At 37.6% G+C, this 72,089-nt stretch overlaps 3 protein-coding genes across 3 annotated transcripts; 2 read left to right on the top strand and 1 right to left on the bottom strand.

Annotated features, from left to right (window-relative positions):
* The first annotated feature begins 2,652 nt into the window (after positions 1-2,652).
* On the top strand, positions 2,653-7,705 carry LOC110767486 (ABC transporter G family member 1). The gene is made up of 8 exons (XM_021971038.2): positions 2,653-3,135; positions 4,858-4,937; positions 5,060-5,530; positions 5,619-5,705; positions 5,881-6,006; positions 6,147-6,341; positions 6,627-6,713; positions 6,834-7,705. Exons 1-8 carry the CDS (start codon positions 2,760-2,762, stop codon positions 7,524-7,526), a joined length of 2,115 nt encoding a protein of 704 aa, XP_021826730.2. The 5' UTR covers positions 2,653-2,759; the 3' UTR covers positions 7,527-7,705.
* Positions 7,706-9,554: 1,849 nt separating this feature from the next.
* LOC148292338 (uncharacterized) lies at positions 9,555-10,250 on the bottom strand. The gene has a single exon (XM_088245781.1). The coding sequence runs from the start codon at positions 10,248-10,250 to the stop codon at positions 9,555-9,557; it is 696 nt and encodes a 231-aa protein (XP_088101907.1).
* Positions 10,251-47,114: 36,864 nt separating this feature from the next.
* LOC110746086 (ABC transporter G family member 1-like) lies at positions 47,115-65,641 on the top strand (the record flags this gene model as incomplete). Its single annotated transcript, XM_088245780.1, has 8 exons — positions 47,115-47,454; positions 56,616-56,695; positions 56,818-57,288; positions 57,377-57,463; positions 57,605-57,730; positions 57,854-58,048; positions 64,730-64,822; positions 64,940-65,641. Coding segments are annotated over 8 exons (2,094 nt in total), but the record flags the coding sequence as incomplete, so codon positions are not given.
* Between the last annotated feature and the right edge of the window lie 6,448 nt (positions 65,642-72,089).

Genomic DNA, 72,089 nt, shown 5'->3' with positions numbered 1-72,089 from the left:
AGAGGAAAAATGGAGCGAGCCCCACGTGGCAGAAAGTTGCTGCCTCCCTTTGCTTACGTATGACAGGTGGTAGCTCACCATTTGTAGTTTCTTTCAGATTTTTTATATTAAACTTGCAACTTAAAGTTGTTCTGTTTTGCGGATTTTTTTTTAAAAAATTGATGTGCTTTTTTTTTCTCCTTTTGTTGTACTTAAAAGTGAAATTATGTTATGTTTTGAATATTGGATTTTTTTGAGGTTAAAATGTTCAGAAAATTAAATCACGAATGTTGAAACTAGGGGTGGGCTCGGTTTGGTTTGGTTCGGTTTTGAGGTCAAATCATGCGCCGAACCATGAACTTCGGTTTGGAGAAAATTCAAACCGTGCGCCGAACCAATGAGGTGGGAAACCGATCATCTCGGTTAACCGGTTAGTTCGGTGTGGTTTGGTTTGGTTTGGTGAAAACCTGCTTGAAAACATGTATACTCTAAATTCATTCAAACTCAAACATTCATTCAAAACTTGCTTGATATTCATTAACCATTCACATCACAACATATTCAAATTCACTCATTCAATCAATCCTTTCAATTCAAACTAAAACATATGCATCGTTCATCATTCACATCCATCCAAAGTTTCAAAGTAAACCATATGCATCATTCACCATTTACAAATCTCATTCTAAGACGGAACCAGGAATTTTTCAACCGGTGGGCTAGCTAATGTTATTAGCTTAAAATTTAATGATCATTTTTTTTGGCATTTACAATTTCTATAGTCTTTCTAGAAATAAAAGAAAACATTAAATCATATAAACCATGCTAGTTCATAGTTCCATAGACTAATTTTCAATAAGTTTTAACATAAACCAAATAGGGTTTAACACCATAGTGGATTGAACATCTAAGGCTTTTTACCTAGATTGACCTTAGGTTCATTCATGCATTCATACATGAAAAATTGTTTTATGTAAAAATATTGACTAAGTATGAAAAATGGGTTTTTGGAATAACCATTTTCTCAAGATAATTTTTGGCGGCTTTTATTCCTCACACATCAAATAAGAAAACTTGATTTTATGGGATTTTAGTATGAAGTATATATTGACTTAATGAGCCATCATTTTTAGCCTAAATCATATTTTGCACTAAAATCGATTTTTCGTAATTTGATTTGGTTGGAATTTGATTTTTTAGTATTTTTATTTGAATCCAAATGGGGGGTACTTCCTTATTTACATTGTAAACTTAAGTAAATGGAGTAATATAAAAATAAACAAAAGTAGAATGACAAAGACATTTACTTAAATGTTGAAAATGGAAATAAGGTAATATGTACACTGCCACTGACTAGGCTAATATTGAAAATAAGTTAAATATATAGGTTTTAACCAAACTGGGCTACATAACATAAAATCATAATCCAATAGAAATCAGCCAGGTGTATTATAATTATTTAATTACATATAATTACATATCCGATTCGGTCCGGTTCACCGACAATTTTTGAAATTAGGGATTGAGCGTCGAACCATGAAGGCCGGTTTGGTCCGGTTCATGCACCGTTGGCCAAACAAAGAAGAAAAAAATCACACCAAACCAGACTGACCGATTTGGTTTGGCCGGTTTGGCAGGTTTTCGGTCCCATATGCCCAGCCCTAGTTGAAACAAAAATAATGTCAAGAAAAATTAATGACAAAAACAAAAAAAACCATTTTTAAACAATTTAAATAAAGTTGCAGACTCAAATTATGAGTCTGCAAGGTTGGAGGAAAAAACAATTTGAGTCCTAAAAAGACATGAATAGTTGTATTTTAGAGGGTGAAAATTTGAGTTTAGCCTCAACATAGTTGGAGATGGTCTTAATTAACAATAATTTCCCACCCAGCCCTAATGTAACTTGAATCTTGCTTAATTACTTGACAGCCCTATATGATAATTGCTCAATTTGACATACTTATTGTCCTAAAAATATACCTTTATTAAAGTAGATTTACTTAAGCTCAAATAGTAATTATATAATATAAATATTATTTAATCGCTAATCCTATCTAATTTCAACACCCACTCTCACAACTTGGGCTAACACCATTTCCCATGGAATAGTCTTTGTTACTATAAACTATATAACTGTCGGTTCGAAAGTGATTATGGGATGTTCAGAATTACTTACAGGAAAAAGCATCTCCTCCCACATGACAAAGTGTTTCTCCATAAAAGTGATTATTGGTCTTCCTAAAATCACTCTCAAAGTGATTCTCAAATAATAACCTCATATTTTTATAATACGTACCTCATATTGTTATGATAATAAAAATAAATAAACAACTAACTAATTAGACTAATCATTTATTTTATATTAAAAAGATGAACTCCTAGTGCTTTGGGTTTTTATTATTTAAAAATTTAAGTTGAATAATGAAAGTTGTGCATTAAAAAATGCTTGACTTCTTCCTAATTTAGGTGCCGTACTAGGCAACGAATGGACGTTGTTAGTCTACGAACTACCCTTGTCCTTTCGCATTTCTTAGTAATATGTACTCGTATAAACATTAGCAGTAGAAAGATCTAATTTGCTTTGCATTGATTATTTCCCAAAAGGTGACAAAAATATAAATCACGTTTAATTGCTCTTTAAGCTTCTTTAAATACCCGGCCTCGATCCTCCTTAAGCACTTCACAAACAAGAAACTAAACCAAACCTCTCTGAGCTCTCTCTCTCTCTCTCTCTCTCTCTCTCTCTCTCTCTCTCTCTGTGAAATAGAATTCCTAGATATATGGCTTCTTCTACCTCGCTACATGAATATAGTTATAGTAATGAATCAGCTGGTATTGGAACAGCAGTACTGGAGGTTGAAACAGTAGGCCATAATGATCCACTGCCTAGAACTACAACTGTAACTAGGTCAGGGCCGGGTGCTGCTCAAAACCGAAACCGAAACCAGAACGAAAACCATCCGAAGTTAGAAGAGGGTGTTTTCTTGACGTGGGAGGATTTGTGGGTGACTGTGGTTTCTAAGGCAAAGAATGAAAATGGTAGCAGATCAAGATCAATCCTCCAAGGTGTAACTGGTTATGCCAGGCCTGGGGAGCTCTTGGCTATAATGGGTCCTTCTGGCTGTGGCAAGTCTACTCTTCTTGATGCTTTAGGAGGTAACAATTCACTTAATAATTAGTTAGCAAAATTTTGGTTTTCACCGACATGATGAGAATAAAAATAGAAAAATCTCTTCCACCAGTTCCATATATAGCATATTTATACTTGTGATGATAGGCATGCATATGGATAACGGCATGGAGCCCTCATATAATCTAATATAAAAATACAAATAGATTGACTGAGACTTGAATCTGGGCCTTGTACTAAGGTATATGTGCTTTAAAAACCAGCACAACCAAATACACTTATTTGTTAATGTGTTGCACGTTAGAGTATATATACAGTTTTTATAATATTAATATATATAATATAAAATATAAAAAATTCGGAAGCTCTATACAGTGACACCACTTTCACAATGCCAGGGCGCCCCTGATATGGATTAGCTACTAAAAGGGGCTTGCTTATAGAAATGGGGGTGATGAGAGAGAGAGAGAATGCAAATCACAAAGAAGTTTACATTCCGTGAAGGATTTCGCTATCTATTTACGTCAAATATCATAAGACTAGAATGTAGAAAGATTTCGCTATCTATTACTTTTCGAAGCAAAAGATGACTTTAAGTCTACTATCATAAAACGTGTACAAAATTACAAATCATAGTGTACTGTAGTTACTGAATAATTTAGAATAAAACAAAATAGGAATATATGGCTTACTGGCTTCCACACAATATTTGTTTTATTTGTCCAATAATAGCTAGAAAAAACAACCTAATGGAGTTATTTTCTGTGATTCCCGAATTTTCTTCTCTTGAGTAACTGTACTGGGTTGAAATCTCATCAACGACAATTGTTATAAATAAAAATAAAGAGTAATGCTATTTAGACACACAACATTGATCATATTAGTATACCACCTTATGTGGCAGCTGTTGTGTCATGTCATGTCAATTAATGAATATTGCCATGTATATTCTATTTTTTATTTATTCTCTTTTCAATAATCCTTTAAATAAAAAAACAAAAGTGAAAAGAATTAAAAAAAGCGTCCTGGGTCTGTAGCCTCCACCAAATTTATCATCCCCATCCTCCATTCTTGTTGCTGAGTTTGCTTAATAAGAATGAAATTAGCGGATGGGGAGATCATCATTCAAACCCATATATCACCATCACATGAGATTAAGTTTTTGACCAAAAAAAAAAAAAAGTTGAGAGAGAGAGAGAGAGAGAGAGAGAGAGAGAGAGAGAGAGAGAGAGGGAGATCATCATTCAAACCCATGGCTCCTTCTCTGTAAGAGGTAGCAATATCAGGTGAAGTTGATTTTTTGAGAACAATTATAGATGATGATGATGCATTAATGAATTATTTTCTTTAGAAAACGCCTAAAGACAGCAAATATAGATTTCTTTAAATGCGTCACAGTTGACCCTTCTACAATCTGGGTGTCGTTGGCTTTGGAATCTGGGTGGCTAAGGGAGGGCATGAGACAAGCAGAGTAAAGAATAGACATGAGGCTACAAATCAGGGACGCTAGGTTTTTTTTTTTTTTTCAATATATAATTTTTTCACTTTTGTTTTTTGTTTTTTTAAGGATTATTGAAAAGATAATAAAAAAAAATATATAATACACATGTCAATATTCAATAATTGAAATGTCATGACACATCAGCTGCCATATAAGGTGGTGAGCTAATGTTGTCAATGTTGTGTGTCTAAATAGCATTACCCTAAGCACATGTCTAATTTTAAGTCATGTGCTCATGATACTGCAGGGAGATTGAGTTCAAACACAAGGAAAACAGGGAAGATCTTAATAAATGGGCAAAAACAAGCACTGGCATATGGAACTTCGGTAGGAAGATCAAGAACTATATATCATAATACCTTTCTCTTTTGGCTTAATGAAGATATAAATACGAGTAATTTATAAAGCTTTCAATATCTCTTTTCATAATTTAAATATCATCAACACAGGCATATGTGACACAAGATGATACTTTGATCACAACTTTAACGGTCAGCGAAGCCGTATACTACTCAGCTCAGTTGCAATTGCCAGACTCCATGTCCAAGGCAGAGAAGAAAGAGAGAGCAGAAATCACAATAAGAGAGATGGGTTTGCAAGATGCCATGAACACAAGAATTGGAGGGTGGGGATCTAAAGGCCTCAGTGGTGGGCAAAAGAGGAGAGTGAGCATTTGCATTGAGCTTCTTACACGCCCAAATCTTCTCTTCCTCGACGAACCAACAAGTGGCCTTGACAGTGCAGCTTCTTATTATGTCATGAGCAGAATTGCAAACCTGGATAAAACTGATGGAACTCCAAGGACTGTAATTACATCCATCCATCAACCTAGCTCTGAAGTCTTCCAACTTTTCGACAATCTTTGCCTTCTGTCGGCCGGAAGAACTGTCTATTTTGGCCCTGCTTCTGCAGCAAATCAGGTGACTAGCTTAATTTCCCGAGCTTAATATTTCTAAATTTGGATCCATAGCTGTAGGGTTAACTGCTGTTATTTTCAAATGATTGCAGTTTTTCTCTTTATGTGGTTTCCCTTGCCCAACTCTCCAAAATCCATCAGATCACTTCCTTAAGACTATAAACAAAGATTTTGAGCAGGTAAGCCTTTTTGTTTTTTTGGGTAAAGTCCTAGTCGTATTTGATTGCAACTTTTCTCTTTATGTGGTGATCAAGAGTGCTCAAGCGCTCATTGGTTAGTAATTAATACCGTGCTATTGACTCGTTTGAGCCCATCCAAAATGTAATCTCATGATCCAAACTGTTCATTTTTCAGGACATTGAACAAGGCATGGTTGGACGCACGCCCACAGAAGTAGCAATTGATACTCTAATAAAGTCATATAAAGAATCTGAAAGTTATCAGCAAGTTCAAAGACAAGTAGCTGAACTATGTAAGCAGGTATAGGCTAGTAATCAGATTCATATATAGCTCCAATTATTTATATACCATGCAGCGCTATCCTTTCAAACGGTAGTTGATTCCCAGGATCATGGGAGGGGCCAAAATCTATGACTAACATAAATTTATATGAAATTTAGGATTTCGGTGAAGAATTGGAGAAGAGAAGCCATGCTGGCTTTCTTACACAATCTTTCGTACTTACAAGAAGATCCTTCATGAACATGTATCGAGATCAAGGCTACTACTGGTTGCGCCTGGCTGTCTACATTACCATTGCATTAGGCTTGGGCAGTATCTATCAAGACCTTGGACATAGTTATGAATCAATTCAGGTGATTTGTTTTGTACATAAGATGCTTATGTTGCCAAATTTAATCTGGACGAAACATTTATGCAACAATCAACCTGATCATTTCTCCATCTAATTCACAGTATAACATGTTATATATCATTACACTCTCAATTTTAGTCATTGATCATTAGGAGTTCTGTGTACGTATTATGTAATATGTGGTTCATATTGACAGTTTTATAAACCTAACTTGCTTGACAAGAGAACACTACATAGGAAATTTGGTTATATTGATATAAAACTTATTAGATTTCTATTTTTCCAGGCAAGAGGCTCGCTGATCATGTTTGTAGCTTCATTTCTAACTTTTATGGCTATCGGTGGATTCCCCTCTTTTGTGGAAGATATGAAGGTAAACTAATTTGGAATAGGGTTGGATATATATGCTAAGTTTTGCACTTCTGTATAGTATACATCATAAGTGCCATATATATTCATGTTGCTAAATATAGGTTTTCTCTTGTAAACTCAGGTATTTGAACGAGAAAGATTAAACGGGCACTATGGTGTTTCTTCATTCGTTTTTGCCAACACATTTTCCTCTGTGCCCTTCTTGATATTGATTTCAGTGATTCCTGGCGCCATAACTTATTACATCGCTGGACTTCACAAAGGATTTGAACACTTCTTCTACTTTGCTTGTGTGTTATTTGCTTGCATGATGCTGGTTGAGAGCCTGATGATGATAGTTGCTAGCATTGTGCCCAACTTCCTCATGGGAATAATCGCCGGTGCTGGAATTCAAGGGCTTATGATTCTGTGCGGCGGTTTCTTCCGACTACCAAACGATATTCCCAAGCCTATGTGGAAGTTCCCATTGTACTACATTGCGTTCCACAAGTATGCATACCAAGGACTGTTTAAAAATGAATTCATAGGCACAACATTTCCTAGCAGTGATCAAGGAGGAAAAACATCCAGTCTCAGTGGGGAACATATTCTGAGAGATATATGGCAAGTCGAAATGGGTTACTCTAAGTGGGTTGATCTTGCAATCTTGGTAGGGATGATTCTTCTGTATCGAGTTTTGTTCTTGGTTATCATCAAGGCCACAGAGAAAGTGAAGACTATTGGTACAACTCTTTTGGCAATGCCTTTCAATAACCGAAGCATGCAAGCATTCGTCAATCCTTCCTCTCCGCCTGTGCATGGAGGGAAGCTGTAGTGGTAGTAAATGGTATTGTTGGTATTATAAATTAAGCATGAAGATAGGTATTTCTAGCAGTATTGGAATGGAATAGGAAGTATGTGTGCAATAAAGCTGAAGTTGTACTATATACAGTATCTAGTGAATATTTTTTATTTTCTAGTTATGAGAATAATATAATTAATGTTGATCAGAAAGGATATTTGGATGCATTGCCTGTCCCAAGTTACATGAAATCAGAGAATTTTGGAAGTGTGGGGATGTATTTCTCCGACGGGTGGAAAGACCTTTGTTCCCGGAAACTAAAGAGAAAGAGGAGAGAGAAACAAGGAGGAGAGACATAAAGGGTTGAGAGGTTTTGATTGATTGTAAAAACCAAAAAATTCAAATCCATTAAAGGCATATTTGTCATTCTTGACGTAGAGAGTCCACGAGGCATGTCCTGAGTTGAGGTGCGAATTTGTGATTCCACATGCAGCTGTTTGAGCAAAATTCTGCACGGGAAATATTCACGGGTTGATTCTTTGGCCAAAGGCCTTCCGATGCCTAAGTTAATCCAATTGAATTTTGATAAAGATACGATAATAGCTAAAATAGATGGAATTTTTTTTTTTTAGTACAAGCGATAGTCTAAATTACGGGAAGAGGGATTTCTCAAATATACACAATTATGATACCGTGGAGATTCGAACCTGAGACCTCTGGTTTGCAAGTTAATTAAGACCCTTTTTTCCACTAGGCTAGACCCTATTGGCTTTCCTTTGGTGTTTTGAAAAACCAAAAGAGTTTAAAACGATCTTATCAAAAACATTAATGATTCTTATACATAGAATTGTATAAATTGATCATACATATAACTATGGATTCTTAATTTGTAGAAATGGTACATACATTTTTGTAAGATTTGTAACACAAAGGACATGGTACAACAAATACATAATGTTTCCCTCTTTTCGGCCTAGGTGGCCTACGGAAGGAATTTTTGGTCTTTCTTCTCTTTAGTTGCGTAGGCATGTCACCACCAAACCACCGAATGGCTTAGATGGAAAAGGTTAGATGGATTTATTTCACTTTCGATTTCTAATCAAGTGATTGATCAACTAAGCAAGGAACTTGTTGCCCAAGGAATCAACCTTAGAGAGAGAGAGAGAGAGAGAGAGAGAGAGAAGAGGGGGTGGGGGTTGAATAAGGTTAATTGCAAATTTAAATTTAAACTCGACTAAGTAAATTTACAAGCATAATAATAAAGAGATAGTGAAAGAGAGATTCAAACTCAGAGATTTATATTGGTTCAGTCCACCTAACATACATCCAGTCCTCAAGCACACCACTTGTTTGTGAGCAAATCCCAATCCTTCTTTATTAAAAACACATCTTTATTTTCCAAGAATCATATCTAGGTTTTCCTTTCCATTAACAAACTTAGCTAAAGTAGCGTTCAACTTTTCAATAGTTTTTCTAAGTTCATTATTTTCTTTCTCAAAAACTTTTGAATTTTCAATGGTACAAGTGAGCAATTGGTTTTCCTTAAGCAAATCTTTATTTTCCTTTTTCAAACAACCAATTTGATTTGAATACTCAATTTCTTTCTTTTTAAGTGTATTGTATTTAGATTTGATTTTCAGAGTATTTTCATACAAATCATCAAAAGCATCTTGAAGTTCTTCATAAGAAGGTGAATTATCATAATCGGAATCATCATTTAAAGAACTTACCTCATCGTCTTTTGCCATAAGACAGAAGTTGGCCATTTCGTTGTCGCTTGAGTTTTGTTCGGAATCGCTTCCATCTGAGTCATCCCAAGTAACCTTCAAAGTTTTCTTTTTGGACTTCTTCCCTTTTAAACGAGGGCAATCTGTTTTGTAATGTCCAGGGCTTGTGACATTCAAAGGAAGTTGGTGGATCTTTCTTACTTGATTCACCTTTTGAAGCTTCCTTCCAGTGAGACTTTTTATCAAATGCCTTAACCTTTCTCATGAATCTTTTGAAACGTCTTGTGATGAGCGCCATTTCTTCATTATCGCTATCTCATTCTTCATCTTCTTTTTATGGATGAGAGGATTTAAGTGCAAGACTTCTTTTGGGTTGATTTTCTTCTTGCCCCTTCTGTGTAATCTCATGAGTCATGAGTGAACCCAAGAGTTCATCAAGACTTAGCTTTGAAAGATCTTTAGCTTCCATGACTGCTGTGACTTTAGGCTCCCTTTTCTTTAGAAGGGACCAAAGAATTTTTCTCCCATGTTCAACATTAGTACAATCTTTACCAAGAGCTTTCAAAGAGTTGATAATGTCAGTAAAACGAGTAAACATTTCAGAAATGGATTCTTCAGGCATCATAGAAAATAATTCATACTTGCGAACTAACATGCCAATTTTAGTATCTTTAACTTGATTTGTACCTTCATATGTTATTTCAAGTTTTTCCCATATTTCCTTAGCAGATTCACAAGCAGAAATTCTGTTAAATTCTTTATCATCGAAGGAACAATATAAGATACTCATAGCTTTTGCATTTGTTTCAATTAAGGCATAGTCAACTTCATTCCATTCATCTTCAGTTTTAGGAATAATTTTATCACCATCTTTTTTTATAGGAATATCCGGGCCATTCAAAATAACTCTCCATACCTTATAATCCGTGGCTTGAATGTAAACTCTCATTCGAGTTTTCCAATATGTGTAGTGTTCTCGATTGAACAGAAGAGGCCTATTCGTCGATTGTCCCTCAGTCATGCCTGTCATATTAGTAATATTTGTCATATTAGTAATATTTGTCATATCGTACCTCTTTGGATGTTAAGACGAAAATTCAGAGGGTGCGCTCTAATACCAATTGTTGCCCAGGGAATCAACCTTAGAACCTTAGAGGAGGGGGGGCGGGAGGGGTGAATAAGGTTAATTGCAAATTTAAATTTAAACACGACTAAGTAAATTTACAAGCCCAATAATAAAGAGATAGGGAAAGTGTTAACGGGTGAATTTGTACATAACGGATTAAGACATAATCACACACATAACACAAGTGTTTGAGTGGTTCACCCATAATGAGGCTACATCCACTATAGTTTATAGCTTTGTATTTGTACTTGAATATGGAGATTACATTGTACATGAGAGAGATATGGGGAGAGAGGCTTAAGAGCTCTAGTAGAAGAGAAATAGAGAGCTTGGGAGAGCTTTGGACAGCTCTTGGAGAAGTGGCAGCTACTCTATCCTTTGCTTGGAGGGGGTGAGCTCCTTTTTGTAGTCCAAGTAGTGGTAGAGAATACATGACTCTCCTTGATTTGGGGATTCTACATGGTCTCCCTTTGATTTGGGGGCCTTGAGTATTGAGAAGGCATGGGAGGGGGCATGGCTAGCTACTCCTTGTTTGGTGGGATGTGAGGTATGACAAGCAAATGTTATCCCTTACACTACTACAAAAAGCGAAATAGACGACGGGAATCCACTGTCGTGTATCATGTTTTAAAACCGACGTGAAATCGACCGCCGTCTTTTAACACATAAAATAACGACGGCAAATAACTGACGTGGTTAATATATTACACGTCATAAAAAAAACTAAAACCGACATCTAATTCATACATAAAAGCATAAAAAGACAACGTTCGGCTATATTAGACGACAGTTGTAGTAAAACACAGACGTTTAAATAATGTTAAATGTCAAAAACAACTACAAACCCGACATAAATATTCTTATCAACGTCTCTAATTAAACCAAAACCGACGTGTAAAACGTAGAAACCGTCGTGGTTAATAAATACTACGTTCACTAAATAAAAAAACTGACGTCTAAAACATATAATGGTAAATTAGACGTCACTTTTGTAAAAAACAGTGACGTCTTAAAGATTTAACATGTCATATATTTACTTGGACTGACGTAAAAAAACAAATAACCATGACCCTTTAGATCACCACAGACGTTGAAAATTATTTTGACGGCTTGAACAGAGAAATAAACGACGTGGATTTAATATTACACATCGGTTAATTAAAATACCTGTCATGTTTAATCCATTTACTATGGCCTAGGAGTCACATTTTAGGACGTTGTTAGTAATTTACAACGTCAGTGTTTATAGACTTTGACGTGGTTGGCATTTTAAAAGTCTCTTTTGTGAGCCACTTAGACGTGTGTAATCTCTGAGACGTCATTGCTTTTAGCCTAACCGTCGTTAAGAAGTAACGAAACGCCTTGAATTATGGATTTGACGTCGGTTATTGTAAAATGAAGGTTGTGGTTAGACTTTACTATGTCCCAAAAATTCAATTCTTCGACGTTGTTATATCCTTACTACGTCGGTTATTTATTTGTTGCATGACGTGGCTAGTCTTTTTTAAGTCTATTTTATAACCTTTTTTGACGTGTGTATTCTCCGAGACGTCAATTGTTTAATTATAACTGACGTGCAACAATGTTTTTACGACGTTAATCATCAATTGATTATATCCGTAAATTCGTTAGTTTGTGCTCCACCGTCGTGTTATACTTTATTGTTCGTCGTTGATTATTTTATTTACCGTCGTTGTTTTAAATATTTATTAACCATTTTGAAATTAATTTTAATTAACCGACGTGTTTTCTTTTTCAAATGGCGGTTTTTATTTCATTTTTACGTTGTCATTCCACGTCGGTTGTGAAACCCCGATGTTGGTTGTTTTGCAGACGTCTCTTTTGTGCGATTTTTGTAACTTGACCGTCGTATTTTCAGCTTTAACCTATTATTTTTAATTTTTGATTTGTCGTGCCCAAAGCCTACAGAATGAAAATGTGATCGGAATTAAAATGATATACATAGCTATGAATCAATGTCATACAATTAACTGCATAACTAATGTCATACATTACAACAATCAATCAATCCATATATCTTCACACCCATCTCTAATATTCTCACTCCCAAACTCACCCACTAGGTCATCAAATGTGTCAACATTTGGTATCCCTCTAGTAAATGGCTCACACTCAATTCTAATATCACCTAGCACATCATCACCAATAACATCATTATATTCTCTATTAGGCATTGATAACACTACCGACCAACCACGATGCATTGGGTCGTCAACATAAAATACTTGTTTGACTTGAGAAGCCATAACAAATTGGTCATTCCTATGTCCAATTTTACTCAGATCTACAAGGGTAAATCCAAGTTCGTCGACTACAAGGCCCGAAGTGTTATTTATCCAATCACACCTCAAGGCTGGGATTCTAAACTTTTGGTAGTCAAGGTCCCAAATTTCTTGAATAACCCCATAAAAACCCATATTGGAGACAATAGGGTTTTTATCCTTGACACTAGCAACTTGCATAGTATGTGCAAGTAAATAAACTCCACTATTTTGGACAGTTCGCACATCATCTTGTGCTTTGGTGTTAAATTTGACACAATTAATAAGATAGCTCCTATATGATAGCACTGCCATGCTTGGACCAGCTGCTAACCACCTCAAATTTTCTGATACGCCATTATTGTCTTCCCCATTAAGTTCACTTTGAACCTGCAAATTAAACATATATCTTAATTCAATCTAACATATATATAGAAAGAAAGAAAATTAAAATAAGTTCAATATGTCATTCAATAACATATATACCTTAAAGCGTAGCCATTGAATGAAAGTGCTATTGTGCTTATCTTGTAGCCACTTTGTTCTCTTTCTAAATTTTGGATAAGTGGTCTTGATGTGGATCATATGTTCCCTACAATTGACACGAAAAAATCACACATTATGGTCCCTTATATATAAGATAAACATAAGGAGTAATAATATTTAAAATGGCTACATATGAAAAATTAAATTCATACGTACTCGATATAAGGTAGGACTTCCTCCGTATTCTCCAAGACATATAGATGTGCCTGGTTCAACAAGTCCAGATCAACTAAGCTCACTGTGCAACCTGATAATGGCTTTGAAACTCCCATATTCTGGCTTGAAGGCACTCCAACTGTACTAACATCAGATAAATGCTCGGTACAAAACTCTACAGCTTCTTCAGCTATATACCGCTCAGCAATGCAACCTTCGGGACGAGTACGATTCTGAACATACCCCTTTAGCACTTTCATATATCTTTCAAACGGATACATCCATCTAAAATATACTGGCCCACATAGACGAACTTCTCTGACAAGATGTACTACTAGATGAACCATGATATCAAAGAATGAAGGGGGAAAGTACTTCTCAAGCAAACACAAAGTAACTACTACATCTTCTTCCAACTTATCTAGGTTGGAAACATCTACCGTCTTTGCACATATAGCATTGAAGAAGAAGCACAATCGAGTTATTGCATACCTTGCAGGCTTCTCCAAAACAGAATGAATTGCCACAGGGAGCAATTGTTGCATCAAGGTATGACAATCATGAGATTTAAGGCCAAGAAGTCTTGAATCTTTTAAAGATACAAGATTTTTTATATTTGAAGAATAACCTTCAGGAACCTTCATACCATAAAAAGAATTGCAAACCGCTCTCTTCTCTGCTCTTGACAAATTCCAAGGCCCTGGAGGCAAGCGAGTACGTCTTTCTCCATACTCGGGTTGCAAATCAATTTTTACCCTCATGTTCAATAAGTCTAACCGAGCAGCTATCCCATCTTTATTTTTTCCAGGGATCTCTAGCAATGTACCAATGATACTATCACAAATATTCTTCTCAATGTATATAACATCTAGGGCATGCCTCACAGGGAGGTATTTCCAATACTCGAGATCAAAGAATTTTGATTTCTTCTTCCAACAAACACTGTCACCATCATTCTCACCAACACTTCCCCCATTTTTCGAGCCCCATATGTAATTAATATCTTCAACCATATGCAGCACTTCTTCTCCGGTTAATGGCTCGAGAGGCATGCCATATTCAGGTTTCCCATTAAAAGCTGCACGTTGCCTCCTATATGGATGATTGATTGGTAACCACTTTCTATGCCCAATGTAACAAATTTTGTGACCATTTTTCAACCTGTGACTAGGTGTATCATCGCCGCATATTGGACAAGCTTTATATCATTTAACGACACAACCAGATAAGTTTTCATAGGCAGAAAAATCATTAATTGTCCACAGTAATACACCTCTGAGTGTAAAGTATTCTCCTATGTGGGCATCATACACTCCTCTAATCTCATCCCACAGAGATTTCAAATCATCAATCAAAGGCTCTAAGTAGATGTCTATATCATTTCCGGGCTGTTTAGGACCGGAAATCAGTAAGGTCAACATCATGAACTTCCGCTTCATGCATAGCCATGGTGGGAGATTATATGTAACTAACATAACTGGCCAACAACTGTATCTGCTACTTAAAGAACTGTGGAGATTGAATCCATCAGATCAGAGAGCCAATCTCAAGTTTCTTGGCTCATTACCAAAGTCGGGCCATTTTTCATCAACAAGTTTCCAAGATGGGGAATCCGTTGGATGAGACATATGACCGTCAATTGATTTTCTTGCAGCATGCCAAGTCAAACTCTTAGCTGTCTTTTGTGATTGAAACATCCTTTTAAACCTTGGAATTGGAGGAAAATACCACACCACCTTCGCTGCCACACCCTCTTTCAAGAACCCATCTTTGGTTTCCTTCCACCTTGAGATACCACAAGTAGGACAATTAGTTGCATCCTCATACTCCTTCCGATACAAAATGCAGTAATTGGGACATGCGTGGATTTTCTCATAACTCATCCCTAAAGCAGACAAAGTCTTTTTTGCCGCGTACATAGAGGAAGGTAGTGTATTTCCTTCTGGAAGAAATTCTTCTTGAAGTATCAATAATTCTGTAAAGCAAACATCACTCATCCCATGTTTTGCTTTCAAATTATATAACTTCACCAAAGCCGACAACTTCATGTACTTATTGCAACCAGGGTACAAGGGTTCATCGCCATCCCCAATCACATTGGCAAACTCATAAGGATCAGATCCAATATTGGCAAAATCATTATCATACATCCCTAATTCTTCAGAAACATAACTGAACCTACTTTGCTCATCTTTTTCCACATTTCTACTAGCATTGGTAGTCCATTCCCAAGGTTCTCCGTGCCATGTCCAAATCTTATAGCTTTGGTCAATTCCATTAAAGTATAAATGTTCCCTTATAATTCCAACCCCAAACAATCGAATATTCCCACATTTAACAAATGGACAACGAATCTCAGTTGTATTTCCAAGATTTTCTGACGCAAAATTCAAAAATCCTTCCACCCCTAACTCATATGCCTTCAATCTTCTATCCACATGCATCCATGACTTATCCATCTCACACTTTATAAAATTCATATAAATATACATATATATTAAAGTGGAAAGACCAGCAATGAAACACTACCTCATTCAAATAGCAGAGAACAAAATGAAAATTAAATATAAAACATGAACAAGACGACGGTTTGAACAAAATAATCGTCGTTTAATATAAATTCAGACGTCGGCATCTATAGTCACCGTCGTCATTAAGATACCCAAACCCAGAAATTTGTACGGGGTTCTGGTAGTCTAAAGACGACGTTTAATGGAGAAACAGTAGTCTTTAGGCTACCAGTTGCGGCTTAAAACTCAGATGACGGGAGTAAATGAATAACCGACGTATAATAAACATTTGGACGACGATTTGATCTGTCAACCGTTGTCGTAGTTAAAAAAAAAAACAGCTTAAATCTCCCATCCCCATTCCTTTTCCAAGAACCCATGGCCAAACAAACATAAAAGAACCCAAATAGAGAGTAATTATTACAAGAATGCAAACACCAAAACATAAAAGAACCCTAATATAGCTACCAATAAAGAACCCATAGCTACCAACGAAAACATTTATGGATTTAAGAAGAGATTAGGGTTAAAGGGACTAGGGTTGTACTTACATGGATATTGAGAGAGAGCTGCGAGAATATAACAACTGCTTGAGAGAGAGCTTGGAGAATCTACGTACCCAATGCTTTGAGAGAGAGCTGAGAGAATATAACAAAAGCTTGAGAGAGAGAGCTAAGAGAATTAGGGTTAAAGGGACTAGAGTTGTACTTACATGGATATTGAGAGAGAGCTGGGAGAATATAACAACTGCTTGAGAGAGAGCGAAAACTTTCAGACAAATTTATGTTGAAGAGAGAGAATGAACTATTTGAGGGTTAAAGGGAAATTCTGAAAATTTTAGGTCGCGGTCAAAAATTTTAAAGTACTGCGTTGTTCAACAACGACGGTCAATACTTATATGGACGTCTAATTCTTACTTACAACGGCGGTTTCTACACAAGACTGACGTTGTAAACATAACGGACATTGATATTTAATAACCGACATCGTAGACCGAATTCAATTAGTCTTGGTTTATGTAGTTGACCAAAAACAGCGGGAGAAAACCAGCGTCGTTTCAAAAAACCCTAAACCCTAAACCCTAAATTTTACAATAATTTTAAAAAAATACACAAGTATGAGAAAAATAAACCGAAAATTGCTATGGACTCCTTACAACAATGCCTTCTACAATAGTAGGCTAAAATATGGATTTCATAATTTTGAATTTATGGGCACCAATGGATCACATAAACTTTAGGGTTATGTTATGTAAAGTATAAGGAGTACCGTGCTTTGTCTCTAAATTTGTTTGAATTTTGTTATCATTTGAACTTTGAAAACTAAAATTACATTTTTCAGGCCTTAACGGGCAAGATATTGTCTCAATCAGTGCATAGAATTTGCCGGTATATTTTTCGGATTTTATTTTGAATATATTATTAATATTAGTAATTAAATACAATAAAAAAATATTTCAAAAATTATATTTTTTAAAGCTTTAGGATAGAGACAATATTTCAATGAGTGCTTGGTAGTTTTCAGTTTAATTTTTGGATTTAGTTTTGAATTTAATATGGAATTAAATAAAATATAAAAGTCATTAAAAATTAAATGAAAAATGACCTAGCCGACGTTGTTTCCTTTTAGAACGACGTTAAACATCACAAACTGACGTCATATAATTTTTAGACGTCGAAACGAATAGAAAACGATGTCTTTTTTTGGATAACCGACGTGGATTATTGTATTACCACGTCATTTTATTGTAGATAACCGACGTTGTTTATCTATACAACGTCGAATGTTTAAGAATAACCGCCTTTGTATATTATTAAGACATCGATAAGGTTACACTAACCGACGTAGTATATCAGTACAAAATTCATCTATACAAGATGAATTAATTATAAACCGTCGTGTTTATGACTATTACATGTCGTTTTTAAGAATTGTCATCGATGTTATATTTCCAGTTACAGCAAGACGACCATTGTGTACACATATGAGACGTTTAAATTAGAATTAGACGTCGGTTTTTGGGAACTAAACAAGTTTTTAAAAAAAATTTAATTTTTTTGATGGTTGTTCGCTTGATTACAACACAAATATTTATGTACATTTTAAATAAACTAAAATAAACCTAAACATTGTTCATAAATATTTATGTACATCAATTATCCTTCGGTAATAATTTATTCACGAATTCTGCCCATTCATGCCTAACTTCCTCAATATCCTCTTGTTTATACTGAACTTTATCTTTTTTCTTTACAAACTGCAAAATAAACCAAAAAACCGACGTGTTATAAAGATACAAACGACGGTTTTAAACAAAAATTTGACGTAGTAAAATAAAGAAAGTATATCTAAAATTTTGCATTTTACCTTCTTCTCGAAATTTAGGTCTGGATCATGAATTATATCTCTCATGAATCGCATCACGTAATAACCACACTCTACACTTGTTGGTTGTTCAGGAGTGCCGTGTAGATTTTTCCAAATGGCCTGCTGTTTACGTGAATTTTTATTTATATAAATGTTAAACATTTTAATTGACCTGTTACAAGAAAACAAAGGGTGTTAATGACAAAACAAAAAATTTAAATACAAATAGTAACCGTCATGGTAAATCAATCAGAACGACGGAGTTTTTAAAAAAATGACGTGATATTTTGTTTCAAACGACGGTAAAAAATTACCGTCGTTGTGTAACATTATAACGTCGGTAAGAGTAAAACGTCGTATAACAAAAAATTGAACAAAAAAAATTAAAACGTTCTTAAATAAAACCCAAACGACGTGGTAGTTAAATTAACACGACGTTTTTAAGACAATACTGACGTAATAAATTATTTAACACGTCAGTAATAACTTACCGTCGTTATATTTACATTATAATGTCGGTATTATTAAAAACCGTCGTATATTCAAATACTCTAAAGGAAAAAAAATCTTAAATCAGAAGAAATCAACTTACGTATTCACTATACTTTTCATGTCGTCGTCAACTAAGCGTTTTGGCAGTGAATTCATGTAATAGGCAGTCTCCGTTGCTGGTCTCACAATTACCATCACCCAATGACCCTTACACATAATGATCCATATAGGTTAAATAGTACTACAAAGAAAAATATTACAAGCTTAGGAAAATACTTTAAATACTAACCCTGGATTATAAGGGACCAAGAAAAATTGATTCCCATCTGCTGTTTTCAAGCGGTTTGACAGGTTTTTTGTTCTGTCTGATAGAGATCCAGATTGAGAGCTGACTAGCCCAGGGTCCACGAAGCCAACAAGGTTTACCGTATTTGCCATTTTTAAATAGTCAAATAGGAACCTAAATATATGAAAGTCAATTAAATGAGATTTTAATTTAAAAGAAAGGGAAATGTAAAACAAAATGGGATTTCTAGAATTACCTCATGTATACTGATATCACTGTGGTTCCAATCTCAACCATGGAACCAGACTGCAAAATATCATTAGGTAAGAGGAAGGTATCATGCTCAAAGCCAAACACTTCCTTGGGCATGTGAACTGTCAGAGCCTCGTTAGTAGGCAACAACTTGGTCTGGACATGTTGGCATAAGGCTAATAGAGGAGGTGGCATGTCTAGCTTTGAGAGATCCTGTTACAGGAAATAAATAAAGAAATATAAGTTAGTTTGTGTGTGAACTAAAATAAACGACTCTAACTAAACCCAAAAAACAGACGTGGTATATAATATAAATGACGGTTTCTAGTAAATATTGACGGAGGAAAGGTTTATACACGTCGGTAAATACATAACCGTCATTGTGTGGAATTTATAACGTCGCTATACTATAGAAAGGTCGTCTAATTAAAATGCAGTTAATGACATCATGAAATAGACGACGGTTTATAAAAGAGTTAGACGACGGCAAAAAACACAGTCGTTATTTTTAATGTCCAATAATTTGCAAAACAAGTAAAAGCGTCGTGGTATTTAACTAAACACGACGCTTCTTGTAAGAAACAGACGTATATACTGTCGTTATTTTAAATTTTAACGTCGGATATTAAAAAGAGCGACGTCTATTTGAAATTTAAAAGGCAGAAATAGAAAATAGCAGAGATTTTACCGTGTCCTCTTTCTGTTTTCCAGCAGTATCAGCTTCAGGCTTTGGATCTCTTCTAATTCCAAAGCTAGGGGTCTGATACCAGTGGCCCCAGAGCAGCTTGCCTTATCAGACATTGGATTTTTTGGGCTTTGATCTTGAGGGGGTAAAGTAATTGGAGTAATTGGAGAAATTGGGGTTTTGAGCATCTGGCTGGGATCAAAATTAGGAACTAGTTGACGGAAATATGCCAACATAGCCTCCCTCTCTGCTCTTTCTGCTTCCATTATAGTTTCCCTTGACTTCGCCTCAATCCTCAAGGTCTCTTCTCTGACTGCCTCCCTCACACTTTCCTTCAATTTGTCACCAAATTTCACTTTCTGCTGTTTCGGCAAATTGAAGAACTGAGTTGGGGAAACACCAGCACCAACTCCTCTGACTCTCCCACCATGCTCGGGGGTTCCCAAAGCAAGAGTCAAGACATCATTGGTCCCGGAGATAGTCAGAGTGCCTTCGGAGACTTGCTTTTGCAAATTATCCTAAAAGAGAGAAAGAGAGATTGTTAGAAACTGAGCAGGGTGTAAAACAGATAAATAAACCGATGCTGTAAATTATAAACAATGAAGGTTTTATTCAATTACTGACGTAGTATTAATTTAACACGTCGGTACTTAAATACCGTAGTTGTTTATAATTTAAACGTCGGTAGATAAAAACCCGTCGTATATTCAAAATAAAACATATTAAAACATAAATCAAAGACCGCCGTAGTATTTAAAGTAAGATGACGGACTATTGAACAAACAGACGTAGGACTTAATTTCATACGGCTGCACAAAATTACCGTCGTTGTATAAACATTCTAACGTCTAGATAAGATAAAACCGTCGTAAATTTTAATGAAGAAGTGAAAAAACTTGATTGAAATATGCATTCTTTTCCAGAAATTGTGCACCACAAATTTCAGTGAAATAGACAAAGAGAGGGAGAGTGTGTGCGTGAGTAAATTTAAAACAAAAATGCAGTTCATAGAGGAATTTAAGCCGTCGTATTAAGTCTATATAGATGTCTACTTTATTCAAAAACCGACGTCCTATTCATTTTTAAACGGCGGTAAATTAAACCCGTCGTGGTGTTTATTTTATAACGTCGGTTATTTAAACGTACGACGTCTATACCAAAATAAAACACTATGTTTTTCAAATTTAGAACAGAGTTAGTGAGACTTACGATTATTTTTGCCTTCTCTGCAACCTTTGGATCATGGATGTTTCCTGTTTTATCTTCTCTTGCCTTCTTCCATAGAACAGCTTGATCGATTTCTTCATCGGGCATGGTTTCTATCAATTGGTCCTCCAAATCAACATACCCTTTTCTAGACAACCTATGGTTGTACTCCAATTTCTCCCTCCTCTTTTTCTGCTCAGAATGCACAGCCTCAAAATCTGGGGATAACCTTGAAGCTACAAAGGCATCCCATTGCGATTTCTCTATGAACTTATAAAGCTCAGGGGGTTCTTTTAACTTCTCATTGTCTTGTGTGAATGGAAGGATATACTGCATAGTTACATTATACTTGAAATCCTTCCATTTTTCGGCGGCAGACGACAGAACCATATTCTTGCACCCATCCCCAATAACATAGGCCATTTGAACAACCTCCCAAATCTGCTCCTTCACGTCCTTGGGCAATTGAGTCCTTTTCTTGTCAACAAGAGGGACTCTGGTGTGTGCCAAAACACCAATGTAAGACTGCATCTCAATAGCAGTCTTGCCATGTGGTCTGCCCTTTTTATTGAACTCAACCACAGGCTTAACCTTCTGAATTTTCCTCTTCACAACACGGCTCATTGTTCTGATACCACGGCCGGATTTTGGCTCCTCAACAAATGTGGCTGTGCTCGAGTCTTTCTCGGAGGTTGAGGAAAATCTCATCCTCTTCGAGGGTTTGCTTTGAATTGATTTTTCTTCTTCCACTTGAGCCTTTGAAACTGATTTGGCTTCATCCTCTTGTGCCTTTGAAACTGATTTGGCCTATGACGCTTGAGCTTCCTTGTTTTGAGATTTCGAAACCATTTTTAATTAATCTGCAAGGAAAACAACGTCGATTATTAAAAAGAAACGACGTAATAATAAAGAAACAACGTCCTAAAATACAGCCGTGATATCTCATTAGAACGACGGTTGTAAAACAACACCGTCGTCGTAAATAGAACACCACGACGGTAACACTAAAACAGCGATGTCCTATTAAACAGTCTCTCAGACCATGTATGGAAATAAGACGACGGTTTTATATCTTTCATGATGTAAATATGTATACACTACGTCGGTTACTCATCCTAAGAACCGACGTGGTTTAAAATTTACAACATCAAACACAAAACGACTGTTCTTCTCCCACAAGACGACGATTTTATCTTGTTTCCGACGTATTAATTCTCACACCATGACGGTTTTTAAACACCGTCGTGCAGTTTGCATTCGGTCGAATTTATCGGCCGTCGTGGTGTGTCCATTCTATCGTCGCAAACAAGATATAACTGTCGTCTTTTGGCGTCGTGAGAGTATGGACTTATGAATTTAATCAAAACCAGTGAAAGATTTCCTCAATTTGACAGAATCTTGTTTCCAGACAACGACGACATTCAAATGAAATGTAAAAAAAGGGAAGAGAGTGAGAAAAAACCTTTGGCGTGCAAAGAAAGTTTCCTTCTGACGAAGACGAAGACGAAGACGAAGATGGTGATTTGGAGACGAAGACGAAGATTCAGACGATGATGCTGCTTTTGGGAAATGGGAGGGAAACTGTGATATTTTATCGGTGAGAGAAAACCGTAGAACATTAGGTCAGGTGACGAAAAGTTTATATATTTTCCCAGAGTTCAATACAACAACGTTTTTATTACAAAATCGCCGTATTATTTAGTTATAACGACGGTAAATAATTCAGAACTGACGTGGCTATCACAACTGCCGAACGACTTTTGGAATTCTGATGTGGTTATGACGGCGCTTGTTTATCTAAACTGACGTTGTACTTCGAAATTCAACGACTATGTATTTTAATAAACCGACGTGGTTACTTTGGGGTTATGAAAATGACGTCGTTCTCTTTTTAATACGCACCAAATGACTTTTGGATTTCCGATGTAGTTATGACGGCGCTTGTTTATCTAAACTGACGTTGATTATTCAAATATGACGTCGCTATATATATTAGAGCCGACGTGGATATTTACGATAATTTGTTTAAATATGATTTTTTCACGCGTTTTTTAACTCTCAGTTTTCTGTGAGATCCCACATCAACCAACGGAGAGTGGGTGATGTGCCTTATATGTACACACCCGCATCCATATAGCACGAGGCCTTTTGGGAGCTCACTGGCTTCGGAGTTGTAGGAACTCCGAAGTTAAGCGAGTTGGGGGCGAGAGCAATCCTAGGATGGGTGACCCACTGGGAAGTTGGTCGTGAGTTCCCAGAAACAAAACCGTGAGGGCCAGAGAGGGGGGCCCAAAGCGGACAATATCGTGCTATGGCAGAGCCGATCCGGGATGTGACAATTTGGTATCAGAGCCACTCTGCCGTGTGGTGCAAGTGTGCCGACGAGGACGTCGGGCCCTTAAGGGGGGTGGATTGTGAGATCCCACATCAACCAACGGAGAGTGGGTGATGTGCCTTATATGTACACACCCGCATCCATATAGCACGAGGCCTTTTGGGAGCTCACTGGCTTCGGAGTTGTAGGAACTCCGAAGTTAAGCGAGTTGGGGGCGAGAGCAATCCCAGGATGGGTGACCCACTGGGAAGTTGGTCGTGAGCTCCCAGAAACAAAATCGTGAGGGCCAGAGAGGGGGGGCCCAAAGCGGACAATATCGTGCTACGGCAGAGCCGATCCGGAATGTGACATTTCAATTAGGGTTCCAACTTCTTCTTGCCCTTTGCTCTGTCTCATCAAATTCTAAAAAATTGTCTTTCTGAAAGGAAATGGGTTTGCAGAATGATTCCTCACAAGACCAAGCATGGGTTTGCAGAATGATTCCTCACAAGACCAAGCATGGGTTTGCAGCCGCACTTACCCGTTTGAAGGCATACGAGGGTGTTCCTGATGCTCCTTATGATAAGATAAAGAGGATGGTTATTCCTAATGCTCTAAAGTGAGCTTTTCACACTTTGTTGATTTTGATTTTATGAAATTATTAGATATTGATCTGTGGCTGTGCAGGAGCTTGAGAAGAAGAGGAAGGAGAGGCCCCAGCTTGCATATGAGAGGAAGAAACAGTTGAACAAGCTGAGGGTGAAGGCAGAAAAGAAACCACGATGTATTTGCCTAATTTGTGTTCATATATTGTGTAAATATTGATCAATATTTAACACGAAGAGATTTGCCTTTTAAGATGAAAATGTTGTTGAGGATTGAGAATTAAATTTTGTTTTGTGTTAAGAAAGATATTACCAAAATAAAAGAGAAATTAATTAATTTTAAAAAGCTATAAAAATAAGACGGCGGTTTACAGAGAAGGCAGACGTATAAATAGAAAAAATACGATGGTAATTTGAACTTAGAACGTGGTAAATAAATACGACAGTAGTGTTGTAGGTACCGTCGTAGTACACTCCAAAAAAATAAGTTGATAAATTAATCTCTCGCATCATGGTATATTATTCAACATGTCATTTTTTTGTAATATACCGACGTGGATTACATTACATTATACGACGTGGATTCCATAAAATTATACGACGTGGATTCCATTAAAGAATAACCGACGTGGTTTTTTACAATTAGACGGCGGTATGTGTATAAGGACCGCCGTGAGTTTAAAAGATTTATTGTATAAATTTGACTCTTTCTTTCAGTTTCAGTTTTCATTTAGGGTTCCAAGTTCTTCTGATCTCTCTGGAGGCTCGTCTTCCTCTCTCACATACACACATACATCATCACTCTCTCTCACATCTCAAAGACAATAATTTGGATGTTAATGATGTATGCGTTTTGGTGTATCTCAAAGACACCAAGACGCACGCATCATTAACTTTCAAAACATTGTCTTTCTCAAAGTTTGCAGTGGTCAGTTCAGTTCTGGTTTCTTTTTGGATTTTGTGTATTTAAAATATTGTCTTTCTCACTTTGGTGGTTCGATTATGATCAGGATCCAAAGATCTCAATGGTAAGATATCATACCTCTTGGGATCTCATTTTAATTTTCGTAGGCCACCAAAATTAAAAAATAATTAAATCTTAAAAAGAAATAAAAATTAAGACGGCGGTTTACAGAGAAGGCACCGTCGTAGTATACCGCGTGGATTCCATTATATTATACGACGCGGAATAAGAACAGTTGGTCGTGTTTAGTTAGGAGTTAACACGGCATGTTTTTTGGTGAACTGTCGTCTTTATGTTCTACGTCGGTGGATTCATACCTGATGTCATTGTTTTTTGGTCAGATTTTAACTTTGAAGAAAACCTTTTTAAAAAGACGACGCTTTTTTATTAGTGTGCGTCGTCTTTTAAAAATATTCAACAGTACCTCCACTTTTTAGTTGTTTAAGGCACTTATCCACGACGGTTTTTTTGTTACCTTCGTCTTTTTAAATACAACGACGGTTTTATGTTTTGCCGTCATCTTTTTCTGGTCGTCTTTTTCACTTTTTGTAGTAGTATTAATTGGTGGGATTTGCTTAAGGGGGGAGGTGAGGTCAACACATATGGTGTCAACAAAAAGAGAGATTCAAACTCATGGATTTATACTGGTTCAGTCCAACTGACCTACATCCAGTCCTCAAGCACACCACTTGAGAGTTCGATCCACTATGTTGGAAAACTCCTTGCAGGTGGAGTTGAAACCTTTACACAGCTAGAGCACACCGCTCTTTCACACAAGGTGGAAGACACCCTTCTCACCTCACAGGGTCATGACCAACCCCTTTTACAAGTTTGAATGAGACAACTCTCGAAATAAAAATTTCTCCTGTTTGAGAGGGTCAGCTCACACAATGATAACTCTCCTTTTTGAGTAGGATATACAGAAGTAATTTGGACTCTAGAACTCTTGTATGAATTGGAACAGGATTGGCTCAAGAGAGAATGATATTCAGAGTATGATGAATGCTCGTAAGCTTGGACGAATATATTGAGTTGTCTCTTTTTACAAAAACTTTGAAGACATATTTATAAGTATAGAAATATAGGTGTTGGAAAAATTGAGCCATTAGGAATATATCCGTTTAGAAATATAGCTGTTGGAAAATATAGCTGTTTAACTTATTTTTAGCAGTCTTTGTCCTTTTACTTTCATTTATTTTTATATTACTCCATTTACTTAAGTTTACAATGTAAATAAGGAAGTACCCCTCATTTGGATTCGAATAAAAATACTAGAAAATCAAATTCCCACCAAATCAAAATATGAAAAATTGAAATACGTTTTAGGCTAAAAATGATGGCTCATTAAGAAAATATATACTTCATACTAAAATCCCATAACATCAAGTATTCTTATTTGATGTGTAAGGAATAAAAGCCGCCAAAAATTATCTTGAGAAATTAATTATTCCGAAAAACCATTTTTCATATTTAGCCAATATTTTTACATAAAATAATTTTTCATGTATGATATGAATGCATAAAGGGACCTAATGTCAATCTAGGTAAAAAAGCCTTAGAGTCCAATCCACAAAGAGTTTTATAAGAATAATCTAACTCTTCCGTATTGAAGAAAGTATTTGCTTGAGTATCGGCTTCTTGCTCAATGTTTCAAATGTCTTCCAGTATTTATAGTATTTTTGAACCATTTAGAAATACCTGCTCCTTACAACTTATCACACTTGAAATACATTAGATATATAAAGAATAATTTGTTATCATCAAAATATGCACAACATGCTTATATTAAAAACCGTAAGACTAACAGAACCTCCTCTTGGCCTAGGTTCTTTCACTTCCTCCGGCTCGAGGATGGTTAGGCTTCGTATGGATGTTTTTGTAATTTTTAGGTTTGTTTTAGTAAAAACAATGCAAATAAATTAAGGACGTGATTAAACAAAAAGACAATAGTTAAAGTGCGATAAAATAAATCTAAAAGATAAATAAACGTAAAATAAAGCAAGAATGAAATAAGAATGATAAGAACGATAAATTAAATTAAACTTAATGAAAATGCGATAATAATGAAAAAGTAAAGCAATTGAAATAGAATTGAATTTAAAAGACAAGATAATGTAAATTGCAAGAAATTAAACTTACACTAAGAAAAGGAAGAACTTGCTACACTAAGTGCTTGAAAAGTAAAATCCTAAATCTAAGAAAAGAGAAGTGTGAGATGAAAAATAGGTCTGTGTATCTCCTCTCTTCGTTTGATGAGGTTTATATAGGGCCTCTGCCAACCCATGGGTTGGCCATTAAATGGCCCGAGGTCAGCTCCTTTGAAATTCCTTCCTTTTGAAGCCTCCTAAATCTGTGGGATCACATTGATGGAGATATTTTGATTGCTTGATCCTCTTTTGTTTTGGAATACTCCGAATTGTCTTCAATTTCCTTGATTTCTTTCCTTGTGAGGCTTTCGTCACACACATGTTATCCTCCATAAATCTTGAGTTTGAATCCGTGGCTTGGGCTTGGACCTCCGAGTTTCTGGATTTGCATTTGGCGGAATCTTGTGGCCTTTAGAATTCTAGAGTTAGTAATCCGTGAAAGTTGTTATGAGAGCTCCAAGATCCACCGAGAGAGCTTTTATTTGATTGTCATATTTATTTATTAATATATATTAATAAATTTGAGTAAGGCCATAACAACGAGGAAACTCGAGCATGGACTCGACGTTGGCGAGGAGCCTCGATGGGTGATGGTCAATTGGCATCCTGCTTTTCACACTTATCAATACATTAAAAATTAAATACATGCACATGGGTCATTTCATAAATGTTGAGAGGAAGAAGTTTCTTTCTCACTTAGTGTATATGTTGTGTCGGATTCAACTGCACCAAAATCGATTCAGTTGAATTCTCAACTTGTGATACTCACAAGTACACGAACCGTTGGGTAGTATAGCATGTGTAAGTGCGAGGTTGATCCCATGAGGATTGATGATAGATTGATTCAATTCGATTCTCTGCACAAAACACAAGCAATTAAGTTAACAAGTTCAATTCAAGTAAAAAGATTGATTCTCTCTAATGTATAATTTAGCCATGGTGTATGGTCTAAACCTTGTATTCATAATTCCCTAATTAGATCCTTGTTATCGAACCTAAATTAAGCATTGGAAATCCATTAAGTATAGGAGAACATTTTAAACAACTAAGCATGTATCTAATCCATGTTGTCGAATGTCCCTACATACTTTTTCTATTCATAGTTCAATTAGAATTAAGGCATATGGTGTCTACTCTTAATTCCAACCAAGATAGCTAACATACAAGTTTAAATGGTGATCAAACATTCAAACAAGCATATCAACTTATAAGCGTAGTGAATAAGAACAAGAACTAAAATTGAAACTTGGAAACCAATCAAACTTCAAAAACTTAAAATCGTCTTGGTGTTTATTAAAACAAAGTAAAACTAAGGAAATATAAGAAGAAAATAAAAGGCAAAGGGAGGAGAAGAAGATAGGGAAAGCATGCTAGAGATGGAAAAGCTTCATCCCCATGGCTGCCAGGAGGCCAAAGCCTCCCAACTGTTGCCTTCTCTCTTCTCTCCCTTTGTGACTCTCAACTCTCCCTCTCTTTGTATACAATGTGATGAAATATGAATGAATATCTGAATTTATAACTTCCCAGCCCCTTGAAGACTCTCTATTTATAGGGTTAAGGTGAGTAGGAATTCTGATTTGGATATTGAGTTCACCAACCACACCCACTTCACCTACCACACAATTGCATTGGAAAACGATTTATCTTCTCTTTAGGCTTAGTGTTGCAGCTCCCATTTCATCTTCTTTTATTTCTTTTACTTGCTGCAAAACTCCACTCCAATTATAAGCAATGAATCTTCTTCACCTAACTTCCCCACCATCAATAACACCTCATGCTTAGGTCAGAATGACCAAGCACACTTAGCTCATCCTTAGGTTAGCATGACCAGAAACTTCAAGGGCTCACGAATTAGGATTCCCTTAAGCAAATGACAACTTTGAGCCCTCCATCTTGAAGTTCAGAATGTCATCTTTCCAATCACATGTCATTTGGGCCAATCCAAGGTCGAAGGAAGAAGTTAAGGCCGAAATAAATTGCTAACTCATTTGGGAGAGCAAACAAAATTCCTCCTGAGCATGATTCAATGTTTGGTGGGCTGAGGACTCCATATACTTCTAATTAGGCTCCATTTTGGATATGTTGTAGTAGAGACCCGTTGGACCAACTTTACTCGAGAATGTCTCCTCATTTGAGCTGTGTAGATTGCTGAAATAAGGCATGCAATTTGACCTACAAAACTAGACTAACAAGGGAGTGTAGCACAAATTGGGTTTGTCTTTAAGCTGTTCTTCCATTCATCCAAATCAAGTCTTAACATGCTTGAATTGCATGAATTATGTTCTGTTGCTCTATTGACCTACAAAACACACAAAGAAAAGTAAAGGACTCAGAATTCTAAGAAACTAAGAAAAAGACTAAATAAATAAGGCATGTATGTGTATGAAATTATGAGCCTAACAGTATAAGATTGATTTGAAGGAGGAAAAACCCATTTGAGTTTTTGGCTACTAGCATATGGCCACCTCCATCAATTATAAAACCGAATTATAGTGGCCACATGGGCATTTTGATCACCTATATAAGCTATTTAGAAAAATTCTTCCTTGATGGCCACACGCATGGCCGCGCATTTGCGTTAAAGCAAATATACATATATTAAAGGGGGAATGCTAGCAACCTTCTCTCTAACCTTCTCATTTGGACCTTCTCCCTTCTCTTAATGACATGTGTCATTTGTTTCTTAGTTAAAACAATGTCATTAATTACAAAAAATATTTTAATTATATTTCCATATATGCCCTTAGAAAAAACTAAACGTTTGTACGGGTTTTGACTCTCTCTCTCTCTCTCTCTCTCTCTCTCTCTCTCCTTCTCCCTCTTCCTCTCTCTTTCTTCTACTCGTCCCTTCTTCCCCGGAAATTTGGCCCCGACCCTACCCCTCTTCACCCCTCCACTCTCACCCAACAGTCACCCATCCTCACCCACCTTTGGCAGCCCAATCACAACCCATTCTTGCTAAAAGGTTGAAACTTTGAATTTTGAAATTTGGATTTACCCAAATTATATCTGGAATTTACCCATTTGAAATTTAATGATATTGTTTGATAATTTGAGGTTGGGGTGTACAAGCCATCCTATAATCAAGATTCACTCTCAAATTTTATTTGATGCTTTGAGATGCAAGGATCTGCTGGGTTTTCATTGGGTCTTCCAATAGGGAAGAGAGAGAGATGAGTGGAGGGACTTGTGGGGAATGTTGGGTATGTTGAGAATTTTTTTGGGGTGTGTGGGTTGGGGATTGGGAAGAAGGTGGGTGAGGGGGCGAGGGAGAAAATCAGGGAGAGAGATAAGATTAGTTTTTTTGTTTAAAAACAAAAATTGGAGTTAACCATGTCAGTGTCAATATATTTAAGGCATAAGGGTAAATTTGGAAGCAAAAGTTAGGTTGTCTTGTGCATTAACAACATTGGTTTAAGTGTAATAAAAATGACACATGTCATGTAGGAAAGAGAGAAGATCCAAAAGAGAAGGTTAGAGAAAAAATTGATAGCATTCCCATATTAAAGTCAATAGGATTCGAGGAGAAAGCCACCGACTTCTTGGTCGCTGGACATGACAAGACAACTAAACCAAATAACAAGAGCCATTTCACACTCCTCTGTGGGGCAACGTGCCGAAGGTCAAAATGTGTTCTTGTAAGAATCCTTGACATCAATAATTAAATAGTATGTATAATTTATGAAAAGATTCTTTATGTAATCAAAGGCCAAATGACCCCGTCAACTGGCCTTGCTATAATATATATATATTGTAAAATGGCCGTGGCGTTCAAAGATACCTGTAAGGTAGTCTTAGTCCACCGACTCTAGTTCGCAAATTCCAATCCGCCGACACCACGGCGTCGGGATTGCGAGAGATCACGTGTTGGTTTCTCGAGATGTAGTTGAATCGCGAGCAGTTGATTAATTCCCAGCGACCAAGAGACTATGAAGCGGCTGAAAGCTCAGTTGATTAATTCCCAGCGACCAAGAGACTATGAAGCGGCCGAAAGTAAGCTTTCAGCCGCTAGCAACGCTATATCCTCTTGAAGAAAAAATTAGAACAGCTGGGTTAGGTCCTTGTACTGGCGGCGACAACTTCAGGGACCACGTTGTGTTTCTTCGATCAAGGCCATACCCCAAACACATTCATTCACCTATTTATTGTGTTACACATTGAATATGACATATATATATAGTCCCACATCGCTAGCGTAAGAAATGTGAAATTTCTTATATGTTCAAACATGGGTGTCCCTACGAAGTTGAAGGCCCTAGGCAAACCACAAATTGTGGCCCTCGATCCTCTATGTGCAATACTCATGTATTTTATTCTTTTTTATGTTCTTACTTTGAAAAAAATATTTATGACCTCAATTTGAAGATCGTAAAATAAAATAAAATAAAAATAACAAACAACATATAATCCACACTGCAACTCAACTAGAAGGGGGAAATTTTTAGTGAAATTCTTTATCAAATATATCAAATTCTAGTAGGAGCGACATACTTAGTTACCCATATAGACAAGAAACTTCTTCAAAAATGAGAATCTTAACCAAACGTTTGTAAATTTTAAACTTATTTCCCAAATCCCTATTCTTTATATGCATAAAATTAATAAAAGAGGAAAAAAAAACATCATATTGATTTTTTTTTTAAAAGGTCAATCATCATACATGTTAAACTATTATAGATGTGTTTTATTTCTTAAATGTACTAGGTTAATTGACTTAGACTATGAATTTAATGAATAATTGGGCCTATTTTTTTTGCCAAAATTAGGAAGGGAGAGGGGTTTTTTTTTTCACACATACTACCAAGGTACATGGGGATTCGAACTTAAGATCACTGATCTATAATTCAAGGTTCTTTTCTACTTTACTATTGAATAATATTGAATAATTAGGCTTAATATTATTTTTATATATACAACTTTTTATTATTATAAAGTAGTATAGTATATATATAGAGTTCATAAAAATTAGAGGTTCTCCCAATTTGGTGGCATTAGGAGGCCGCCCATGAGGTGTCATCTTTCCTAATAAAGGCGTATTTTGAACTTGTATAGCGCCAAGAACAAAATCATGCAAATGTAGGGGCCACTGTGGCTATCTAACAATAAGATTGTTTTTTTGAGGGGGCGATATTTTCGCACCTATCCACGTAATTATCGTTAATATATCGATATTTTTATTGATATTATCGGGGATGATAATTTCAACATTTTTCATGCATTCTTTGGGCAATATGGAACCCAAAAATACATGAAAAATGTTGAAAAGTTTCCATGTTGCGCATAGAGGGATTCGAACCCCTTTCTCTATCAACCAGCCATTGTGCCTTATCCAACTCGCTGTGGATGCGTTTGTGATTGTATTTTCTGCGTGTAATATTTATAACGTCTTTAAAATGTCTGCAAGCTAATATTTATTATCTATGATAAATTTTTATATTAAAAAAAATACCAAGAGGATTCAAACCCCTCCCATTTTACTCCAACACCTTAACCACCATATCACTTATATTTTTGTGAAAATATGCTAAAATATTTATATATATACACATGGTTTTGTTTTGAATTCTTTTTGCAAGAAACAAATTTTCACATGAGAATGAATCTTTGACCATTCCTTTTCAAGTTTCTACTTTTGAATTACTCACCACGTTTCAACTTACATCCCTTACCCCACCATTCAACCACTCACCTAACAATTACATGCAAAACTATTTTGGGGATTTATCATTTGATGACTACTCTTCACAATATACTTACTCTACACATAGAGATGATGAAGATAGTGAAAAATTTGAACCTCATAGGAACTCTATGTGGTACTAAGTCACTCATGTTTCTTACCATGCAATGTATAAAGTGTAAAATATTGTAGTAATTCATTATATATAAATGATTATGGTGTGTTTAATCTTCTTTCATTAATTACTACATATTTTCTACACTCACAGTGTTTGCTAGCTCGCTATATAATCAACTTAAATAAGTTAAATCCATCATGCAATGCATTTCCTTCCAATTTTTTTGTGATAAATTAATAGATAATTGACTAAATAAACATCCTGCAAAGTTTCAATAAAAATTTCCAAGTTTTTCTTACAATTTCCGTGGTTTTTATTCAATTTTTATCGATATCGATAATATCCCGATATTTCCATCGAAATTTCTGTGTTTTTGGACTACCGATATTTCCGATATCATCGATATTTTAGACCTTGCTCCTACCACACATTGTGCTGAAAACCTGTTTATATGATGGCCGGTTAGTGTGTTTGAGTCAACATTATTTGTCCATGAAGATGTTAGGGTGGTTTATGACTGATTGATGCTTGTGTGGTGTCCATGAAGATGTGAGGGTGGTTTATGCTGAACACCATTTCCCGCGGATTAATCTTTGTTGCTATAAACTATATAACAGTTGGTTTGAAAGTGATTATGGGATGGTCAGAATTACTTATAAGAAGAAGCATATTTCATGTGCTAAGCGATTTAGGGAGAAGCACATTCCATGCACTTCTCTATAAAATCACTTAAAACAACTTAATAGTGATTATATGGCAAAGTGTTTCCTCATAAAAGTGATTATAGGCCTACGTAAAATCACTCTCAAAGTGATTCTCAAATAATAACCTTATATTTTTATAATACGTACCTCATATTGTTATGATAATAAAAAAAATAAACAACTAACTAATTAGACTAATCATTTATTTTATATTAAAAAGATGAACTCCTAGTGCTTTGGGTTTTTAAAAATTTAAAAAAATAAAAATAAAAATTTAAGTTGAATAATGAAAGTTGTGCATTAAAAAATGCTTGACTTCTAACCAATTTAGGTACCGTACTAGCCAACGAGTGGACGTTGTCCTCTTGCATTATCAGTAATATGTACTCGTATAAACATTGGCAGTAGAAAGATCTAAGGTGAGAAAAATGTAAATCACTCTTCTTGATGTGTCCTTCTGGCTGTGGCAAGTCTACTCTTCTTGATGCTTTGGGAGGTAACAATTCATACCCTCTTACTTAATAATTAGTTAGCAAAATTTTGGTTCTCACCGACATGATGAGAGTAAAAATAGAAATATATCTTCCAATTCTTTAGCATATTTATACTTACGAATTGGAGTGATGAAATGAAAGAGAGAGAGGAGACGTCACGGTAAGTGGGTGTATAAAATTACAAAGAAATATCTGCTCACGTGATGATGTATCACGTGAAAGAGAATGACAATCACAAAGAAATATACACTTCAAATATAATAGGACTAGATCTAGAATGTAGAAAGATTTCACTATCTATTCACTTTTTGAAGCAAAAGACGACTTGAAGTCTAGTATCATAAAACGTGTACAAAATTACAAATCATAGTGTACTGTAGTTACTGATGAATAATTTAGAACAAACCAAAACAGGAATATAATGGCTTATTGGCTTCCACATAATATTTAACTTTGTTTTATTTGTCCAAAAGTTATCAATCAATTCAGGTGATTTGTTTTGTACATAAGATGCTTATGTTGCCAAATTTAATCTGGACGAAACATTTATGCAACAATCAACCTGATCATTTCTCCATTTAATTCACAATATAACATGTTATATATCATTACACTCTCAATTTTAGCCATTGATCATTAGGAGTTCTGTGTACGTATTACGTAATACGTGGTTCATATTGACAGTTTTCTAAACCTAACTTGCTTGACATAGTTTTCTAAACACTACATAGGAAATTGTTCGAGAGCTGTCTTATAGTGGTAGATATATTGATATAAAACTTATTAGATTTCTATTTTTCCAGGCAAGAGGCTCGCTGATCATGTTTGTATCTTCATTTCTAACTTTTATGGCTATCGGTGGATTCCCCTCTTTTGTGGAAGATATGAAGGTAAAATAATTTGGAATAGGGGGATATATATATATATATATATGCTAAGTTTTGCACTTCTATATAGTTTACATCATAAGTGCCATATATATATATTAATGTTGCTAAATATAGGTTTTCTCTTGTAAACTCAGGTATTTGAACGAGAAAGATTAAACGGGCACTATGGTGTTTCTGCATTCGTTTTTGCCAACGCATTTTCCTCTGTGCCCTTCTTGATATTGATTTCAGTGATTCCTAGCGCCATGAGTTATTACGTCGCTGGACTTCACGAAGGATCTGAACACTTCTTCTACTATGCTTAATTGTGTGTTATTTGCTTGCATGATGCTGGTTGAGAACTTGATGATGATAGTTGCTAGCATTGTGCCCAACTTCCTCATGGGAATAATAGCCGGAGCTGGAATTCAAGGGCTTATGATAATGTGTGGCGGCTTCTTCCGACTACCAAACGATATTCCCAAGCCTCTGTGGAAGTTCCCATTGTACTGTTAGTAAAGTCAAAGACAAAACATAGACATCCCTAAATGGCTTGTCTACCACCTTGTTACTTTTCCTTGTTTTCATATTCCTTGTTTTAGGGATGGAAACTCTCCATGTTTCCCTCCATATCTTGTGCATTGTTTGTAACTAATAATCACCTTGTATACTTGTATATCTAACCCTTCACTAAGTAAGAAACTCAATTGGCAGATTTGAATTCTCTGCAAAACCTATCTTGTTCTTCTTATTATACATTCTCAACTCTCTCAATTACACTATATTTGGCATGGTATCAGAGCAATCGATTTTGGTTGCCTCTGCATAACCTTGTTCTTGCCTAAATCTCTACCTATCCTTGCCCATAATTTGCTGTTATATTATTCCTACCTCATACTTTGCCTTGCCTCAAAATTGGTCTTGATCACAAGCCTTTTTTGTGCTCTTGTTTGCTGAAGTTTTAAGCTATTTCTTCCTCTACATCCTTTTATATACTTACCTCATGGGTGACACCAACGACTCCATCAACGACTCCACGGACGACTCCTCTAAAATCGACTCCACCAAGATCGACTCCACAACACCACCACCACCCCGGTCCTCTCATGACTACTCTCCAATTACTCCTGATAAGTTGGATGGGTCCAACTATCCTGCATGGTCTCGTAGTGTTCGCTTGGCCATCACTGCTCGTCGTATGGCTGGTTTCATTAATGGTAAAAAGATTGCCCCTGCCATTGATGATCCTAGCTATGAAGCTTGGGATGAAGACAACTGTTTGGTGCAGTCATGGCTCCTCAACTCCATGACCAAAAATGTACGTGCCTTATTTGATCACTGCTCAACGGCTTATGCGGTGTGGGACGCAGCTCGGAAGACATATACTGTCACACAGAATAGCTCCAAGTTGTACCAACTCCGTCGTCAGTCAGTCACCACCTCTCAAAGTGGTGAACCTGTGAATGTATTCTACGAAAAATTACACATAATATGGCAGGAAATTGACAGCCTCCGTCCCTGCAAACATACCAATCCCGATGATGTGGCTCTTCACCAACAAGCACTTGAGGTGGAACGTGTGTACGATTTTTTGGGAGGACTCGATCCCAACTTTGATTCTGTTCGTAGTCGGATTCTTGCCATGAATCCGCTTCCAGCAGTCATTGAAGCTTATGCACTAGTGGTAGAAGAAGATAATCGCCAATCTTCCATGCTTGGCGGTGGGAGTGCAATGGCGGTCAAGCCATATCGGCCACCACACCGTACGTCCTCCGGACTTCCCCCTCGGGGTCCCAAAACTGACAATGCAAAGGGAACTGAGAAGTGCACTCATTGTGGTGGTGATCATCTTATTGAGAAGTGCTTCAAGCTTCATGGTTATCCTGAGTGGTGGGATGCTTTCAAATCCCGCAACAAAACACCCAAGGCAGCATGTGTTATAACTACCGATGCCTCTCCATCTTCCACCCTACTCTCCGACTCCGAATCAGGTACACAACCCACTACATGGATAATTGACACAGGTGCCACTGATCATATGACTTTTGACTCTACTATGTTTTCCACAATATCTTCTAAGTCTCGTCATCCTTACATCACTAGTGCCAATGGAGTCCCCTCTAATGTTGCTGGTGAAGGAACTATATCACTTTCCCCTTCCTTATCTTTATCTCATACACTACTTGTTCCCTCCATCAATTGCAATTTGCTGTCTGTTGGAAAATTACTTGACTCACATAACTGTTATGCCACATTCTATCCTTCCCATTGTCTTTTTCAGGACCTCACGACTCACGCGACGATTGGGCATGGTAAACGAAGAGGGGGGTTGTATTCCTTGACGGTCTCTTCACCACCAAGGGTAGCTCATACTCAAGGTTCCAGCTCACAAGCTCGCAATCAACATCAGATTTGGCTTTGGCATCGTCGTCTAGGACATCCATCCTTTGGCTATCTTCAACGTTTGTTTCCGTCTTTGTTTCGTGGCCTAGATCATTCTCAGTTTCAGTGTGAAACCTGTGTATTGGCCAAAAGCCATCGAACTGTTTTTCCCTTAAGTGATAATAAAACGGAATTCCCTTTTGATTTGGTTCACTCTGATGTTTGGGGTCCTGCTAAAGTTTCTTCCAATGGCAAAAGATGGTTTATTACATTTATTGATGATTGTACTCGCATGACTTGGGTATATTTACTAGCTCATAAAAGTGACGTTTCCGCTGCAATCCGTGAATTTCATGCTATGATTACCACACAGTTCCAAGCTTCCATCAAAGTATTCCGGTCTGATAATGGTGGGGAATATGTGAACAATGTCTTGGCACATTTCTTTCGAGACCAAGGCATCATTCATCAAACCTCCACATCTTTCACTCCGCAACAAAATGGTGTCGCAGAGCGAAAGAATCGACAATTACTTGAGGTTACTCGTGCTTACATGCTGGATAAATCGGTCCCTCACTACTTATGGGGACATGCCCTTCTTTCTGCAGTATATGTAATTAATCGAGTGCCGAGTAGTGTTTTGAAGTTTGAAACTCCACTGAACACCTTGGCTCGTCATGTCTCTCTTCCTACAGTCCTCAAGCTGCCTCCTCGCATATTTGGTTGTGTTGTATATGCTCATGTTCCATCTCATCAAAGAAGTAAGCTGGACCCTTGTGCCATTCGATGTGTGTTCGTTGGGTATGGATCAACTCAAAAGGGATACAAGTGTTACCATTCTCCTACTCGTAAGCTCTTTGTCACTATGGATGCCACATTTCATGAAGATTTATCCTACTTTAAAGCTGCTATGCCCCCTTCTCTTTAGGGGGAGAGAAGGAATGAAGAGAAGGAAGAAAAGGAAGAAAATATCCAAGTCTGTGACAAAACGACCGGTCGCAACCCAGAAGCGACCGGTCGCTTTCCTGAAACGACCGGTCGCACTGACCGCGACCGGTCGCCTTGCTCCAGCGATGATGAAGATCGACTCTGTGACAAAACGACCGGTCGTAATCCTGAAACGACCGGTCGCACTGACCGCGACCGGTCGCCTTGCTCCAGCGATGATGAAGATCGACTCTGTGACAAAACGACCGGTCGTAATCCAGAAGCGACCGGTCGTCGTGACAAAACGACCGGTCGCACAGAATCCAGCGACCGGTCGCCAAGCACCAGTGAACTTCAAAATTTGGACAGCGATGAAGGTATTGGAAAATTGTCGTTCTTATTTGGTGAAGATCCCGGAGGAGACAATTCAAATGGTTGCTGCGATCAACAACAAAATACAACCCCTTCTTCTCAACCATCGGACCAGTCGTCTCGTGATGAGGAAGCACTTGAGGTAATTCCCGAAGCACCTAATGCTATACCATACACTCTCCCACCTAGGACCACTAGAGGAAAACCCAAGCCTCAATATTGTCCTGACCTTACTGCCAAATCTAAATATCCCATTAATAACCATGTTTCAACTCATAGATTGTCAAAGTCATATGCATCATTTGTCAATCAATTATCTACTGTATGTGTTCCAAATAAGTGGCAGGATGCTATAACAGATTCCAGATGGGCTGAAGCAATGGCGATTGAAATGGAAGCTCTGGAAAAGAATTCTACATGGGAAATGGTCCAGTTGCCACAAGGGAAGAAACCAGTTGGATGTCGGTGGATATACACCATTAAATACAAAGCTGATGGATCCATAGATCGATACAAAGCTCGATTAGTGGCCAAAGGGTATACACAAACATATGGAATTGACTACCAAGAGACATTTGCACCTGTTGCCAAGATCAATACCGTACGTATTCTCATGTCATTGGCTGCAAACCTTGATTGGCCACTATTGCAGTATGATGTAAAGAATGCATTTCTTCACGGGGAATTGCAAGAAGAAGTGTATATGGAACCACCACCAGGGATCTCCATGGCACTTGGTCCCAACACCGTGTGCAAGCTGAGAAAATCATTATACGGGCTAAAGCAGTCACCACGAGCCTGGTTTGGAAAATTCACAGATTCTATGAAGCGCTTTGGGTACACTCAGAGCCACTTGGATCACACTTTATTCTTAAAGCGTCGTGGTGACAAACTTACGGCCCTTATCATCTATGTTGATGATATGGTGGTTACCGGTAATGACAATGAAGAAATGAAGAATCTGCAGAAGCTCCTTGCTAGTAAATTTGAGATGAAGGAATTAGGTGAGTTACAATATTTTCTTGGCATAGAAGTTGCTAGATCAACACATGGCATATTTCTATCCCAACGAAAATATGTGTTAGACTTGTTAACAGAAACTGGAATGCTTGATTGTAAGCCAGCTGACACACCTATTGAGCAGAACCACAAGTTAGGGATGTATCCAGACCAAGCACCCACTGACAAAGAAAGATATCAAAGATTGGTTGGGCGACTGATTTATCTATCACACACACGCCCCGACATAGCTTATGCTGTGAGTATGGTGAGTCAGTTTATGCATCAACCAAGTGAGGCACACATGAATGCAGTAACTCGGATCATGAGGTACTTGAAGGCTGCCCCTGCCAAAGGGTTGATATTCTCCAAACATACACATATGAACCCAGAAGGATACACAGATGCGGATTGGGCAGGATCCATCACAGATAGACGTTCTACTTCTGGATACTTTACATTTGTGGGGGGCAACTTAGTCACTTGGAGAAGTAAGAAGCAAAAAGTTGTGGCTAGATCAAGTGCTGAAGCAGAATTTAGGGGAATGGCTCAAGGAGTTTGTGAATTGCTCTGGTTACGGAAATTACTGAAGGATCTGGGAATTAAACCATTGAAAGCTACAAACTTGTACTGCGACAATAAATCAGCTATCGAGATAGCACATAACCCAGTACAACACGACCGTACCAAACATGTGGAAGTCGACCGACACTTTATCAAAGAGAAACTAGAAAGGGGTATAATCAAGTTTCCATTTGTAAACTCGGAAAACCAACTTGCTGACATCTTGACGAAGGCCGTATCAAGTAAAGTTTTCCATGACTCACTGGACAAGTTGGGCATGCGTGATATCTTTGCACCAACTTGAGGGGGAGTGTTAGTAAAGTCAAAGACAAAACATAGACATCCCTAAATGGCTTGTCTACCACCTTGTTACTTTTCCTTGTTTTCATATTCCTTGTTTTAGGGATGGAAACTCTCCATGTTTCCCTCCATGTCTTGTGCATTGTTTGTAACTAATAATCACCTTGTATACTTGTATATCTAACCCTTCACTAAGTAAGAAACTCAATTGGCAGATTTGAATTCTCTGCAAAACCTATCTTGTTCTTCTTATTATACATTCTCAACTCTCTCAATTACACTATATTTGGCATGTACTACATAGCGTTCCGCAAGTATGCATACCAAGGACTGTTTAAAAATGAATTCATAGGCACAACATTTCGTAGCAGTGATCAAGGAGGAAAAACATCCAGTGTCAGTGGGGAATATATTCTGAGAGATAAATGGGAAGTCGAAATGGGTTACTCTAAGTGGGTTGATCTTGCAATCTTGGTAGGGATGATTCTTCTATATCGAGTTTTGTTCTTCGTTATCATCAAGGCCACAGAGAAAGTGAAGACTATTACAACTCTTTTGGCAATGCCTCTCAATAAGCGAAGCATGCAAGTATTGATCAATCCGTCCTCTACAACTGTAGCATAATACAAATGGTATTGTTGGTATTATAAATTACAGTAATGCTATAGGCACCAACTAGTTTACAAATATTTTGGTACCAACTGATGTGGCACATGATGATATGACAGTCTTGTCACTTGCCACATCATCTATTTTAACTTCTTAATTTTTCAATTTAGTTTTTGAGTAGTCACCCGCAACCCTAAACCATTGTGCCGCCACCTCCAATCTTGAATCCAACTTTCACCGCCTTAACATCTCCTCTTCATAGTGATGATGCGATATTATTCCACTGACTTCCTCCTCGATCTAGGATGAATCTTTTCATTTTGTTCCAAATGGTAACTTGGTTTAAATCATTCGTGGTTCCAAAATGAGTGTTTCCCATCACTGACATTTTCTTATAAATATATAAGATTTGAGTTGAGAGATTATCTTATATTGTGTTTGACGATGCTGGACATATACATCTTGACAAAAAAAACTTGTTGATTGTCCTCGGGAACTTTTACGCTTGCAATTGATCAATCAATAATTTAATAACGAATCAACAACACAGTGGATTCAACCAAGATTTCCATATGACTAAAAAAAACCCATCGGCGGATTTATGATGAGCAGATTGAATTTCATCGTCACAGTAACAGTCAATGGATTGTGAACGGTTGAGTTCGAGATTGACGATGGGACTGACTGGTGATGGCAGCACCATGATGGTTGTGGGAGCGGTTTCTTCCCACGAGAATATTCGATTGAAAGATTCCCCTTTCTTCTTCGCAGTCTCTTTCTCCCTGCAAAATAGATTGAAATGAGAGGACCACACCCGGGGGGTGTTGGCCAAAGGCCCTCCGATGCCTAAGTTAGTTAAATTGATTCTAGATAAAACCAATAGCTAAATAGGGTATGGAGATATATATGTAAGGTGTAAACCGGGTGGCCGGAATACTGAGTGGTGACCGGAGCCTTGTGTAAAAGGGAGAGAAAGTATGGCGGCTAGGGTTTGTGAGGGATAATCTCTGCAGAATTTCAGTAGGAATTTAGACGTACCTCAACCCTTGTGTGTAGCCATCTATTTATAGGGGTTCAGAGGCTAGGGTTTCAGAGGAATAATTCCATAGATGGAAAGGAATTATTCCTCCCCAATTTGGTGAGATTGGATTAATTAGGGATTTGATTTAAATCAAATCCATAATTATGGTGGGAATCAAATCAATCCCAATTTAATTAGGTAACTCCCAATTTAATTGAGTAACTCCCAATTAGGTCAAATAATCCCCAAATGGAAGGAAATATTTGACCAAGGGTTTTGACATAATTTGGCTCCCACAAATGCCCCCCAGTTTCTGCATGGTGCTTGGTGGCATGTAGGAGATGTGAATCATCTGTTGGGCTGTTCAACTGTAACTAGGCTTCCTTCTTGGATATGGGCTCCCAATTGGAGTGGGCTTTTAACTGTTCTTGGCCTAGGATGCCCAACCTGTATAAATGCATGGCTTTTCTGCACTCTTCTTCACATCGCAAACTTAACTTCTCTACTTTTTAGCTTGAGAGAGATATTGGAGAATTTGTACTGCTCGTTGAAGAGAGGAGTCGTCGTGCATCCCAAGGTAAGTCGAGCACGTATATTTCTTTTTCTTCATCTTTTCTTCTTTTTTGCTTCAAGGATCAACTAGGGGAGCCCGGCTAGTTGTCGTCGTGACAGGCGACCGCATGCAGTAGGTAGTAGCCGTGGTGGAGCAGGTGCGCGCAGGTGGACCAGCTACTGCCTATCGTCACAGGTCTGAGCTAGAGCATGCTTGGCCTCATGCGTTGCGGGCCTCGTTAGCTAGGCAAGTATCGGGAGGAAGTTGGTGGTCTGCCCTCTGCCCAGGATGTTGAGAGATGGAGGCAAAATGGTCCAGACTCTGATGATATGTTAGCTAGGCAGGAGGAGTGTTCTGCCGGACTTCCCTAAAAAAGGAAGGCTGATGTCAAGTCTTTAAGAAATGGAGTTGCGACTTTACGGGCGAATAATGTGTCTCCGTTGAGAAAGAAGCCAAAACTCCCTTCTACTAAGAAGACTCAAGTATGAGATGTTCCCTCGTCATCTGCTAGGGTTAAACATCTTGCTGGTGCAAATAACAGGAAGGTTGGTGGTATGCGCAGTGCTTGGGATGTTCTACTCAAGCCTCCTGTTGACAAGCTTCGAAACCGTGATCTGCTTCATGAAGTAGTCCGCTCGCGAACTAGCTCTCCTGCCTAGAAGCAAAGAGATGTCGGTATTCCTCTTCAAAGTTCGAGTCGTCTACACCAGTCAAGGGATGGAGATCGAACTAGGCCCAACTATCGCGATCCAGTTGTTGAGTCACTAGTAGTCGAGCGTAGAGTTGATTCAGCATCGTCGACTCCTGTGGAGGTGAGGATGGTGGCGGCTAAGAAGATGAGAGAGTCATTTGTCCGGGTGAAGGGTTCTTCTACAACCTCGGTAGCTAATCCCGAGGTGGACAAGTCCAACCCTACAGGGGATGCATGCGTGTCTGATCCATTGAAGACGAACCTTCTATCAAGGCCGTTTGCTTGCTTCAAGCTGGTTGATCATATCCATCAGGCTAGTGATCTTGACACAGTCTCAAGTCTTTCTTTGGAAAAACAAAGGGAAGTAACATTTCATCTGCTTCAAAGAGGAGTAGTTTTTGCTGTTGAAACTATCCGAATCTCGTCTGTTGTTGCCCCCTTTTCTGCTATTGACTTGATTAGTCGAAAATATGCCTACTTCAGTCTTGAGCGCAAGAACGCTGACGTCTCCTTTAGTTATGACAAGCTTTTGGCTAGACTTCGCGTCTACCACATGTCCGCTGAAAAATCCAAATTCGAAGCTACCATAGATGCATATAAGCTGGGTTACCTGCACTACACAAATGGGATTGCTCCCTTCTATGCAATTGAACATGGAGACATCGAGATGCTCTTCCCTGACTTACTCCCTGTGCAAAGTGAGCAGGTTAATGCTGTGAACATAGAAAGAGCTGAAGAGCAGGTGGCCGAAGAGGCGGTAGCTGAAGATGATGCAGCTGATGAGGTGGTGTCAGATGTCGCGGATCAGGCAGGTGAAGTTGCCGATCAGGGGTCTCCTACCGGCGTCTCAGAGTAAACGAAGACTTCTTTATTTCTTTTCAGCTTTTGTAGTCTACTTTCTTGTTTAGAATAATTGGTCTTGTTTGACTATCTTCTTTTTGTTGAACTTGGCCGGTTGGTCAGCTTGCTATGGAAATTTCAGTTATTTTTTCAACTTCAATTTGCATATTGACCTGTGAACTGCTTGAGTAACCAGCTAGTGTCTTGCTTGTGTATCCCCTTAGGAAGTTTATAAGTGCCAGGGTCCCCATTGGGGGATTCTGGACGTGCTCTGCATATCTCGTAGGATGTTTTTCTTTAGGAAATTGACAAGTGTTAGGGTCCCCCTTGAAGGACTCCAGGCATGTTCTGCATATCCAGTAGGATGATTTCCCTTAGGAAATTGACAAGTGCCAGGGTCCCCCTTAAAGGACTCCGGGCATGTTCTGCATTTCTCGTAAGATGCTTTGGTCGTCGCCATGCGTCTCCCGAAGGACGCTGCTTATGGGCAACTGTATGACTATCCTGCCTCTCTTAGGAAACTGATAGGAACTTGGATACCTCCCTCAGGAAACATGGAGACCTCCCTTGGGAAATTTCTGGTGCACCCCCGAATCTCCCTTAGGACGCTTCTTTGCGGGTTGCGTCTCCCGTAGGACGCTTCTGGTCATTTCCCTGCATCTCCCTTAGGACGCTATTTATGGGCAACTGTATGACTATCATGCCCTCCTTAAGAAACGGATAGGAACTTGAATACCTCCTTCAGAAAGCATGGAGACCTCCTTTTGGGAAATTCCTGACGCACCCTGCGTCTACCTTAGGACGCTTCTTTGCAGGCTGCGTCTCTTGTAGGACACTTCTAGTCGTCGCCCTGCGTCTAGGTGTTATCTACAAAAAAAAAGAGGAAGATTAGTGAGACCTTAACAATAGTGTGCTATCAGGCAAAGGCACTTCGATGCTGAAGTTAATTTGAGTGTGGAGTTTAGGATAATTTTGGTAGAGTAACAACTAGGGTAAAAATTAATTACATGATGTCTTGGGAACAACGCCCCTTAATTTTAGACAAATGGGCAAAAGATGTTTGTTGATTTCTTCAATGTGGGCCTTTTGCCGGTCATTGTGGTGGATCCTCTTTGTAATTTCCTTCGGTGTTTTGATTTTATATATATTTTTAGTACAAGTGATAGTTTAAACTATGGGGAGAGAGATTTCTCACATACACACAATTATGATGTTGTGGAGATTCGAACATGAAACCTCTGGTCTGCAAGTTAAGACCATTTTTCCACTAGGCTAGACCATGTTGGCTTTCCTTCGGTGTTTAAAAAAACCAAAAGAGTTTAAAACAATCTTATCAAAAACATTAATGATTCTTATAGATAAATAGACATTGTATATATTGATCTTACATATAACTACGGTTTCTTAATTTGTACAAATGGTACAGACATTTTTGTAAGATTTGTAACACCAAGGACATGGTACGACCAAGGTATTTATTCACCTATTTATTGTGAGATACCTAACACATTGACATGTGGTGTGTTACACATTGAACTTGACGGATATATAGTTTCACATCGGAAATTTGTTATATGTTCACACAGGGGTGGCCCAACGGAGTTGAAGTCCCTTGGCAAACCACAAAATTGTGGCTCTTGGTGCTCTATGTACGACACTCATGTATTTTATTCTTTTTTATGTTCTTACTTTCTAGTAGAACATACCTAGTTACCCGAAATCGTGCAAATGTAGGGGCAACTGTGGCTATCCGCACATTGTGCTGAAAACCTGTTTATATGGTGGCCGATTAGTGTGTTTGAGTCAACATTATTTGTCCATGAAGATGTGAGGGTGGTTTATGACTGATTGATACTTGTGTGGTGTCCATGAAGACGTGCAGTTTTTTGTTTATTCTGAATGTCCTCAGGTAGACTCGATCAAAAGTTACTCATGTTTAAAATGTACGAGGAGACCATTGTAGCACAAGAAAGACAACCTAAAACGCCACTCTCACAACTTGGGCGAACACCATTTCCCACGGATTAATCTTTGTTACTATAAACTATATAACAGTCGCTTTGGAAGTGATTATGGGATGGTCAGAATTACTTATAGGAAGAAGCATATTTCACGTGTTAAGCGATTTTAGAGACAAGCACCTCCCATATACTTATCCATAAAATCACTTAAAACCACTTAATAGTGATTACATGGCAAAGTGTTTCTCCATAAAAGTGATTATTGGTCTACGTAAAAATCACTCTCAAAATGATTCTCAAATAATAACCTCAGATTTTTATATTTCGTACCTCATTGTTATGATAATAAAAAAAATAAACAACTTCGAGTATAGTAGAGGGATCATTGCTACAAATAACCCTAAAAAAAATAAACAATAAATAATTAGATAATCATTTATTTTATATTAAAAAGATGAACTCCTAGTGCTTTGGGTTTTTCTAAAATTTATTTTTTATAAAAAAAATCTAAGTTGAATAATAAAGTTGTGCATTAAAAAATGCTTGACTTCTAACCAATATAGGTGCCGTACTAGCCAACGAGTGGACGTTGTTAGTCTACGAACTACTCTTGTCCTCTTGCATTTATCAGTAATATGTACTCGTATAAACATTAGCAGTAGAAAGATCTAAGGTGAGAAAAATGTGAATGACGTTTAATTGCTCTTTAAGCTTCTTTAAATACCCGGCCTCGATCCTCCTTAAGCACTTCACCGACAAGAAACTAAACCAAACCCCTCTCTCTCTCTCTCTCTCTCTCTCTCTCTCTCTCTCTCTGAAATAGAATGCCTAGCAATATGGCCTCTTCTACCTCGCTACATGAATGTAGTTAAAGTAATGAATCAGCTGATATTAGAACAGCAGTACTGGAGGTTGAAACAGTAGGCCATAATGATCCACTGCCTAGAACTACAACTGTAACTAGGTCAGGGCCGGGTGCTGCTCGAAACCGAAACCGAAACCGGAACGAAAACCATCCAGAGTTAGAAGAGGGTGTTTTCTTGACGTGGGAGGATTTGTGGGTGACTGTGGTTTCAAAGGAAAAGAATGAAAATGGTAGCAGATCAAGATCAATCCTCCAAGGTGTAACTGGTTATGCCAAGCCTGGGGAGCTCTTGGCTATAATGGGTCCTTCTGGCTGTGGCAAGTCTACTCTTCTTGATGCTTTGGGAGGTAACAATTCATACCCTCTTACTTAATAATTAGTTAGCAAAATTTTGGTTCTCACCGACATGATGAGAATAAAAATAGAAATATATCTTCCAATTCTTTAGCATATTTATACTTATGAAATGGAGTGATGAAATGAAAGAGAGAGAGGAGACGTCACGGTAAGTGAGTGTATACCTACCTATTTGTGTTCTCCTCACATGATGATGTGTCACGTGAAAGAGAATGTAGAAAGATTTCGCTAGCTATTTACTTTTTGGGAAAATTCTACGGTGCGCCCTGCGCATGGATGCGCCACTATTATAGACCATTGGATAAGCTATTGTGGGATGTGGGGTAATCTACACCGTTGATAGTAAGTGACCGGTTAAATGGGTTGCTCCAGGTAAAAGAAAACCAAAACAAAAACAATAGAAAATAAAGAAATCTGAAACAATAACAAAACGAAAGCAAGAATGCTCAGAGACTCCTGCGACTCCCCTCTCTCTTCTTCTTCTTGGCGCTGTCAGTCTTTGTTCCATTGTTGCTCTCTCTTCTTCAGTTGGGCTTCTTGGTTCGAACAACGGCAACTATTGGATATCAATTTGTCGATCTTGAAGTCACTCTCTCGCTCTCGCTCCCTCTTGCTCTCACTCTCCGTCTCTATCTATTCGCTTCATCATTCTCTGTGCTCTGGAAATCGATCTGTCATCAGGTGAGTCTTTTCCTTCCTCTTTCTCTCTAGTTATGCTTCTATGGGTCAATTTAGGGTTCTTCAGTTTTGGAGCTAACTTTTAATCAATTGATTTGGGGTTAGGGTTAGTGAGCTTATGATCAACCTCACTTTAAAATCCTCAAATTAGGATTGAGTACTTGAATGAAAGCAAGAGAACCCCATCTGAGTTTAGCAAGACAACCCCATTTCAGTGAAGAATGTATTAACTGTGTTGAGCAAGACAGCCCAGAGCTCATCACACTCATTCCATTCGTAAATTTTTGCCTTGGTAAACAATGGATTGGCATAAATTAAGTCCTAGATAGGGAAATCCCTCCTTGGCATCAGAAAATCTCCTTCATCAAGCTTCAAACCTGCACAAAAATCAGGAGCTCCATCCCCAACATAAATTAACTGTTTATGTTTCTTCCCATCTGTTGCAACAGAAGCTTGAATCTTTTCCATTATTAGACCCTGTAACAAAAGAAACCCCACAAACATACTAAACCAGTGTAATTAAATTTGTGATTTTGATTTTGGGGTACTTAAATATATGCAATTTGTTTAGTTTAATCAACTTGCACATGCTGGGAGGGCAAATGGTACAACCATGAGAAGATGAGTGGAAATCATGGTAGGGTAAGATTCTAAGCCTGCCTTGTTCATCAATAATGCATGGGTTGGTGTTGATTTCTGAGAAACAATCCATTAGCCCATGATGCTTCAATATTGTGTTGAAAAATTCATTTGCAGCACTTAACACCCTCAGATCACACCTGCATGTGTTACAATTAGAATTTTTCATAACAATTATAGCATAATTTGTTATGTTTTGTCAATTCCTGGTATGTTTATAAGGAAAGGAAATTACCCAAAAGCATGGGCTGATTTGATTGCAAAGGCAAAGTTGAGCTGAGCTGCGCATAATAGTGTCATCTGACCCTGTCTCATTATTCTAATCATGGATTATTGTTGGAAAAGGTAGGTTGTGAGTATTTTCTTTTCCCCTTTTTTTGTGTTTTAAGCTCTTCTGAACTATATTTGACCGCACATTCAGCCACAATTCCTCATGCCACATCATAAGCGTGTATCTCTCTCCCTCACCATTGCAACCCCAAAGAGTTTGTTCCATTGGACCATTTGGGAGGTCAATTTTATGTCTTTCTCTTCCATCAAGATTACTTTCTTTAATTAGCCCTTAATATGAATTAGTATAATTGATTTTGTATTTAACAAGTTGGTGGGTGCTGGTGTTGCAGAGCCTCTATTGGTGCTTGAACCCAAAGGACTACGAGAATAATTAACAACTTAGTAAAATTGCTTATGTAATGACAAAAAAGTAAGATTTCTTATGTATTTTTCAATTATGAAATATTTGGTTTACACCAAAAGAAGAAAAGAAAATTATTTCTTAATGTTTTGCTAAGGTTTTTTTAGCTTGCTGTTTGTATACATGGTTTTGAAAAGAAAAAAAGGTGTTGACTTTCTGCTAATCTGATATTTTTGTTATCGAAAAAGAAAAATCTTTGTTATTGGGTGAGAATTTTGTAGGATTTGCTTCATATATGCCCAGAGAAATTAGATTTCATATATTCAATTACCTGCTTTCTGTCTGCCAATTGGATTTTGTAAATTCAATTGCATTTCAATTACCGCATGTTCATCAATGTTTGTTATTTACTTGTGACTAAGATATTAACACTTGCAATGAAAGTAAAAGTTAATTGATATGTTAATATTTATATATATTTTTAATAATATTTTCCTTAGGTTTTGTGTGATTAGAATGGTTAAAAGCACTAAATTTTATTGTTTTAACATATTTGTTTCTTTATAAATAAATAAATAAATAAATAAAGGATTAACAATTACATAGTGCATGTTTGTCAATTGGCAACATAAGTCGGCTATGTTGTCGCAAAATAAAGGAAGTATGAGCTTGACTTAAGGCATGGGGCAGAATTGAAGACAAGAGTGACGAGGGAAAGTCCTAGTCTTTTTCTTTCTGTAGTGAATTGCAGTTCAGTTTTCTTTTCTTTTCTTTCTATTTCTATTGTTGTTATTCTACAGCCATGTCAAGTTGCGAAAACAGACTGCCTGAGTGGCAATTGTACATGGCCTTGGAGATAATGGTTGAAGCTGGTCTCAACTTTTGGTTGCTTTCTTTGCACTTTTTGTTGGATATTCAAAGCCTATAAGATTGATGATCGTTATACAATCCAAAAAAGAAAAAAAAGTAAAAAAAAAGAACAAATCTCTACCCCAAATTGGCATATTACTTTATGTTATTCAAGTTAATTATGTTGCAGGTTTGTTCTTTTTTTGTTTACAATGATGACTTTGTAATTGTTTTCATATTAACACATTGCTTTATGTTTCCCATTCATTTTATTTATAGCTTTGTGATTGTTTTTCAAGTTGGGGTAAAGAATTAGGCCAAGTACAAGACTAATATATACTATTTTGGAGTCTATTTATTTGGCTACTTGAATTTGTAATATTTTCATTGTATCTGGAGATTGTATTTTTTTTATTATATACATAATGACTTGAGATTTTAGATTTATAATTATTGGTTATGTAAAGTGAATGTATTGAACAATACTTTCAATTACATGAATGAAGCTTATGTTAGCTTTGATGAGGATATAGTACCATTGAGAATAAGCTTTTAAAGTAAATTTGACTGTTATATCATAGTTTATGTGCCAATTGAAACAATCGTCCCATTAGCATTGTGTATGCATAGAAAAATATAATTTTGACACTTCAAAAAAAAAAATTCAAACAAAAGCTCTTGTTTGTTTCTAAACAAACCAAAGCATTAGTTAGTGTTCTATGAACTAACACTTTTGTTTCTTTGAGGTAAGGATGGACATTGGAGAAGTAAATGTGGTCCTTATTCTTGTAAACACAACGGTTTACAATATCAAAGACCCTTTTTACAATTACTTGGACGTCAAAGTTCCATAAACTTATAAAGTGCATTCATAAACTACAAATTTTTGGATATAAGCGTTCCATAAACATGTAAAATGGATCATTAATCTCATGGATTACAAGATTTGAGTTCCAATTTACGCATTTTTGCACCAAGATTACAACCCTGAATGACCCATTTTATACAACCAAGTACAAAGGCTTTGGAGAAATTTGAACATATTTCACATACTGTATATACAATTGTCAAACAGGCAATGGTAATTGCATACCGTAATGTAATTGCCAAACAGGCGACGGTAATTGCATACCGTAATGCAATTGCCAAACAGGCTAAGGTAATTGCATACCGTAAAGCAGTTGTCAAAAAAGTAATGGTAAGTGCATACTGAATAAATAAATAAATTACAACTTTGAGGTTCTTTATAATCCATAATCTTGAAATACTATAATTTACATTAGAAATGATCTCTCTTATAATGTTAATGTAAGGGGGGACCTTAGAGAAGTAAATGTTTTGGACCTCCAAGTTCCATAAACTTGTAAAGTGTATCCATAAACTTGTAATGTCATAAATTACAATAGAATGGATCTCTATTACATGGTTAAGGTAATTGTGGACCTTGGAGATGTAAAATTGGTACTTATTCTTGTAAATACAATGGTTTATAACATTAAGGACTCGTATTACAGTGCTTTGGACGTAAGCTTTCCAAAAACTCGTAACGGAGATCCTTAATCTCGTACATTACAAGATTTGGGTTCTCATTTATGATTTTTTGCACCATGATTATAGGTTTGAGGTTCTTCCTTATCCATAGCGTTATAATATCCTGATTTACAATTGAAATGATCCCTCTTACAATGATAAGGTAAAGGTAGACTTTGGAGAAGGACCCCAATTTTACTAGAATAAGGACCCCAATTTACATCCTCATGGTCCGGACTTACTTATTCTTTGTAATTTGGATCTATATTCTTGTAAAATAAGGATTTACAACGCTAAGGATTATGAGAACCCTAACATTGTAATCGTGGTACAAAAACTTGTAAATCACTACCTAAATCGTGTAACTTACATGTTTATGGATCCATTTTACAACGTTAACAACCAATCTTTGTGGGCAAGATCCTTTACTTGCACCCTTTACTATTTTTCAATATGTGCGCTATTGTTTACAATGTGCACTTGCGAGGATGGTGAGGAGGATGAGGAGGTCGAGGAAAACGGGGACGAGGACGAAAATGACCCGGAAAATGACCAGGAGGACGAGGAAGATGAGGTATTAGTGGAGGAGACCACAACCAAGTCACCACCCCCTAACACAAAGGGAAAAGGAGCTGTGGTGAAAACAAAATTTAAAGGAGGGGCGGTGCATTCCAAAGAAAAAGCAGCTGCAATTAAAGGGAAAGGCAAAGCATCACCACAAAAACGCAAGACCTCTTTGCCGGAACCAGAACCACGCCCTATTAGTAAGAGGCTAAGGCTAAGGAAGAAAACATAAATTGTATTATGAGTATTTTGTCTTTGTGGTATACGTTCATAAGTGAGATTATATATTTTGTGGTAGATTTGAACTTATGTAACTTGTTTGATGCTACAAACTTATTCTATAATGATGTCAAATATGATCGTCTATTGTTGTATGTGAATGGATTGAATGAGTTAATTTGAAAGGAAGTGACCATAAGATGGAAAGGGCACTGATAGATTGGCTCACCTAGGAGGAAAAGGAAATAACTCAATTGACAAACAGTGAGTTGGAAATTGAACAAGCATAATGCATTTGACAAACAATGTGTAGAAAATTGGACAAGTATAATGCAATTGACAAACCGTATGTTTGAAATTGCAAACATGCATGCATGCCTATTTTCTTAATGTTTGGCTTCGTTTTCCATAGGATTTCACTTCCCATTCGAAATAGTTTTGTAACCCCAAATTTAATAATTTTTTTTTGGTGAAAAACATGCAATTTTTGTCCTGTGTTAATAGTTTGTAAACATCTATTTAATTTATAATTAAATAACACAATAAACATATAAAGAGAAGGATGTCTAGTACAACTCATCCTTAATCTAATAATATCGTAATTTACAAAGAGAAGGACGTCTAGTACAATATTAAGGTAACTAGGGACATTAGGAAAGTAAATTGAGTCCTTATACGTGTAAACACAAACGTTTACTATATTAAGGTCTTGTTTTACTTGGTTTTGGACAGTTATGTTCCATATGATTGTAAAATGCATCCTTAATCTTGTAATATCGTAATTTACAAAGATAAAGACATGTAGTACAATATTAGGGTAAATGGGAACATTCGAAAGGTAAATTGGGTCCTTAGTATTGTAAACATGAATATTTACAATATTAAGGTCTCGTATTACTCTATTTTGGATAGTTATGTTCCAGGAGATTGTAAAACTCATCTTTAATCTTGTAATATCGTAATTTACAAAGAGAAGGACGTCTAGTACAATATTAAGGTAACTAGGGACATTAGGAAAGTAAATTGAGTCCTTATACGTGTAAACACAAACGTTTACTATATTAAGGTCTTGTTTTACTTGGTTTTGGACAGTTATGTTCCATATGATTGTAAAATGCATCCTTAATATTGTAATATCGTAATTTACAAAGATAAAGACATGTAGTACAATATTAGGGTCAAGGGGAACATTCGGAAGGTAAATTGGGTCCTTAGTATTGTAAACATGGATGTTTACAATATTAAGGTCTCGTATTACTCTATTTTGGATAGTTATGTTCCATGAGATTGTAAAACTCATCCTTAATCTTGTAATATCGTAATTTACAAAGAGAAGGACGTCTAGTACAATATTAAGGTTACTAGGGACATTAGGAAAGTAAATTGAGTCCTTATACGTGTAAACACAAACGTTTACTATATTAAGGTCTTGTTTTACTTGGTTTTGGACAGTTATGTTCCATATGATTGTAAAATGCATCCTTAATCTTGTAATATCGTAATTTACAAAGATAAAGACATGTAATACAATATTAGGGTCAAGGGGAACATTCGGAAGGTAAATTGGGTCCTTAGTATTGTAAACATGGATGTTTACAATATTAAGGTCTCGTATTACTCTATTTTGGATAGTTATATTCCAGGAGATTGTAAAACCCATCCTTAATCTTGTAATATCGTAATTTACAAAGAGAAGGACGTTTAATACAATATTAAGGTAACTATGGACATTAGGAAAGTAAATTGAGTCCTTATATGTGTAAACACAAACGTTTACTATATTAAGGTCTTGTTTTACTCGGTTTTGGACAGTTATGTTCCATTTGATTGTAAAATGCATCCTTAATATTGTAATATCGTAATTTACAAATTGGGTCCTTATACTTGTAAACATTCGGAAGGTAAATTGGGTCCTTATACTTGTAAACTCGGATGTTTACAATACTAAGGTCTTGTATTACTCTTTTATGGATAGTTATGTTCCTGAAGATTGTAAAACTCATCCGTAATCTTGTAATATCGTAATTTACAAGGATAAAGACATCTAGTACAATATTAAGGTAACTAGGGACCTTAGGAAAGTAAATTAGGTCATTATACTTGTAAACACAAATATTTACAATATTAAGGTCTCGTATTACTCTATTTTGGACATTTATGTTCCATAAGATTGTAAAATCCATCCTTAACCATTGTTTACTAGAATAAGGACCCAATTTACATCCCTAATGTCCACTATTACCAATCATTTGTAATATGGATCTATATTTTTGTAAATATATGATTTACAACATTATGAATTTGGTGAACCCTAACGTTGTAATCCATGAGCAAAACCTTGTAAATTGTTACCAAAAACTTATAAGTTACAAGTTTAGGGATTCTTTTTACAATGTTTTGGTACCCTCGTATCCCAAAATTGTAAAATCAGCCCTTAATCTTGTAAACCCTTATTTTACTAGAATAAGGACCCAATTTACATCCTCATGGTCCGGAGTTACCAATTCCTTGTAATGTGGATCCATATCCTTGTAAATGAGTATTTACAACATTATGGATTAGGTGAACCCTAATGTTGTAATCATGGTTCAAAAATTTGTAAACCGCTACCCAAATCTTATAACTTATAAGTTTTAGGATCCTCTTACAATGTTATGGTATTCTCATATCCAAACTACTGTAAATCACTATCCAATCATATGTCAATTGCCAAACAGGAAGAGCATAATTGCATGACCCTTATGCAATTGCATTTTCAAAAAGTGGAAACTTGATAACTTGTATAGCCGGTAACCAATTTTTTTAAAAATCTGGGAGCATCATAAAGGACAAATGGTGCATGGGTGCACCTGGTGCACTGTAGAAGGTGCCTACTTTTTGAAGCCAAAGACGACTTTAAGTCTTAGTATCATAAAACGTGTACAAAATTACAAAATCGTAGTGTACTGTAGTTACTGATGAATAATTTAGAATAAAACAAAACAGGAATATAATGGCTTACTAGCTTCCACATAATATTTAACGTTGTTTTATTTGTCCAATAATAGCTAGAATGGAGATATTTTCTGTGATTCCCGAATTTCTTTCTCTTACGTAACTTAATAATAGTGACGATTTGTTATTTGTTAAAAGTAAATGCTACGGTCAAATATCTGAATTTCTTCCTTTCCTCGCCGCCACAGTAACCCCGACTCTGGCGTCCTAGACGAAAATCCAAATCAACCTATCCCCTCGCAATTTAACGCAATCGATATGTAATAAACAAAGAAAAAACTAGAATTAAAGAAACAAATGAATGATTGTCTGCAAAAAAGAAAAAAAAATTCAGATGATGTAATTGGAGGATGCCTACCCAAGACCGCTTCTCGATGGTATAAGATTCATGGAAACTATGTTAACCAGTAAAAGAGGAGGAAACCAAATGTATATAGAAACTGAAAAAGTGAAAGAGCACAAATTAGAAACTGTTCAAGTCTGCCAAAAAAAAAAAAAAAATCAGATTATGCCTTTGCATTGAACTGACTATGGGTGGCTTGAGTAACATCATGTTTGCAGAGGGTCGTCTACGACGCCGGAATAGGAGGTTCTGTGGCGGCGATGGGAGGAAGAACACGTTCATGATTTTCTCCTCTGAACGTGTTTTTGTTCCAGTGAACTTTTATTATTTATTTTTTAAATTTCAGTTTCTGATTAAGTTAAATGAATATCTTGATTTTTAAGTAATTTTTTCTGAACCCTTAGATTAGATCCAAGGGTAAGTGACCACAAGTCCCTTGAACCACGGAGTCCAGGAGAAAGGGACTGTGCTATTTTTTTCTATGACTTATGAATGACATTGGTATTGTTCAAATTATAAGGATATTTGATTGTCAGTTGTTATATATAAAACTTTTAGCCTTTCAAAATTGCACCTCCGTCTAAAAAATTCCACCAGTGTATGGTTACTAAATTAAAGACACTATGGGACCATTTAATTGTGTATAGTGTGGATTAACCCTAAGCACAGGTCTAATTTTAAGTCATGTGCTCATACTGCAGGGAGATTGAGTTCAAACACAAGGAAAACAGGGAAGATCTTAATCAATGGGCAAAAACAAGCACTGGCATATGGAACTTCGGTAGGAAGATCAAGAACTATATATCATAATACCTTTCTCTTTTGGCTTAATGAAGATATAAATACGAGTAATTTATAAAGCTTTCAATATCTCTTTTCATAATTTAAATATCATCAACACAGGCATATGTGACACAAGATGATACTTTGATCACAACTTTAACGGTCAGCGAAGCCGTATACTACTCAGCTCAGTTGCAATTGCCAGACTCCATGGCCAAGGCAGAGAAGAAAGAGAGAGCAGAAATCACAATAAGAGAGATGGGTTTGCAAGATGCCATGAACACAAGGATTGGAGGGTGGGGATCTAAAGGCCTCAGTGGTGGGCAAAAGAGGAGAGTCAGCATTTGCATTGAGCTTCTTACACGCCCAAATCTTCTCTTCCTCGACGAACCAACAAGTGGCCTTGACAGTGCAGCTTCTTATTATGTCATGAGCAGAATTGCAAACCTGGATAAAACTGATGGAACTCCAAGGACTGTAATTACATCCATCCATCAACCTAGCTCTGAAGTCTTCCAACTTTTCGACAATCTTTGCCTTCTGTCGGCCGGAAGAACTGTCTATTTTGGCCCTGCTTCTGCAGCAAATCAGGTGACTAGCTTAATTTCCCGAGCTTAATATTTCTAAATTTGGATCCGTAGCTGTAGGGTTAACTGCTGTTATTTTCAAATGATTGCAGTTTTTCTCTTTATGTGGTTTCCCTTGCCCAACTCTCCAAAATCCATCAGATCACTTCCTTAAGACTATAAACAAAGATTTTGAGCAGGTAAGCCTTTTTTTTTTTTTTGGTAAAGTCCTAGTCGTATTTGATTGCAACTTTTCTCTTTATGTGGTAATCAAGAGTGCTCATACGCTCATTGAGCCCATCCAAAATGTAATCTCATGATCCAAACTGTTCATTTTTTAGGACATTGAACAAGGCATGGTTGGACACACACCCACAGAAGTAGCGATTGATACTCTAATAAAGTCCTATAAAGCATCTGAAACTTATCAGCAAGTTCAAAGACAAGTAGCTGAACTATGTAAGCAGGTATAGGCTAGTAATCAGATTCATATATAGCTCCAATTCACTATCCTTTCAAATGGTAGTTGATTCCCAGGATCATGGGAGGGGCCAAAACCTATGACTAACATAAATTTATATGAAATTTAGGATGTCGGTGAAGAATTGGAGAAGAGAAGCCATGCTGGCTTTCTTACACAATCTTTCGTACTTACAAGAAGATCCTTCGTGAACATGTATCGAGATCGAGGCTACTACTGGTTGCGCCTGGCTGTCTACATTACCATTGCATTAGGCTTGGGCACTATCTATCAAGATCTTGGACATGGTTATGAATCAATTCAGGTGATTTGTTTTGTACATAAGATGCTTATGTTGCCAAATTTAATCTGGACGGAACATTTATGCAACAATCAACCTGATCATTTCTCCATCTAATTCACAATATAACATGTTATATATCATTACACTCTCAATTTTAGCCATTGATCATTAGGAGTTCCGTGTACGTATTATGTAATATGTGGTTCATATTGACAGTTTTCTAAACTTAACTTGCTTGACCAGAGAACACTACTTAACTTGCTTGAGCAGAGAACACTAAACTTAACTTGCTTGACCAGTTTTCTAAACCTGATCATTGGATATATTGACATAAAACTTATTAGATTTCTATTTTTCCAGGCAAGAGGCTCGCTGTGTTGGAAAAAATGGCTCACCTAAAAGGATACAAAGTTTTTGGCGCTCAAAGGATGATTTTGAATCTGCCTAAAAGCGACCGGTCGCTGGACATTTGCGACCGGTCGTTTTGAAGCAGATTCGAAGTCTCGTAAGTAATCGACGAGCGACCGGTCGCTAGTTCTTTGCGACCGGTCGCAAGCACACGAGCGACCGGTCGCTGGACATTTGCGACCGGTCGCTTAGAAGCAGATTCAAAGTCTGGAGGGAAAACTTCTGGCGACCGGTCGCCCATTCCTGACGACCGGTCGCTCCAGTCGTGCTGTGATGCTTTGCTTACGTATTTTCAACTGTCTTTTCAATGGCTATCGCTTTCCACAAGTTTGCAGGTGCTTAATGGATCACTTCTGAGGTAAAAGAGGGTTGACTACCTGCTGGATAGTTGGGAGAGCACTCATGGCTAATTGGTTATCCTATTTTGATTAATCTCCTCTCCATTTTCTGGTTTAATGGAGGTGGCTGAGTGGGATTGTATTACCTACCTAATCTGACCCTTAGTCTAAGTGGTGACTAAAAGGAAAGAACGTGGAGGACAATCAGATATCCTATCTCTTGTCCATTGGCTTGTGTAGGTAATAGGATGAAGTAAGATAACACAAGGGAGAAAGAATGTTGAACTAATGTAGTGGCAAAAGCTGGAAACAAGTTAGAGTTTCTTTAGAGAGCTTTGTTCAGAAAAACCAAGGTGAGAGCAAGAGAGTTCTCTAAGTGTATCAAGGTGTTGAGCAAGGGTGTGAGAGAAACAGATTGTGAGGGTAGTGTTCTAAGGGGGTTTCCTTTGTAAACCAAAGTTGTAACCTATCTTCATTAGTGAAATTTCTCAAGGTGATCACCAAAGAGGATGTAGGCAATTTGCTGAACCTCTATAAACACTTGTGTCATTTGTGCTTGGTTAATTTCTGTGTGTGTGTGTAAGACTCATCCATCATTGAGTTCTTTGTCCAAAGTCCATCAACAACAAGATCTTAAAAGGGCAGTGAGTTAGTCATTTTAATTCACAACAAGTGGTATCAGAGCTGTGTTTGGCAGCTGGAGCTAGTTCTTCTCTTGGAGTGCTAGTGTGTTGAAGATGGCAAGTGACATGGAAGCTGAGAGTGGTAGCAGTTCACAGCATATGAAGCCACCACAGGCAGCAAGTATGAAGGTGGAGTTAAAGCCTTTCACAGGGAAGGAGAACTTCACTCTTTGGCAACGAAGGATGAAGTCAGCTCTTACACAACAACAGCTCCATGTTGTGTTGGTTGGCAAGGAGAAGAAGCCAGCAAGCATGACGGATGATGAGTGGGGAGTTCTTGACGAGTTAGCCAGAAGAGCTATCGAAAACTATCTCTCCGATGAGGTGCTCATCAACGTGATAAAGGATACAGCGAAGCAAACATGGGAGAAGCTCGAAGAGATGTTTGCAGGGAAATCGTTGTCCAACAAACTCTTCCTCAAGGAAGAACTCCTGAATCTTAAGATGGAGGAGGGAGGAAATCTAATGGAACATCTAAGTAGTTTCAATAGATGTGTTGCTGACTTGCAGAGAATGGATGTGAATTATAGTCCGGAGGATAAGGCTCTCATGTTGTTGACATCCTTACCTTCGTCCTATAAACACTTCCGAACCACTCTTATGTTCGGAAAGGTTACTCTTGATTTTGAGCCTGTGGTGCAAGACATCATGACACACCATAGGATGACTCAACGTTCGGGAGAAAACTCTCAAGGTGAAGGTCTAGTTGCAAAGACCGGAGAGAGAGGTCGTTCAAAGAGGCGTGAAGGCAAGAAAGGCAATAGAGGAAGGTCCAAATCCAAGGCGAAAGATGGTTGTTTCGAGTGTGGATCAAAGGAGCATTGGAAAAAGAATTGCCCCATATGGAAGGAGAAGAAGAACAAAGGGAAGAATGCAGCAAACACAGCTGAGGATGTCACGGAAAGTGATGGTGAGCTTTTGTGTGTTAATAGCAATGTTAAAACAAATGCATTGGCTAATTCTTCAAGGTGTTCCTCTTCCGATTGGATTTTGGATTCCGGATGCTCATATCATATGTGCTCAAACAAGGAGTGGTTTGACACGTATGAGAAAGAAGATAGCAGTGAAGTGATGATGGGGGATGGCTCAATGTGTAGAGTCAAAGGAACCGGTACAATCAAGGTAAAGATGCATGATGGGGCTGTTAGGACGCTTGGAATGGTAAGGCACATTCCAAAGTTGCGTAAGAATCTCATTTCCCTTGGAACTCTTGATAAGAATGGTTATTCATTCAAAGCAAATGGAGGGAAACTCATAGTCTCAAAAGGTTCACTTGTGATTATGAAGGGAGAGATTCAACCTAATTGTCTATATAGGTTGTGTGGTACAACAATCATAGGTGGAGCAGCTATATCTACAAGCAAGGACTCGGAAGATGAAACTCAGCTTTGGCATTTGAGGCTAGGGCACATGAGTGAGAGGGGCATGCAGGAACTACACAACAGAAAGTTGTTGAAAGGTGTTCAAAGTTGCAAGCTTGAGTTCTGCAGATTTTGTACCATGGGAAAGCAATCAAAAATAGCTTTCAAGCAGCGAAACAAAGAGGAAGAAAGCACGGGTGTGCTAGATTATATTCACACGGATGTATGGGGGCCATCACCGGTTAAATCGAAGGGTGGAGCTCGCTATTTTGTGACTTTCTTGGATGATTTTTCCAGGAAGGTTTGGGTCTACTTCATGAAGGAGAAATATGAGGTCTTCACCAAATTCAAAGAGTGGAAGGCGGAAGTAGAGAACCTAACCGGAAGAAAGATCAAGATCCTAAAGAGTGACAATGGTGGTGAATATAAGGACAGCAAGTTCCTTGAGTTTTGCAAAAGTGAAGGCATTAAGAGGCACTTTACTGTGAAGAAGACACCCCAACAAAATGGAGCTGCGGAGAGGATGAACCGAACTCTCATGGAGCGTGAGAGATGTATGAGAATTCATGCAGGGTTGCCCGAATCTTTTTGGGCAGAAACGGTTAACCACGCTGCCTATTTGGTTAACCGATCGCCTTCAAGAAATCTTGAGTTCAAGTGTGCAGAGGAGGTATGGTCTAAAAGGTCAATCGATTATTCGAATCTTAAGGTGTTTGGGTGCAGTGCATATGCACTTATTCCTAGTGATGAAAGGTCCAAGTTGAAGCCAAAGTCTCTTGAATGTATTTTCATTGGATTTGAGAGTGGTGTGAAGGGCTACAAGCTGTGGGATCCAGTGAACCACAAGAAGATACTCAGCAGAAATGTTGTGTTTGATGAGAAGACCATACCTATGAACAAAGTCAAGAATTCAGAGGCAAAGGAGGATGTTGTTGAGAAAGAAACAACCATTGAAGTTCCACTCAAGAAGGTGTCAAGAAAGACTTCACGGAAACAGCCAACTGAAGACGTTCAGGAGGAGGTGGAGTCTGACATTGAAGAGGAAGAAGCTGGGCAGCTTCAACAACACACTCAAGAAGAAGAAGAGGCTCAAGAACAGGTGGAGCCATCATCTATAGCTCGGTCCAGGCCCAAGAGAACCATCAAACCACCTCAAAGGTTTGGATGGGAGACGGATGCAGTTCACTATGCCCTAAATGCTAGTGAAGAAGAACCAACCACGTTCCAAGAAGCTGTTGAGAACAAGGAACGGGAAAGTTGGATGGAAGCTATGATGCAAGAGATGGAATCTCTACACCAAAACTCAGTTTGGGAGTTAGTTCCTAAACCCAAAGGTCACAAGGTTATTGGCTGCAAATGGGTGTTTAGGAAGAAAGAAGAAATGCATGAGAAGGGTGCCACCTTATTCAAAGCTCGGTTGGTGGCAAAAGGATTCTTACAAAAAGAGGGAGTTGATTATGATGAAATCTTCTCTCCGGTGGTGAAACATACTTCTATACGACTACTACTCTCCATAGTAGCACAAGAGGACATGGAGGTGGAGCAAATGGATGTGAAGACTGCTTTCCTTCATGGTGAATTGGAGGAAGACATCTACATGAGCCAACCTCAAGGGTTCATTGAAGCAGGGAAGGAAAATCTGGTTTGCAGGTTGAAGAAGTCTTTGTATGGGCTGAAGCAATCTCCAAGGCAGTGGAACAAGTGCTTCGATTCTTATATGATGAAGATTGGGTATAGAAGATGTGAATCTGATTGTTGTGTTTACTCTCATGCATTCAAGGATGGTAACTTCATCCTTTTGCTTCTTTATGTTGATGACATGCTAATTGCATGTAAGGACATGTCAAAAATCCAGAATTTGAAGACATTACTTGGAAGGGAGTTTGACATGAAGGATCTTGGTGCTGCACAAAAGATCCTAGGAATGGAGATAAGGAGAGACAGAAAGGAAGGCAAGTTGTGGCTGTCACAAAGCAAGTACATTTCCAAGGTACTTGAAAGGTTTAATATGATGGATTGCAAACCGGTGTCTACTCCTTTGGCGGAGCATTTTAAGTTAAGTGCAAAAGAATGTCCTTCTACGAATGTGGAGAAGGAAGAAATGAGTAAAGTTCCATATGCAAGCTTGGTAGGGTGTCTCATGTATGCAATGGTATGCACACGCCCCGACTTAGCCCAAGCCGTTAGTGTGGTGTCAAGGTATATGGCGAATCCTGGAAGGCAACATTGGACAGCAGCAAAATGGATTCTCAGGTACTTGAAGGGCACCAAAAGGCTTGGGATATTGTTTGAAAGACAACAAGGAAATGCATGTGTGTCGGGGTATGTAGATTCTGATTATGCATGAGATTTAGACAAGAGGAGATCCACCACAGGATATGTCTTCACTTGTGGTGGAGGACCGATTAGTTGGAGAGCAGTGTTACAATCGGTTAGTGCCTTGTCTACTACGGAAGCGGAGTATATGGCGTTAACGGAAGCTTCAAAAGAAGCGGTATGGCTGAAGAGATTGGCAAAGGAATTCGGGATAGCTCAAGACTTGGTGGTGATTCTAAGTGACAGTCAAAGTGCTATTTGCTTAGTGAAGAATCAAGTGTTCCATGGGAGGTCCAAACACATTGATGTGAGGTACCACCGGATAAGGGATTGGGTGAATGATGGAGACATCACAATAATGAAGGTTCATACAAATGAGAACGCTTCAGATTGCCTAACAAAGCCAGTCACAGCAGCAAAGTTCAAGCATTGTTTGAGCTTGCTCAATCTTGTTACATGCTAAAGATTGAGGTGGAGTTCTTGAGAGTTATCAGGGCGATTCTCAAGACATTACAGATGTCCTGGAAGGCAATGATGTCCACAAGGAGCATTAGGCTCGCCATGGTGGAGATTGTTGGAAAAAATGGCTCACCTAAAAGGATACAAAGTTTTTGGCGCTCAAAGGATGATTTTGAATCTGCCTAAAAGCGACCGGTCGCTGGACATTTGCGACCGGTCGTTTTGAAGCAGATTCGAAGTCTCGTAAGTAATCGACGAGCGACCGGTCGCTAGTTCTTTGCGACCGGTCGCAGGCACACGAGCGACCGGTCGCTGGACATTTGCGACCGGTCGCTTAGAAGCAGATTTAAAGTCTGGAGGGAAAACTTCTGGCGACCGGTCGCCCATTCCTGACGACCGGTCGCTCCAGTCGTGCTGTGATGCTTTGCTTACGTATTTTCAACTGTCTTTTCAATGGCTATCGCTTTCCACAAGTTTGCAGGTGCTTAATGGATCACTTCTGAGGTAAAAGAGGGTTGACTACCTGCTGGATAGTTGGGAGAGCACTCATGGCTAATTGGTTATCCTATTTTGATTAATCTCCTCTCCATTTTCTGGTTTAATGGAGGTGGCTGAGTGGGATTGTATTACCTACCTAATCTGACCCTTAGTCTAAGTGGTGACTAAAAGGAAAGAACGTGGAGGACAATCAGATATCCTATCTCTTGTCCATTGGCTTGTGTAGGTAATAGGATGAAGTAAGATAACACAAGGGAGAAAGAATGTTGAACTAATGTAGTGGCAAAAGCTGGAAACAAGTTAGAGTTTCTTTAGAGAGCTTTGTTCAGAAAAACCAAGGTGAGAGCAAGAGAGTTCTCTAAGTGTATCAAGGTGTTGAGCAAGGGTGTGAGAGAAACAGATTGTGAGGGTAGTGTTCTAAGGGGGTTTCCTTTGTAAACCAAAGTTGTAACCTATCTTCATTAGTGAAATTTCTCAAGGTGATCACCAAAGAGGATGTAGGCAATTTGCTGAACCTCTATAAACACTTGTGTCATTTGTGCTTGGTTAATTTCTGTGTGTGTGTGTAAGACTCATCCATCATTGAGTTCTTTGTCCAAAGTCCATCAACAACAAGATCTTAAAAGGGCAGTGAGTTAGTCATTAATTCACAACACGCTGATCATGTTTGTAAATTCATTTCTAACTTTTATGGCTATCGGTGGATTCCCCTCTTTTGTGGAAGATATGAAGGTAAACTAATTTGGAATAGGGTTGGATATATATGCTAAGTTTTGGACTATATAGTGTACATCATAAGTGCCATATATATTCATGTTTTTAAATATAGGTTTTCTCTTGTAAACTCAGGTATTTGAACGAGAAAGATTAAACGGGCACTATGGTGTTTCTTCATTCGTTTTTGCCAACACATTTTCCTCTGTGCCCTTCTTGATATTGATTTTAGTGATTCCTGGCGCCATAACTTATTATGTCGCTGGACTTCACAAAGGATTTGAACACTTCTTCTACTTTGCTTGTGTGTTATTTGCTTGCATGATGCTGGTTGAGAGCCTGATGATGATAGTTGCTAGCATTGTGCCCAACTTCCTCATGGGAATAATCGCCGGTGCTGGAATTCAAGGGCTTATGATTCTGTGCGGCGGTTTCTTCCGACTACCAAACGATATTCCCAAGCCTATGTGGAAGTTCCCATTGTACTACATTGCGTTCCACAAGTATGCATACCAAGGACTGTTTAAAAATGAATTCATAGGCACGACATTTCCTAGCAGTGATCAAGGAGGAAAAACATCCAGTGTCAGTGGGGAATATATTCTGAGAGATAAATGGGAAGTCGAAATGGGTTACTCTAAGTGGGTTGATCTTGCAATCTTGGTAGGGATGATTCTTCTGTATCGAGTTTTGTTCTTGGTTATCATAAAGGCCACAGAGAAAGTGAAGACTATTACAACTCTTTTGGCAATGCCTCTCAATAAGCGAAGCATGCAAGTATTGGTCAATCCGTCCTCTACGCCTATGCATGGAGGGGAATCTGTAGTGGTAGTATAGCATAATACAAATGGTATTGTTGGTATTATAAATTAAGCGTGAAGATAGGTATTGGAATGGAATAGGAAGTATGTGTGCAATCCAGTATCTAGTGAGTAATTTTTATTTTCTAGATATGAGAATAATATAATTAATGTTGATCAGAAAGGATATTTGGATGCATTGCATGTCCCAAATTACATGAAATCAGAGAATTTTGGAAGTGTGGGGAATGAATCTCTCGGACGGCTTGAAAGACCTTTGTTCCCAGAAACTAAAGAGAAAGAGGAGAGAGAAATAAGGAGGAGAGACATAAGGGTTGTGAGGTTTTGATTGATTGTAAAAACAAAAAAAAATCAAATCGATTAAAGATACGACAATAGCTAAAATGAATGAAATTTTCTCTGGGGTATTGGCCGGCTTGCCTTAGCAATGAGAGAGAGAGAGAGAGAGAGAGAGAGAGAGATTTCTCTAGGGTTTTTGGAATTAGAGAGGAATTTAGAATTACCAGGCCCCGTTTGGTTCACGGAATGAATTTGATGGGAAATCATTTCCCATGTCATTTCCCAAGGGATGGGAAATGGTGATTCCTTTCCCATGTTTGGTAATGCCGGGAAAGTGACCCGGAAATATCACTTTATTTCCTTTCCCATGTTTGTTTTGAGTAAGAATGGAAAACAAATTTTGTTTAGTTTCCCAATTGTATCCCTATTAAAATAATAAAAAAATACCAATAATTGTTGGATAAAAACTGTAATTATGAATTGTTAGTAAGGACAAATTAGTCAGAAAAAAAGTTAGTCTTACTTTCCCATGGGAAGGGAAAGTGAAACCCAAGTAGGAAGGAAGGATTCACTTTCCCTCCTACTTTCTCATGCCTGACTTACCAAACATGGGAAAGCAATTGGTTTCCCATCCCCAAGATTCCTTTCCCATGAACCCAACGCAGCCTGAAAGTCTTGTGTAGTTATATATTTGGTCTTCTTGTGTGCTAGGATTTTGAGAGAATAATTTTTATTTAGTTAGGATTGTTTAATGAAACTTGGGCTGGGCTTCAGTTGGTGGTAATGCTTTATTTTATAGCTTTTTAAAAAATGGGGGTTTCTCTAGCAAGAACCTCTAAATGAGGACTTAATATGAGAACACCGTTGGATATAATCCAACGGCTCTCCAAAAAGCAGTTGCAACTGAAATTATTGCACTGAAACATTCCCTTCATCCGCATGCTTTCTCCTCTCTCCCTCCAAAAATATCACTCCCTCCAAACAAATGCTCTCTTGAAGAACACAATTTTTATTTTCAGGTTTGATATTCTCCTCCCTCCCTCCCTACGGTCTACCCCTCTAATTCTCTTTTATCCTTCTTCTTTCGCATGCTATGTTCTCTCTCCCTCCAAAAATATCCATTCCTCCAAAAAAACAGATGCTCTGTTGAAGAACACCATTTTTTTTTTCTGGTTTGATATTATCCTCCCTCCCTCCCTACGGTCTACCCCTCTAATTCTCTTTTTTTTTCTTCTTCTTGAGCATGCTCTATCCTCTCTCCCTCCAAAAATATCCCTTCCTCCAAAAAAACAGATACTCTCTTGAAGAACACCATTTTTTTTTTCCTGGTTTAATCTTCTCCTCCCTCCCTCCCCCACGGTGTGCTAAAATATGAATATGGTTTTGAATATGTTAGGTTCTTTTATTCTTCTCCATAATGAGGTATATATAAGAGTTTACATGAGTGCTTTACAAGGAATTAGATCCAGTAAAGAATAAGGAAAATATCTCCTAATTATACAATGATTTGACAACTATATAAAATAGGAAAGTAAATCCCTTAATTAACCAAGGAAATAAATCAATAAAATAGGAAAGTAAATCCCTTAATTAATCAAGGAAATAAATCTCCTTGATTAATTAGGAGACTCACTTCAACACTCCTCCTCAAGTTGGTGCATATACGTCACAAATGCCCAACTTGGTAAGTGAGTCATGAAATTTGTAGCACCCAAGTCGATAATCCATGCAATTCAGGCAAAGTCTTTGGCGACCGGTCGTTTGCTTCAGGCGACCCTTCGGGTGACCGGTCGTTTGCTTCGGGCGACCGGTCGTTTGCTTCGGGCGACCGGTGTTGCGTAGATACAGCTGCACCAAAATGGATTCAGTTGCATCCTCAACTTGTGATACTCGCAAGTGCACGAACCGTTGGTAGTTTAGCGTATGTAAGTGCGAGGTCGATTCCACAGGGATTGGTGATTGAATGATCCAATTTAGTTTCCCTACACAAAATAGAAACAAAAACAAAGAACATAAAACAAGGAAGAAAGAAATAACTAACTCAAGCAGATAAGTTCCCAAGTTCAATTAGATTAATGGATTGATTCTAGCTAAAGTATGATTAAGCCATGGTGTGTGGTCATAACCTTGTGTTCCTAATTCCCTAATTTGATCATTTGTTGTCTAACCTAAAATTAAGCATTAGGAACCCATTAAGCATAGAAGAACAATTTAAACAACCAAGCATGTATCTAATCCCTGTTGTCGAATGTCCATACATACTCTTCCTATTCATAGTTCAATTCGAATTAAAGCATGGTGTATACTCTTAATTCAAACCAAGATAGCTAACATGCAAGCCTAAATGGTGATCAATCATTCAAACTAGCATATTAACTTATAAGCATAATGAATAAGAACATGAACCATAATTGAAACTTGGAAACTAATCAAACTTGAAACTAAAGAAAAGAATTTACATAATGAAAAGTTAAGTGGAACTAAGAAAACTTAAGAAGAATTTCAGCACAAATATTTCATTACAATAATTGAAAACTAGAAAATGAAACTAAGATAATTTGAGGGAGAGAAGGGAAGGGAGCTCTAGAGAAGTGTTTGAGAGCTCCCCCCCTTGGGGTGTGTTTACAAGCTTAGAGAACCTCCCTATTTATAGGCCTAAGGAAGTGAAAAATCTGAATTCAATATGGCTAATGCATACAACACTTGTTTTATAAAATCTAAAATGGTTGATGCACTTGTATTAGAAAATTTGAATTGGTCGATGCACTTCACCAATAAATCCCACCAGCAGCCCTAGCTCATCTTCATGTCACCATGACCAAGCTTCCAACCAGCTCAATAGCTCATGCCTAGCTCACCATGACCAAGCTTCCAACCAGAAACAATAGCTCATCCTGAGGTCAGCATGACCAGCAACTTCAAGGGCTTACGAATTGGGCTTCCCTTAAGCAAATTAAGACTTTAAGCACTCAAACCTGAAGTTCAGAATGTCTTCTTTCCAGCCATATATCATTTGGGCCAATCCAAGGTCGGAGGAGGAAGTTAAGGCCAAAACAAATTGCTAACTCATTTTGCGCGCTGATAAAATCCATCCTGAGCATGGCTCTGTGTTTGCTAGGTAACAGACTCCATATTTATCCAATGGGGCTGAATTTTGGATATGTTATAGTACACACCCATTGGAACAACTTTCATGAAGAATGCTGCCTCATCCGAGCTGTGTAGGTTGCTGAAACAAAGCTTGCAATATGACCTACGAAACTGGACTGGCAGGGGGCTGTAGCCAAAATGAGTTTGTCTTTAAGCTCTTCATCGATTCATCCAAATTAGGCCTTAACATGCTTGAATTGCATGAATTATGCTCTCTTGCTCTTTTTGCCTACAAAACACACAAAGAGAGGCAAATAACATAGAAATCTAGGAAACTAAGCAAAAGAAGTAAGTAAATTTGGGCATGTATATGTATGAAATTATGAGCTTAACAACCGGTCGTTTGCTTCGAGCGATCAGTCGTTTTGAGTCTGCAATAAGAGGGAGAATCGTAGGGATTCCTGACATCACAGCAGAAGTAAGATGTGATATGAGAATGTGAGGGATTTTGATTTGAGGAATTTGATTTGAGTATGAGAAATTTGAGATAAGGCATTTGAGGACTTTAGATTTGAGGGATTTGATTTGAGTATGAGAAATTTGAGATTTGAGTATGAGAAATTTGAGATAAGGCATTTGAGGACTTTAGATTTGAGGGATTTGATTTGAGTATGAGAAATATGAGGAATACAATACGAGGAATACGATTTGTGTTTCAAGAAAATTCGATACGAGAATTTAGAGAACACAGAAACCCTGTGAATTCGGTTAAAGGACACAGAAACCCTGTGAACACGGCTAAAAGGACACAGAAACCCTGTGAACATGGCTAAAGGACACAGAAACCCTGTGAACACGGCTTAAGAATATAGAAACTTCTCTTCAATTCTCTTCTCCCCCTGAAGAGAAGGGTATGTCAGAGTCTGATACCATGCTAGAATATGAATATGGTTTTGAATATGTTAGGTTCCTTTATTCTTCTCCATAAGGAGGTATATATAAAAGTTTACATGAGTGCTTTACAAGGAATTAGATCCAGTAAAGAATAAGGAAAATATCTCCTAATTATACAATGATTTGACAACTATATAAAATAGGAAAGTAAATCCCTTAATTAACCAAGGAAATAAATCAATAAAATAGGAAAGTAAATCCCTTAATTAATCAAGGAAATAAATCTCCTTGATTAATTAAGAGACTCACTTCAACACGGTGTACCCCTGCAATTCTCTTTTCTTTTTTCTTCTTGTTTGGTCATTCACACCATACAAAGCAAGTTACATCTACCTCTGTAATTCAATTTTCTGTTTTCATTTGGCTAGTTTGGTGATTCTGGTCTGCTTCATCAAAGTGGCCTTGAGTTCATTACTTGATGATTGGAGACCACAAGTGAGCACTTGGCTCTGGTTCTATACTGTTGGTTTTCAAATCTTTGAGTTTGTTGGCATATTGGTCCAGCCCATGATGGAAGAAGAAAGTAGTCTCCCAGACTCCCACAACTTTCTGGCTCCTTCTCAAGCTTCACGTGATGAGTTTTGGAGGAGTGCTTTTGAGATATTCTTTTTATAATTAAAGGGAATATGGCTGGTGGCTAATAATATTGCATGGAATGGTGATGTCTTTGGTGGGAGACAATGCATGGTCCAATGATAAAGAATGTTCTTTCTCTTTGGCTGGCCATCACGTGGGTTGGTATGCGGTTTCCCTCATTAGGAGAGTTGCTGCATGGGTTTATATAAGGAGGCAGCAACCAAAGCTGGAACAGAGAGAGCGTGTTGCACCAGAGAAGACGTCGTGAGACAGAGAGAGAAGGGTGAGAACACCATCTGAAAGCCATCAGTCTTCCACTCTAATATTGTGAGAGTGAGAGAGTTAATTGTGTACCACTGTGTTTGAGTGAGGTAAAAGTGGGAGAGTACAGTACTACTTTCTCTATGTGTATCATCAAGCCCTTGGCATTGGCTTGGTAGGATCTCTCTTTTCTTTGGTAGATCTAGGATTTAATAGGTTTGAATCAGAATACCCAGTTCGATTTTATGTTCGATTTTACTTGTTGGGTCTGCTTAATTAGGTGCTGAACATCAATTGGTTTCAGAAGCAACCAAATGGGAACGACGAGGTACATTTCTCTAATTTATAGTTTGATGGGTTATATGTAAAATTGCTCTATATACGAATTCAATTTGGTATTGGCTTATATAGCAGATTTATTTTTCAGTCTTACATGATTTTCTATACCATGGGTCTTTGAGGTTTATTTTCTATATCAAATTTCCATGATTTTCTATACCTGGACTATGTACGTACGAATGTATAGATTCGGAGCAAAGCTCTGAAATTACCAAGTTTTGTGTTTTAGTTTCATTAAATCATTTGAATCTTTGATCTAGGTGTATTTTATGTGTTGAAAGTAAAATATAAAACGTTAATATTAGGATCCTGGTGAGCGTAATCACCCCTTTCCACTATTGGCATGAGCTCATTGGTTATCTGTTTATAAATAATCAACTAGTAAGATCTAAGTCCTTGAGCCTTTTAAAAGATGTGGTCCTTCTCCTTAATCGAAAATGAGGTTCATGCTTTGACTAATTATAGGTGGTAGTTGCTGGTGTTGGGGTTTGTGACAGATATAAGAGAACATAATAAGATTGTTGTGACTATAGGAAAACATATAAAAGAAAATTTGACACCTTTTTATTTTTGTTTGATAATGAAAATAAAAAGGCTGTTTCTAGAGTTTAAAGTTATAATAAACCCATGATTGTGGATTTTTGTCTACTATTTGGCTCTCTAAGGCTCTACTTCCTTCTCTATGCAGCCTGGTTTTCCCCTCCAATTTGGTATCATTTATGTATCTTAATGTATTGACAATATCGTTAGTATGTATCATATGTATCTTAATGTGTTGACAATATTGTTAGTAGATATCATTTATATATCTTAATGTATTGACAATAGCGCTAGTATGTATCATCTGTATCTTAATGTGTTGACAATAGTGTTAGTAGATATCATTTCTGTATCTTATGTGTTGATGATAGTGTGAGTAGTATGGATATGGGTATCAGATCTGTATCTTCATGTTTTCGTTATAG

This window comes from Prunus avium, chromosome 8, assembly GCF_965620075.1.
Source record: "Prunus avium chromosome 8, drPruAviu1.hap1.1, whole genome shotgun sequence".
In the NCBI taxonomy this organism is placed as follows: domain Eukaryota; kingdom Viridiplantae; phylum Streptophyta; class Magnoliopsida; order Rosales; family Rosaceae; genus Prunus; species Prunus avium.
The sequence above is the reverse complement of the archived record's forward strand: the minus strand, read 5'-3'. Positions and strand labels throughout refer to the sequence as shown.

Bases quoted from the DNA above. Each gene is read 5' to 3' on its own strand.
- LOC110767486 (XM_021971038.2), top strand. From the start codon at position 2,760: ATGGCTTCTTCTACCTCGCTACATGAATATAGTTATAGTAATGAATCA. The intron at 4,938-5,059 runs GTAGGAAGATCA...TCATCAACACAG, and splicing joins CACTGGCATATGGAACTTCG to GCATATGTGACACAAGATGA. The intron at 6,342-6,626 runs GTGATTTGTTTT...CTATTTTTCCAG, and splicing joins ATAGTTATGAATCAATTCAG to GCAAGAGGCTCGCTGATCAT.
- LOC148292338 (XM_088245781.1), bottom strand. From the start codon at position 10,250: ATGACAGGCATGACTGAGGGACAATCGACGAATAGGCCTCTTCTGTTC.